Here is a 66,044-nt window from a genome sequence, read left to right as displayed (position 1 = left end):
GCGCGCACAGGTGACGCCGCAGCTCAGGGGCGCGGGAGTCTTCGGCTACGCCGACGGCACGACACCGGAGCCGGCCAAGTTCCTCACCACCAAAGATAAGGATGGGAAGGAAACCTCTGCGCCCAACCCTCTCCACCCTTTTTGGGTCTGGGAGGACCAGCAAGTGCTGGGCTATCTCCTCAGCACCCTCACCAAGGAGGTCCTACTGCAGGTGACCACGATCACCACGGCGAGCGCGCTCTGGACGACGCTCGCAGGTATGTTTTCCTCGCAGTCTCTGAGCCGTGTCAATAATATTCACACGGCCCTACTCAGCGCGCAGAAGGGCACCCAATCGGTCGCCACCTTCTTCGCCCATATGCGTGGCCTCGCTGATGAGCTGGCGGCCGCCGGCAAGCCTCTGCAGGACGACGAGCTCATCAGCTACATCCTTCACGGCCTCGACATGGAGTACCAGCCCTTGGTCTCTGCCCTCCACGTCCGCACCACCCCGGTCTCCCTCGATGAACTCTTCTCTATGTTGAGTAACTTCGACCAGCGGGTGGCCATGTACCAAGGATCGGGCGGCTTCAAATCTTCTGCCAACGCCGCGACCCGTGGCCGTGGCGGCTACTCCTCTCGCCACAATGGTCCTCCTCGCTCCAAGGGCAGGCCTGGCGGTGGCGGTGGCGGCAACACCAACGGCTCCAACTCCCGTAGCGGGCGCCCCTCCTCCAACAACACTAGGGGTCGCCGCGGTGGGAACAACAAGTCTCGCCCGGATGCCGTGCTTTGCCAGATCTGTGGTAAACTCGGGCACTCGGCTAAAGACTGCTGGTACCGCTTTGAAGAAGATGAGGCTTCGTCCGAAGATGAGGAAAAGGTTGCTGCCGCTGCTGATGGTGCCTACGGCGTCGACACGAACTGGTACCTTGACAGCGGCGCAACCAACCATCTCACGGGTGAACTTGAGAAAGTAACCCTCCGTGAGAAGTACCCATGCAAGGACCAAATTCACACCGCGAGTGGGGCAGGTATGAGGATCTGTCATATTGGTCATTCAGTTATACATACCCCTCATCGTAAAATCCACCTTAGGAAAATTTTGCATGTCCCTAGTGCCAACAAAAATCTCCTTTCTGTTCATCGAATTGCACTTGACAATCATGTCTTCATTGAGTTTCATCCTTTTTTCTTCTTGATTAAGGATCAGGCCACGAGGAAAATCCTATATCGAGGTAGATGTGTTCGAGGGCTCTACCCATTGCTTCCGGAGTTCAGAAGATTCAATAAACAAGCCCATGGTGGTGTCAAGCTTTCCTCCACACGATGGCACGATCGTCTAGGACATGCTTCTTTTTCCTTAGTAGAACGTTTGCTTAGAAAGAATAAGCTCCCGTTTGTTGGTGAGCGTCATGTTGAAACCATTTTTGATTCCTGCCAAAGAGCAAAAAGTCATCAATTACCGTATCCTATTTCTACTAGTGTTTCTACTCGGCCTTTAAATTAATCTTTTCGGATGTTTGGGGTCCTGCCCCTAGTTCGGTTGGTAGACACACATATTACGTAAGCTTCATTGATGACTATAGCAAATTCTCGTGGATCTATCTTCTCAAGAAACGATCCGAGGTTTTTCAAGTGTTTCAAAACTTTCAAGCACTCGTTGAAAGAAAGTTCAATAGCAAGGTCATTGCTGTTCAGTCAGACTGGGGGGGGGGATACGAAAAACTAAATTCCTTCTTCCAAACACTTGGTATTCCTCACCATGTGTCTTGCCCACATGCTCACCAGCAAAACGGCTCGGCTGAACGCAAGCATCGCCACATTGTCGAAGTGGGTCTAGCTCTCCTAGCCGGCGCATCTATGCCCCTTAAATTCTGGGATGAAGCTTTTCTTACTGCTGTACACATCATTAACACGCTTCCTAGTCGAGTCATTCACAATGAAACTCCCATGGAAAGACTCCTTCACACCAAACCTGATTACAAGTCTCTTCGAGTTTTTGGTTGTGCCTGTTGGCCGAATCTTCGCCCTTACAACAATCGCAAACTCATGTTCCGCTCGAAACAGTGTGTCTTTCTTGGGTATAATGCTCAACACAAGGGTGTAAAATGCCTTGATGTGTCTACTGGACGGGTCTATATTTCTCGCGATGTTGTCTTTGATGAGACGAAGTTCCCCTTTGCCGACCTTCACCCCAACGCCGGTGCACTCCTTCGCAAAGAGATTCTCCTTTTGCCTTCTCATCTCGTCGGGTCCGATCAAGGGGGAAATAACTGTGATGATTCAATATTGACTGACCCTCCTAATACCTTGTGTGAGCCTTGTGATGATGCAGGAGACTATACAGAAAAAACGGAAGTCAAAACGATGCGGAAATACCCAATACAAAGCCATATTTCATGTGCTCCAACCAGGGGAACAAATCCCGCTCGGGATCTGCGTCGCCAGATATGTCAGCCGGATCATCTCCGGGATCCGGGCGATCAGACGCGCAAGACTAGCCAGGAGGATCTGCACCAGAATTCGTGCCAACGGCCTCGCCAGGCGCGGTCGGACGGGGGCCAGCGCGCGACTTCTCCGAGCCAGCCACGCGACGTCCCGCGGCTGGAGAGGTGGCCTCTCCCGCCCCGCGCCAATCAGACGCTGACACGCGGCGTCCTGTGGCTGGGTCTCGGTTCCCGACTCAGCCGATCTGCTACAAAAGGCGTGATTTGCGCCGTCCGACAGGCGCTGCTCCGACAGGCGCGAGATCCCGTGTCGATGGCCCGCTCCTGCCATCATGCGCCCATGATGAGCCCCGCGGGGCGGGATCTTCTGTGCCCGCTGCAACGCCTGCGCCTTCACCATCCGCCGCAGAAGATCCAGCTCGCACAGATCCCGCTGCTGCTGCTATTTCAGGATCTGCTGCGGGATCGTCTGTGGCACAACCTGCTGCTACATCATCTCCACGCCGTACACATCTGCAAAAAGGGGTAATACAACCTATTGATTATAAACATGTGACAAAATATGGAATGGTGTGTTCTACAGGTGAGCCAGGCGAGCCACACACGTTTGAAGCAGCACTAAAAGATGAAAAGTGGAAGAAGGCTATGAATGAAGAATTTATAGCACTGCAGAAAAATAAAATGTGGCATTTGGTTCCTCCAAGACAAGGTAAAAATCTTATTGATTGCAAGTGGGCATTCGGAATTAAGAGAAAATCTGATGGAACAATTGATCGTTACAAAGCTAGACTCGTTGCAAAGGGCTTTAAACAACGGTATGGCATAGACTATGAGGACACGTTTAGTCCTGTTGTGAAAGCTGCCACTATTCGTCTTGTTTTGTCCATTGCTGTTTTCAGGGGCTGGAGTCTGAGACAGCTAGACGTGCAGAACGCGTTCCTCCATGATGTTCTGGAAGAGGAAGTGTACATGAAACAACCTTCTGGGTTTGTGAACAAAAATAAACCTTCTTATGTGTGCAAACTTGACAAGTCACTGTATGGGTTGAAACAAGCTCCAAGTGCATGGTACTCACGCCTCAGTCACAAAATGCAAACACTAGGCTTTGCTCCTTCTAAGTCTGACACCTCACTGTTCATTTACAACAAGTATAATACATACACATTTGTACTTATATATGTTGATGATATTATTGTCACGAGTTCATCAGATGAGGCCATTACAGGACTGTTAAAGGATCTCAGCGCTGAGTTTGCTCTTAAGGATCTTGGAGACTTGCACTATTTCCTAGGGATTGAGGTGGAGAAGCATGAGGACGGACTTCATCTCTCTCAGGAAAAGTATGCAACAGATCTGGTAAAGAAAGCTGGTCTGCAAGGTTGTAAACCCTCACCTACTCCTTTGTCAAGTTCAGAAAAATTGTCCCTTACAGAAGGGCAGCCTCTAAGTCAAGATGATAGTACAAGGTACAGAAGCCTAGTAGGTGCACTTCAATATTTAACACTTACTAGGCCTGATACTCTTTTGCTGTCAACAAAGTTTGCCAATTCCTTCATGCACCCACCACAGTTCATTTGACTGTTGCAAAACGGATTGTTCGATATGTCAAGAACACTCTTAATGTTGGTCTCAATTTCAATAAGTCACCATCTACACTTGTAAGTGCCTTTTCAGATTCTAATTAGGCAGGTTGCCTGGATGATAGGAGGTTTACTGGTGGTTTTGCAGTGTTTTTTGGTCCCAACTTGATATCATGGTGTGCAAGAAAGCAAGCTACAGTCTCTAGATCCAGTACAGAGGCAGAGTATAAGGCACTGGCAAACGCAACAGCAGAGATTATCTAGCTACAATCCATTTTGAGGGAACTTGGTGTTAGAGGCACTCAACCTCCATGTTTATGGTGTGATAATCTAGGTGCTACCTATCTCTCTGCTAATCCAGTTTTTCATGCCAGGACAAAGCACATTGAGATAGACTTTCACTTTGTGAGATAAAGGGTTGCCAAAAAGCAACTTGAGATTCGTTTTGTGCATTCCAGAGATCAAATTGCAGATGGGTACAAAACCTTTGCCCACTAGAAGCTTTGAAGATTTCAAACATAATCTCAACTTGATGAAGTTGTGATTAAGGGAGGGTGTCAAACAACCTGTCACGTTACATCTATGAGCCGGATCAGGGTTCTGCACCAACCTCATGCGCCGCACCAGGAGTCTTCATATCTTGGTAGAAAATAGGCTAGGTAGTTAGTTGATATCTTTCTATTGTAACCTACTCTATCCCTTCCTCTCCAAGTCTCCTGTAAGATCTCATGTCCTCCATCCCCCAAAACCCAACTTCTGCGCCCGCGACCGCGTTGCCCCCGTGGGCGGCCGGTCGCGGCCAGCCTCCTCCCCCGCGCACCTCTCCCTCCCCCTTCCTCCCTGCCGCCGTCGCCGGCGCCCGCTGCGGGCCTGGCCCCAGTGACGCTGGTGGCGGCAGCCCCCGGCCTTTCCCCTCTCGGGTGTCCTCCGGCGCGGGACGGGGCGACCCCGGGTGGTGCTTCTAGGCGGCGGCGGGGGCTCCTGGCGCGAGCGGGGGCGTACTTCTGGTCGGCGACGTCGCCGTTGGCGGCGGGGCGACGCGGCGGCGCGGTCTGGCGGCGCCCACTCGGCCCAGATCTGGGCCCTTCGGGCCCCATCTGGGCCTGGGCGGGCTGGCGGCGGGGTGGGTCTGCTTCGTGGCTTCTGGGAGGCGGGGGAGCGGCGATGAGCGGCAGGGTGCTGGCGGCGCCATCGCCGGCTTGCTGCAGCGTGGCGGCGAGGCTTAGCGGGCCCGTTTCGGGCCTGGCCGGGAACAAGCGCAGTCAAAGGGCAAGGAGCTCCAATCAGCCGAGACCAAACCCAAGCTATTGGCGCAGTCAAAGGGCAAGGAGCACCGAGTCCACACCAAGAAGAAAGGCCACACGCAGCCGAGGCTACAACACGACAACGGCATCATCGGTAAAAGCGCAGCAAGGAGCCGAGTCCACACACACCACCGTGATAGCAGAAGGGAAACTCTGGTACCTACAGACCACACCAGGAGACGACAACAACAGTGAAAAAGCAGAGCATCCACACCACCACAGACAAACCACTCGTCCCTAGATGCTGCATTATTGAATCACAAGCCAATTCTCTCAAGATGAATATCTGAGGATTACCAATCACAAGCCGATACTTTCGTTTAACAGCCACAATTGAAATCTGCGAGATCATACATAGTTCCCAACTAGCACACGCGAAAAAGTCTGAAAATGGAAACACGACTCAAGTCTGTCTTACAATATGCACACACAAATAGCAGTACATACGTAAAGTAGTTTGAATGTGGAAACATAAATCGCTCGCAGTCAGTCTCACGATAAGTGCCGTCTTATTATCACAAATGATAAGCACACAATGGCACGAACCTAGCAGCAGTAGGCAGCAGTAGTAGCAGAAGTGAAGCACTGTAGTGGAGGTAGCAACAATTGGTGGAGACGCACGGTTGGACATTCCGGAACAGCAGAGGAAACCCGGACTGTACAGCAGATCAGCAGCATTGAGTGAGATCCAAGGCCGCCTTAACTCGTTGGTGAAGCATCTTCATTCCTTCCTTGACCTGCATAACCAACACCATATCACATCACCATGTTAAACTAGTACGATTAGATATGGGGAACATAGCAAGTAATGGTACACTAGTTGGCAGGTGATTGGTGATAGCTCACCTACATGCACATTTCCTGACCAGAGTAGCAGGTCAATCTCGGAGGGAATACTTCGCCCGTGAGATCAGTATCCCTTGGATTGTAGAACACTGACGCAGGGATGTCAAGAAGTCTCTGCTGATCTCGAGAAAGACTAGATACTTGATGGACGTGAGGAACTCAATGCCAGCCGGCACCTCCGTCATGCTGCTGAGGTTGACTAAGTATAGTTCCTCCAGGCTCGCCATGGCACCTTGCTGTATCTCTAGCCGACTCAGACTAGCCAGGTCTCTTAGTTCGAGAACCTTTAGCTTGGGAAACCACCCCGTGAGAAATGCCAGCTGCTCTCCGTTGTATGCTCTTGTGAAACGTAGCTCCGTCAAGTTTGAAAACCGAGAAAGGGATGGTAGGGGGTCTCCTCTCAGCTGTGACCAATATAGAACCAATGAATACAAGTTCTGTCCCTCTACAGCTTGGAAGAGAGGAGACTCGTCCAACGCCCCTTCTGCTAGTCGTCCTCTCAGACTTAGCTTTTGCAGGCTTGGCAGGCAGACATTCAGCGAGAGAACCTCGTCCTCGTCACTTGCATTCACATATAAGTTGGACAGATACCTCATCTGAATTAGAGACTCACCGATGCGTCTACAGTAGATTCCCTTCACATTCAATAACCTTAAGCTTCTTAGTTGCCTTAGCTCACCTAAATGTCTAGCAGACTCATCCTGTATTTCCAATGCTTGAAGAGTCTGTAGTTTTTTTAGATTTTCAAGACCTTTGGGGATACAGACACCACTCCAAGACTGAAACTCTCTACAACCTGGAGCAATTATTTTATCAGAAAATAAGTGTCTGAGCTTCTTCAGTTTCACAATCCCACTAGGCAAATCACGTATGTCAGATCCATGAAGGTCTAATGTCAACAAATTAGAAAGCTTCTCAACAGACTGCGGGAGCATCTTCACTTTTGAATGGCGCAAACCCAAATGGCGGAGATTAAAAAGATCCCCAATAGCATCTGGAATCTTCTCCATGGGTAGACCACTCAATTGTAGCACTGTCATATATCTTGACGTCGTGCATAGCAGAGGTAGTAAGGTGCATGATGACTTGCTATCGCCAAGTGTAATGACAGTCCGAAGTTGGTGCACATTGGAAAGTGGCTGCTCAATATCCTTCTTTAGTTGAAGCACCAACCGACGTCCATCCATCTGAAGAGACCCCCCACACTGATCCTCATAACTAGCACCAAAACAGTTCTTCTTGCACAAATCAACTGCCAGTTCACGTACGAGATCGTGCATTCTGAATTTCTTCACCCTACCAAACGAGTTCCTCTCAACAAGTTGTAGCATGTTTCTGTCAACCAACTCTTTTAGATAGCCTTCTGCCACTTCTTCTAGTGTGCTTTCACCCCTCTCCTCGATGAACCCCTCAGCGATGAATAACCGTACAAGTTGTTTCCTTTTGAAAAGATAGTCTTCCGGAAATAAGCTGCAGTACAGGAAACAACTTTTTAAGTATGTTGGGAGGTAGATGAAGCTCAGATGCAAAACATTCCTTATGTGGTCCAGACTTGAATTGTTAATTATCTCCCAGCTTAGTTGATCATTTATTCTTCTCCATTCTTCCACGGTTTTCTCACGCGCACTCAAGAGGCTACCAACTGACACAACAGCAAGAGGCAAGCCTTTGCACTTGCTAACTATCTCCTTGGATGATGGCTTCAATTCTGTAGGACATTCATGATTTGTATCTCTTGGAAAGGCTTTCTTACAAAAGAGATCCCATGCCTTGTCTTCTGGTAAAGCTTTCAATGTTAAGCTATGTCCTTGAGAGGCAAGTGCGGCAATGCTGGCTTCCCTTGTTGTAAGTATCACTCTACTGCCCTTATCATTATGAGTAAGCATCCTTGACAAATCATGGAATGCTTCCAGATCCCAAACATCATCCAATATGATCAAGTACTTTCTTTGCTCCAGATATTTCTTTAGTGTCTCTTCAAGGCTCATGATGTCCATGGACAGAGTGCTACATAGAGCACTAGCATTGTCTTTAAAAAGTTCTTTGATCATATTTCTCAAGACATCTTCTCTAGAATAAGTTTGAGAGATGGAGACCCAGGCATAGCACTGGAATTTCTCCCTCTCCCTCTTGTAGACATTTGCAGCTAAAGCAGTTTTACCAAGACCTCCCATTCCGAGCAGAGCTATCACAGAGCATTTCTGATCATCACCCCCCAACCATTGCTCGAGTTTTTCTCTGTTTTTATCCACCCCCACTAGATCTTCTTCATCAATTAAGCGTGAAATGTTTGCTAGCTCTTGGGATCTCTTGACAATGTAACTGAGGTTGCTAGAATCGCCGTTGTTTATCATGGGAACCCAACGGTTTTTTGTCTCTGACAGGTGTGAAAGGTCTTTCTCCAGTTCCTTCACTCTGAGAGCTATCTGATTCAAACAAAGCAGTGATCTTGGCTTTTTGAACCCTTTCTTCAGGAAGAAACAACAACCTATATCATGTTCTCGACCAACTAGATACAAGTACTCATCCACCATATCCTCCATCACATGTGCTACTTTGCGTACCTCCTCTAACCAGCCCTCATATACTTGATTGCTGCGGTTTCGAATGTCCATTTCACATAGAACATCATGCATTACCCGAAGCTCCCTGGCAACACGACCCATGCTACCCTGTAGCTCCAGTAGTTGTGCCCCGAACTTTGCTAACTGTACACTGGCCTGGTCTGCCGCTCCTTTTGCCAAGGCAATTCCAATCTTTTTAATGGCTAGAAGGATCACAATCTCCGCCATTACTTTCTGAGGCTTGTTAATGCCTCGTTGGTTGGTGGCGTCCTAGTTGTATACTTTCCTCAGTATCATCAGAAAGTTCACTGCAAAATGAAGTGATGTATTAATTAATCTGCTAGTGCATTCTGGTAGTAGTAAGCACTTGCCAAAACACTTCAAAACTCTCCAACAATAATGGAAAAGTGTAAGCAGAAGCCGTTAAAGTAATCCTCCTAAACTCTTATTTCATGTTGTGAACCTATCTAATTCTAACCCGCATGATCCAACAAAACAGTTCTTATGACAAGCAGGCCCATGAGAATCTAAGAACACTTGGGACTGTGCTATAGTCAACTGCGGCAAATTTGATGTTATTACCAGACAAGAGTGACACTCAACCAAATAACTAGCCATGCTTCTGTATAGGAACATCTCAGGTTAAAATGCCCCAAACTCAACGCTTCTGTATAGGAACATCTCAGGTTAAAATGCCCCAAATGTTGAAATTTGGACCAAGACAAAGAGGGAACCAATCCGGCATACCTGCCAGATTGCCAAAATAAATATTTCATTTTCAGAGAGTTAGCTAATCTAAATGTTATGGGTAACTTAGTTCCATGCTTACCTCAATATTATCAATCTAATACTATTTCCAGATGTATGGACAAACAAATAAATGGCTATACTTGTTGATTAAGTTGCAAGAAATATGTACTGCAATCAAGAAAATTAATAAGTAAACAAAGCTATATTCTATTAGGAATCATTATGAACAACTATGCTACAGATTAATTTGTGAATCCAAGGGAAAGAATGGGCGGCAACTAAAACATGAATATACCCTCACACTCGCCAGACCTTGGTGTTGTCAAAAATTAAGAAGATCGGCCAGACCTTCCTGGAGAAATCTTTATTGTGCTTAGGAATCTGGAAGAAATGGCAATGCAATGCATTAAGTCACAAAGTATACTAGGCTTGCTAACTTGAAAAGATACATCAGGAGTTTTTTTGTTTGCACCAAGGGAGTATATTGTTCTTAATCAAACCTAAGATCGATAGCCAGAAAATTAGGAAGGACAACAAACCTGCCCAGATCTGATCGGTGTTGGTGAACCTGCCTTGTTCGTTTCTGAATCTGAAATTTGAACCAAGACAAAGAGGGAACTACTCCCGCATACCTGCCAGATCACCGAAATAAATATTTCACTTTCAGAGGGTTGGCTAGTGTGATAGTTATGGATAACTCAGTTCCAAATTTTCCTCAGTATCAATCTAATAGTATTTCCAGATGTATGGACAAACAGATAGCTATAGTTGTTGATTGAGTTGAAAGAAAGATGTATCGCAATCAAGAAAATGAATAAGTAAACCATCCTGTTCACTTTATTGAGGAAAATGTTGCTTTAGGAGGAATCAATATATCATTTCAATAATCAAAACGACATAAATTATTCAATTAAAAGCAGCCATCCTGTTCACTTTAGGAGATCCTCACAAAACAAGAATGTTGCTTTACGAGGCTAGAAATCCCCACATTATGGTAACTACAATGCAAGAGCATATGCTAACTGCGAAGTATGCCAGCAGTAACAAGCATTATGAACAACTATGCTATAGATTAAATCCAGATTATTTGTGAATCCAAGGGAAATAATGTACATCAACTAAAACCTGAACATACCTTCTTGCTTGAAAGATCTTGTCGTCCTCACAAAGAAGCTCGTCCTTCCAGGAGGAAATTATATTGTGTTTATGGTGCTGGAAGAAATGACAATCCATTAGTCACAAAATATACTTTTTTTTTACTGATTTTAAAAGATAGAGCAGGAGTGGTTTTTGTTTGCACTAAGGGAAATTGTCGTGAGGACAGCCTAAGATAGCCAAAAAATGAGGGAAGGACGATACACTTGCCTCGTAATGGCTTAGATCCAATCAATGTTGGGGACCTCCTTGTGCTTTTCTGAATCTGAAACCATAGGAATAATCTCATGGATCCTCACAAAAAACTAGGGACCTCATGACTTGGCTGTTGAGGTTGTCAACTTGTCATCGAAGCTTAACCATGGAGCTCCTGAACCCTCATGGGGCCATAGGTACGACTGAGAGCGTGCTAGCTTGTTGTTGATGAAACGTAGCTGGATTTGATCTTCAACTTGAAGAATCCTCCTTCCTTTTACACATCAAAACCAGAGAACCACCAGCATACGTGGCTTCTGATGGGTGGCCGCCTAGTTGTATACTTACTCAAATATCAATAGAATGACCACTGCAACATGAAGTGAGTGCTGTATTAGTTAAACCGATAGTGTGTTCTGCTAGTACCAAGCACTTGCCGAAACACTTTAAAACTCTCCAACCACAATGAAAAAGTTAAATAAACAGAACATTTCCAAAAAATCGTCCCAAACTCTTATTAATTGTTGTTAACATAGCTAACTCTAACCCACACAATCAAGCAAAGATGTACTTAGAACAGGCAGGTCAATGAGAAATTTAAAACACTTGGGACTGTGCAATTGTCCACTGCAGCAAACTTAATGTTATTTACTGACCACCACAAGTGACATTGTACAAAATGACCTATCATACATGCTCTTCCGTACAGGGGCAGCTCAGCTTAAAATGGCCCAAATGTTTAAATTTGAACCGATCAAGTCAAAGTGGAAATAAATCTGATATACTCCCTCCATCACATAATACAAGAGCGTTTTCAAAAACGCTCTTATATTATGAGACGGAGGGAGTACATGCTACCTCGCCCGGTATCAATATTCTACTTTCTATAGCTGGTTATTGTGAGTGTAACAGGTTATTTTCTAAATATCTATCTAATAATATGTCCAGATGTATGGAGCAAATAGCTACAGTTGTTTAATTAAATCAAACTGTTAGTTTATTGTGCTAGTAGCAAGCACTTGCCAAAACTCTCCAACCACAAGAGAAAAGTGAATTCAGAAGAATCTTTCAAAGTAATCCTCCTACAATATTATTTCATACTGTTAATTTATCTAACTCTAACCCACATAATCAAACAAAACCGTTCTTACAACATGCACGTCTGTGAGAATTTTAAAACACTTGGCATTCTGCTACAGTCAATGGAAGAAAACTTCATGTTATTAGCTGACAAGAACGAGTGAACTTGACAAACTAACTGACAATGCATGCTCTGCTTCCCTGAGGGGCATAGCAAGTTAAAACAGAATATTGAAATTTTAACCAACTAAGAAAGTGCAAACCAATCTACTTGCCAGGCCAGCTGACAGTTGGGTAATGTGACAGCAGGCCAGCTCACCAATAAATATTGAATATTCTAATTTCAGAGAGTTGGCTAATTTGACAGTTCCCTACTTTCCTCTACATATTCCTAATAGCTAGAGTTCTATATTGAGTTGCAAGAAAGAAAGATGTATCGAATCAAGAAAATGAATAAGAAAGAAATGCCAACGAAAGCGATTTTAGAAAAAGGTACTTTAGGAGATCCTCACACAACAATAATTGATCCAGAATCTCCTGCAGATGTGCTGTTAAGCCTCAGAAAATGCTCATTGTTTTTGGGAAATAAATGTTCGGAAGCTGAAGGAGCGGCGGTGGCGTCTATTTCAACAGTGGAAACAGTGGGCTTCAAGACTAGTCCGACAAGTAATTATTTATAGGTGGGAAAGAGGTGTTGATAAGTGTGTAGTCCAGGCCATAACGACTTACGCCATGAGCCTATTCAAATTTTCAGCTGGATTGTTCTGGTGGGGTGAGGAAGGAGATAAGCGCCATACTCACTGGCTCGGGTGAGAGAAGTGGATCAGGAAATAAGAATCACGGTGGAACTGGGTTCAGAAAACTATGCCTTTCTACCCAGGCTTTACTCGCGAGAGTAACCCTGTCTGCTTGGAATTCAGTTAGCTGCTGCGTAAGTACAGAGAAAGCCAAGGCTCTGACTTGTCGACAATACCCCTGTGGTTGCGCAGAGCAACTGCAGCCCAGTAGTCAACGCGTTATATAAAGGAAATCTTTCTGCGACCGGCTGCATTATATAAAGGAAACAGGCTGTTACTCCAGGAGTTGCAACGATTCAGATTTGAGAAGATTCATCGCCAAGCAAATGGAGCAGCGCGCGAGCTAGGACAGTATGGTAGGAAGGTGTTGTTTGGTGGTGTATTGCAGGGCTCGGTTCCAACCTTTGTGATTGTAATACCCAAACTATATTTCCTAATTAACACACAACAGCAGATTCAAAGAAAAACAAGAACGTTGACTTTGCAAGGCTAAAAATCCCAACACCGTGGTAACTACTACCTCTAAAGAAATATAAGAGCGTTTATAGATCACTAATGTAAGAACATATGCCCATCATGTGCTAACTGCAAAATATGTCAGCAGCAACAAGCATTATGAACAACTATGCTACAGATTAATTCCAGATTATTTTCGAATCCAAGGGAAATAATGGACGTTCAACCAAAAGCTGAACATACCTTCCTGCTCGCCAGACCTTGTCGTTGTCACAAATTAAGAGGCTCGTCCTTCCAGGAGAAAATTTATTTTGCGTACGGTGCTGGAAGAAATGACAATCCATTAGTCACAAAGTATACTTCTTTTGCTTACTTCGAAAGATACTTCAGAATAGTTTCATCGATCCTCGCAGAAAATTAAAGAAACCTTGTGCTAGGCTGGTCTTGTTGTATGGGCGAGAGTGTGTAAGCTTGTTCCTGTTGACAATAAGCTGGATCTGAACTTCAACTTTGGATGTCCTCCTTGCTCCTATTACCCATCAAAACCAGAGAACAACAACTATACCTGGCTTGTAATGGTAAGCAGAACTGCTTATTTTTGCATCGAACTAGCTATCTAGGAAATTGACAAGAGAACTACGAACAAAACCAAATTAAGGGGAACGCACCTGGCTTGTAGTTGATGTAGATCCGAAGGGATTTGAACCTGTGGTGACCTCCTCCTTGTGCGCTTCAGGATCTGAAATCACCAAAACAGTGTCATCGCTTGGTGAGAGTGGGGAATGCTAGTCTAGTTGTCGAAGCCAACAAGAAGGAACCAAATTAAGCTGTTGCAATGCTCATGTGTTTCTGAGAGCCCTTTAGACTTACGTACACACCACACGTTATTGCAACCCAACAATTGCTCTTACCAATGCTCTTGAGATTTACTACCCTAAACTTTGGAGAACAACAAGACAAGTGAGCAACTGAAGGAAGGCAGCAGGAAGCATCTTTGCTAATATAAACATTGGAGAACAGGACAAGTGAGTAACAATGAAAACATGTTACAGTTGTGCTATTACACATAGTATACTATCTGTCACCACTGGAATCATTGTTACTAACTAGACAACTTGGGGTCCATGATAATAATTAAACATGGTAGCGGTGCTGGCAGGCACGGTTAACAGGGAAAAACTAATCAGAGTAAGCAACTCAAGATGCTGAACTCTGTTCATTGTTCACGGACGTACGGTGATCACTAATGAATACTAAAATGTGCTTTATCGAATTTACCGATAGTATTTGATTCCAGTAGATGATAAACTAGTTAGCATCTGGTTTGGTCCCATGGTAGCCACTGGACACGTTTCGTTATGTCAGTGGAAGCACCATCAATCGAGTAAATAGAATGAAAAAACCACTCGTGGAGCTCCTTGTGTGGCATACGCAGAACACTACGCAACCGAACGAGAAAGCGGGCAGACCTGAACACAACACCACGCTAAGCCCCGCCAGCGCGCCCCGCGACGCACGCCAAGATCCAAATCCAGCAGCGCCGGCTGGAGCCAGACGCGCCCGCCACCGCCCGGATCCGCCCACAACGGCCAGCCACGCGGCCGACCCGCCACCGTCGCAGACCCATGCCAGCGCGCCGGCGCGCAGTGGTGCCCCGTAGCAGCACCACATCTCGGAGCTCCACGCCCGCCCGCGACGGGATGTGGCACGAAGAGACGAAGGGGACCCCGCCGCCTGTGTTTTGATTTTCGGCCGAAAAAGTGGATTTCGGCCATCTCGGCCTGGGGCGAAAAATATATTTAGGCCGAAATTGTTTAAATTTGGCAAATTTTGGTCAAATTTAAGTCAAATTGCAGTCAAAATTTGGTCAAATTTCAGCTGAAATTTTTGAAAATGGCCGAAATTCGGCCATCTCGGCCTAGGGCGAAAAAAAGCTCAAACCGAAAATCAAAACACAGCCCGCCGCCGGCTGGGCTTCGCCCGGTCGCACCCTATGGCGACGGCGAGGGGACGACGCTGGAGGGCGTTCCACTTTGTGACTCTGTTTTGAAGTTCTTGACTCGGGAGAGATGCCGCCTCTCTCTCTCTCTCTTGCGAGGAAGCACCTCTCCCATCTCGACTCGTGCCAGTAGCCGGCTCTCGCCCCTCTCCATTCTCTTCCATGGGCACACGAGCATGAAGAGATATACTTCTTTTTCTTTTGAGTTTTTCTGATGGAACTGCCACAAACGAGGTCGAACCGTGCTACCCAATGGATCTAGACTTTGAACTACAATCCAGAACTATGGCGGTAATTAAGCTTAAACAGAGCTCTGGAAAAAAAAGGCATCTTCCACATTAGCAAAAAGGAAGCATCCCGGCAGATCCAACAAAGACTTGAGAGGATTAGCGAAAAGAGCAAATCCAAACTTGAGAGGAGAGATTTAATCAACACTAACCAGGATGGAGCGGAGACCCAAGGCTTTGGCTTCAGGGATATGCTTCCGCTAGCAAAGCTCTGAAAGATCGCAAGTAGCCTTACGCTAGCTGAAGTAGCCTTACGTTTGATCTTGTCTCCTCGCTCCGCTGAAGTAGTCTTACGTTTGACCTTGTGATCTTTCAGAGTTTGTGATGCTTGCAAGGCGTTCCTACTTGCTAAAAAAACTGGGACTTCTGACTTTTGAGGCTCTCGAGCACCTAACACTCCACGTGAGCGACAACGACGATCTAATTTTAAGCGACAGCCTTTCAACCCTCATTGGCCCCGGCCGCAAATTCCGCCGGCTATTTGCAACTTTTCTAATGCCTCTTCCTTTCTACTCCGTCATTGGCCCCAACCGAGAGAGAAGAGAGAGTGTGCGCGCACGTGTGAGAGATGTAATGTAATGTATAACTAATAACTAGGTTAATGCATGATACTTAAACTGCATCCTCCCGTCCAGCCCATGTGCTAAACCCTTGTCGATCAGAACGAATCAAGTGTACTTACTGTAGTACTCCCTTCGTAAAATAAATATAAGAGCGTTAGGGCATCTCCAACGGCAACCCGCAAATTTCCTCCCGCATTTGTCCACGGACCGGGGGACCAGTCCGCAAACACGGATGCGGGAGGCCGCCATCCAATCGTATCATGTATATGTCCGCCAGTAAATTTAAATTCAATTGTACGCTGATCCACACAACGCGCCGGATCACATCCTCCATCACATCCAAAAAGAGGCAAATCTGCTTAGTTTTTACATGCCCAAATTCAAAATAACATCAGTCTCGCAGTCCGTGCATTTCTGCCCTGCCATACCGGCAATCCCAGCAGGCTGCTCCCTGATCAAGGAGGTGCCATCGCCGCCGTCTAGGCATCCTCCGTGTCGGCATCTACGTCCGCCTTTGCCGCGTCCTCATCGTTGCCGCCGCCAACTCATCTTTCTGCCGCTGCAACATCTGGTAGCGGACGGATTGCACAATCATTCTAGCGCCGGCGTCCAAAGAGTTGACATTCAAGGTCAACATCTTGATGTCCTCCGCATTGGTGGCGATCTTCACCCTCTTTTCCTCGAGCGCAGCCTTCCTCTTTTCGATCATGGTTCTCCTCTCTTCGAGCTTGATCTTCTTCTTTGTCGCCTCCATCAACTATTTGAACCTCTCCTCCTTGATGTTCGAGCGCCTCACGCATGCCTCCTTCTTCTTCACCAAGATGTTCTCAAACCTCCCCATCAGCTTGGCCGCCGAACCTTCTCACTTTGCCCTCTCCTCCTCCCACTTCTTGCCCCGTAAATTTCTTCTAACCTTCTTTGGTGGTTCTTGGGTTGGGTCGGTAGGGTCACCGGTTTCTTCCTTGATGGCTTGTGCGGCGGTCTTGGCAATGAAAAGGTTCCACTTTGGCTGCCCATTCAACTTTAACCAACAATGCATAACTAAACTAAAGCATATCCGCACTAGTAGAAAAAGGGTCTAATGTTCAGCTCATTAGTCCCCGTTTGTATTTGAGACGGCAGTAATGTGACCAATAGTGCCGGTTCCAATGGCTAGGCGGGCCGCTCTCATTAGTACCAATTCGTGGCGAACCTTTAGCACCAGTTCGTGCCACGAACCGGTACTAAAGAGAGTCGTGGCAGGATGTTGTCAGACTGGGGCCCCTCCAGCACCTTTAGTACCGGTTCGTGCCACGAACCGGTAGTAAAGGTACTCATATATAAACCCTTCGTCCACCCGCGATCGAGCTCGCTCTGTTCTTCCCCTTTCCCCTCTCCTCTATGTTCTTCCCCTCTTCCTCGAGCTCATCACACATTTTGCCCAAATTTTGTCAAGATTTGAAGGCCCCCATCCATTCAAGTGATCACAAAGGTTAGCAACTTTGTCCTTTCATCTCTCATTGCTAGATTAGCTCTTGCAATGCTTTATATAGTGATTAATTTGTGGGTTTTAGTAATTTGGGAGGAATTATATGTGGTAGTTTACTTGATTTATTTGCAATTTGAGCTCAAAATAACTCTTAGTTTGCATATGTAGGTGTGGTTTACTTAGTGCCTTCACGTCTCCGTCCTAACCACCGTCGATCGTCCGCACTGACCCGTCGCCGGCACCACCTTGTGGTGAGCCTCTTGTTCTTATCTTTTTTATATAAAAAAGTCATGTTTGTGTGATTTAGATATATAGTTACTTGTATAATTATCTTACCCGTACGTTGTTAGTTATACATAGTGCCATGGTTTTGATATCCTTCCCCGTCGGCCCTCGTCCGTGTTATGATTCGGATGTGGTATATTCTTTTTTAAAACTATTTGTCGCATTTCGTGTTTATGACAAATTATGCCCATCAAGTTGACATAGATATTTTTATCTAGGAGGTATGTGAACCGGAAATTCCAACCGACCCCGTTGTCGAGAGGTTAAATTTAGTTGAAAGAGAAAACAAGTATTTGAAAGAAAAATTGAAAAGAATTGAGGGGGAGAAGATGGAATTGGAGTTGCATGTTGCCGATGTTTTCGATGATCACAAGATCAAGATGGAGAAAATGCGCTTGAAGATTAGAAAGATTGGAAAATATGCCATTGGTAGTGAGGCTTGGCATCATTATGCTGTCGGATCAATTTACCTTAGTTGCGATCTTGATCGCATTTGTTGTTGCATTTAAATGCTTTAGTTAGAGAGTTATTTGTATGTTGCATTTAAGTGTTGTATGAACTTTATGTATGAACTTGTATTAATTTGGTCTTTTCAGTGTTGTGTAATGAAGATGAGCCGGCAATGGATGTACGATGACCGATGCTCTCCCCAGTTCATTAATGGCGTGCATACTTTTCTGCTTGCGGCTGAGGCAAACAAGCGGGCGGATGGTTTAATGCCTTGTCCATGTGCTGGCTGTAAGAATGATCGGAATTACTCTAAGTTAAAAACCATTCACGTCCACCTGTTTGAGTCCGGTTTCATGCCCCACTAATGTTTGGACCAAGCACGGAGAAAGAGGGGTTATGATGGAAGACAATGAAGAAGAAGAGGCCGACGACAGCTATCCTGGCCATGGGTTCCCTGAATACAATGGTACAACAATGGGGGAAGAAGCTGAGCCGGCAATGCGGGAAGAAGCTGAGTCGGCAATGCGGGAAGAAGCTGAAGAAGAGGCATCAGATGAGCCCGCTGATGATCTAGGTCGGGCCATTGCCGATGCAAAGAGAAACCGCGCAAGTGAAAAGGAGAAGAAGAAGTTGGAGCGCATGTTAGAGGATCACAAGAAATTGTTGTACCCGAATTGCGAAGCTGACAAGAAAAAGCTGGGCACCATACTGGATTTGCTGCAATGGAAGGCAGAGAATGGTGTATCTGACAAGGGATTTGGAAAGTTGCTGGTAATGATAAAGAATATGCTTCCAAAGGACAATGAATTGCCCGAGAGTACGTACGAAGCAAAGAAGGTCGTCTGCCCTCTAGGGTTAGATGTTTATTGTCATTCACTGTCTGAATGCTTCAGTTGCTAAAAACCACTTCTTACAAAGGATTACCATGGCAAAACTCATCAAACCAAACCAACCTGGCAAATAAGAAGTATCATCACAACTTTGGTATGGTGTGCCTTTCACTAAGCCGGTACAATATCAGCATTGTGAAGTGAAGGAAATGCAAAATCAGCTGGGAGGTCCCACCTCCACAATTTTTCTATGGTGTTAAGATTGCAATGGTCACCAAGGTGTAAATTGAACACCTAAAAAAAGTGAATCTAAGAGACCTGTCCTTGGGAAAGAGCAGATGGAACTAGACTTTTAAGCGTTCAAAGTCTTACACAGGGACATAATAAAGACTGAACATGTATGTTGGGTCACTTTGTGAAGTATTACCCTTTACCCCATCGGTGGAGACGGATCTAGGCCTAACAATGCTTACAGAAATTATTAATTCCAACTTGAGAGTAAGATAAGAACGAAACTGCCAAGCACCAAACAGTCTGATCCCAGTCTGAACAACTCTTTACAGGGTTTTGTCAACCGGCCGAGTCATATAAGATCAAATGATGAACAAGTTGGCTATCAGATAGATCTGGCCTTACCTTGTAATGTACACCACATAATGTATGATCAAGTTGAGTGCTCAAATTATTAGGGGTTCGGTTTGAGCGATGCATGTACTATATTTATTTATGATGGTTATACCAAGGACCAATTAATGGTTACAGTTGACTTAAAAAAAAGACTTGAGTAGAGAACACTTGGTCATTACAAATTAAGATGGCCTGCTGGTGGCTGCCTTGATCGATCGAGTCTTCCTTCTGAAATGTGAGACAACTGTAATAATCTAATGGTATGTGTTATGTTTCTTTTAAAAGTGTTACCGTTAGAAATATCTTTGAATGCAATTCTAGTAGTATGATTTTTTGGGTATCTAACTCCTATATTTTGTTAGTTAAAGTGGTTGTCAAATTTACTGTCAAAACACAAGGGGGCCATGTATATCGCATGGGAGTATAGCTTGCTGTCAATGGCAATTAGTAGAGCTACCAAATGATAAACGACCATGGGACATGCTGTATGTGTTACAACTTGCTCGTTGAGATGCCGTCTAGTGATCCACTCGATACTTGTTAAAGTAAAATGCTTAGAAGTTTTGCTGGGTGGGAGAAGTAATGCTTAACTAGATGTGCTCACGTCTAAGTTCATCGAGCAATTTTTTTTTGGAAAAGAAGATTAAAACCCATAGCCTCTGCATCAATCGATGCATACATCCATCTTTATTAATTATTCCGCAAAGGTCTGACAAAAACATACATCAAGCCACCCGAACCCACCACTCACACCTACAAACTCGATAATGTGAAGTGCTCTCACTCAGGGCCAACCTTGAGGGGGGGGGGGGGGGGGGGGGGGGGCAGGGGCGGCCGCCCCGAGCCCCCAGGTGCCAAGGGGCCCCCAATTCTGTTGTTAATTGGCCTAGAGCCTTGCCCTAGAATTCCAATTTATTTACGTACTCAAACTCAAAATGGGAACCTACAACGTTTTCCCTGATTTCCTGGCTTTCCTTCCTTCGTGCTACAATTGAGGGCCTTGCGATTGATGGATCCGGCTTGCCTGCTCCCTCCCCATGCTCCCATTTCATCCTACGTCTGTCTTTTTTTTCTTTTTTCCTTTCTAATCTAATCATCTCTCCCCCTTGATTTTAAAGGGGTGGGGCCGGGCCTTATTTTGTCCCAATCAAGTCAAGCCACTTACGCGGGAGCACAGATGGGCGCATGCGCGGGGAGCAGGCAAGTCTCGTCCGCGATTGATTTGTAGAGAAGTTATTGCATGCGATTAATTAGGTGTAGTTATGAAAAGAAATCCGCTCTTAATTTCCTTCCTTAATCCAGAAGCCGAAAATTATGTGCCCAATTTGTGAGAAAAACTGGACTAATAGGAAGCGACTATGCTACATGAGGGTGATAATAGATCAAAGATCGTGACGCTTGATATCCATCTACTGTGCCTGCTTGGTGCCGCCTCGAGGAGGAGGAGGGTTGGACTGCCAGAGATATCTAGTCGCTGCCTCCCATGAGACCACGCCAACTGGGAGACGAGATCGTATTGTTAGGGCACGATTACGGTTACATAGTAGAGGAGAAGGTATGTCTCTAATATATTTTTCGAGTTGACTAATCTATTTTTTGAGTTGTCTAATCTCTATTTGTATAGGTAGTATATATATGGCCTATGAAGATTTACCATGATGGTTGATTAAAATTTGTGAATGATTATCAAAAAGCACACGGTTAACAGGGAAAACGATACAGAGTAAGCAACTCAAGATGCTCAACTTTGTTCATCGTTCATGGACCTACGGTGATCACTAATGACTCCGTCCTAAAATTTTTGTCTTATATTTGTCTAGATACTGATGTATCTGGTGCTAAAACATGACTTGATATATCCGTATTTAGACAAATTTAAGACAAGAATTTTGGAACGAAGGGAGTACTAAAATGTGCATTATTTTCTTTTATCTCTTGATGAAAAGCTGTGCCACAGGCATGGCTAACCGTGTGCTTTTTGGAATTTAGCGATGGTATTTGATTCCAGTAGATAAACTGGTGAGCATCCGGTTTGGTCCCATGGTAGCCACTGGACACGTTTCGTTATGTCAGTGGAAGCACCATCAATCGAGTAAATAGAATAGTTCCCCTTGGCTGACAGTGGCTCAACTCTCAAGATGGCAATGCTTAACTACTGGTAAGTTTAAACCGTCTGAATGTTTATTATGGCATTCACTGTCTGAATGCTTCAGTTGCTAAAACCACTTCTTACAAAGGACGGCCATGGCAAAACTCATCAAACCAAACGAACTGGCAAGAGAAGAAGTACCATCGCAACTTTGGTATGGTGTGCCTTTCACTGGGCCGGTACAATATCAGCATTGTGAAGTGAAGGAAATGCAAAATCAGCTGGGAGGCCCCACCTCCACAAAATTTCTATGGTGTTGAGATTGCAATGGTCACCAAGGTGTAAATTGAACACCTAAAAAACAGTGAATCTAAGAGACCTGTCCTTGGGAAAGAGAAGACGGAACTAGACTTTTAAGCGTTCAAAGTCTTACACAGGGACATAATAAAGACTGAACTTGTATGTTGGGTCACTTTGTGAAGTCTTACCCTTTCACCCATCGGTCGAGATGGATCTAGGCCTAACAATGCTTACAGAAATTATTAATTCCAACTTGAGAGTCAGATAAGAACGAAACGGCCAACCACCAAACTGTCCGATCCAAGTCTGAACAAGTCATTACAGGGTTTTGTCAACCGGGCGAGTCAGATAAGATCAAATGATGAACAAGTTGGCTATCAGATAGATCTGGCCTTACCCTGTAATGTGCACCAAATAATGTATGATCTGTTAAATGTGTATAGTCTCTTTTCGATATATCCCCGTTGTATGAGGGGTTGTCTGCACTTTGCCACACATGTATATGTAATGGCTTTTGGCCCTTGGAAAATACTAGTTGCTCACTTATCCAACATGGTATCAGTTGCCAGGTTCCTCTTCCTCTCCCGCACGCTGCAGCTCCGTGCCTAGCCTCCTCGTCGCCGGCCACCTTCTTCCCCGTCGCCGGCCACCTTCTCCGCGCCCGGCAGCCCTCCTACTGCTGCTCTGCTCGAGCCCGCGTGCTCAGGCCGCGCCTCTGGCTGCCGCGGCTCCTTCCGCACGCCCAGGCCGCGCCCTCCCCGCCAGACCGCGCCCCGGCCGCGCCTCTGGCTACCGCGGCTCCTTCCACACGCCCAGGCCGCGACCAGGCCGCGCCCCGGCCGCGCCTCTGGCTGCCGCGGCTCCTTCCACGCGCGCCCAAGCCGTGCCCTCTCCGCCCGAGCGCGCCCTGGTTGTGCCCTCGTCTTGCTCCGCATACGACTGGCCACCGCTGCTCCATTCACTACCGCAGGTGCAGCCCAGGGCCGGCCCTCCTCCTGGGCTCCCCCTTCCTCCCGATTCGGGCTGCATCGGGCTAGCGTGAGGCTATCAGCCCCGATCCAGATCGGGGAGAGTTGACCCAAAAAAGAGAGGAGAAAAGCAGAGTTTCCTCATGTCTTCTTCCGGCTATGTTGCTATTCCGCGGTGCTCAGTGATCTTCGATGGCACCAACTACGTTGAGTTTGTGGGGTTCATGTGCATCCATATGCGTGGTCTTCTTCTGTGGGGTGTTCTTTCTGGCGAGGTCCCCTGTCTGCCATGCCCTGTTGCGCCCGTGGCCCCAATTCCACCGGTGCCGCCGGTACTTGCTGTTGAGGCTTCTCAGGCTGACCGGGATGCCGCAAAGGCCCTTGATGCTGCTGCAGTTGATGCTTATGATCAGCAGGTATCTGCTTATTCCGATGCTCTTTCGGTCTACCGTGATGATCTCTCTGCTTACACTCAGTAGTGCAATGACGATGCGCGTGCTGCTACTGTTCTCACTGCGAGTGTCCTCCCTCAGTTTGCCTCGGAATTCATGGGACTTGGCACAGTTGCAGTGATGTGGTCTTATCTTTGTCAGCGCTATCAGCCCTCTGGCGATGCTCTCTACCTATCTGTGGTGCGTCAGGAGCACGCACTCCAGCAAGGTGACTCCTCTGTTAATGAGTTCTATTCACAGTGCTCTGCCATCTGGCGTCAGCTTGACTCTCTTCGGATAGTTGTTTGTGGCACCTGTCATTTCTGTCAGACTACTCGGTCTGATCTGGAGTTTCAGTGGGTCCATGAGTTCTTATCTCGTCTCCGCTCCGAGTTTGAGCCCAGACGTGCTCACTTGCTTGCTCGTGGTCGTGTTCCTATCTCGGAGGTGCTTGCCGAGCTTCGTGCTGAGGAGACCCGCCTTCGCTCTGCTGGTTTGCTGGTGGCCCCGTCTGTGTTGGCCGCTCGGGCTCCTGTGTCGTCTGCTCGGCTCACCGCCCCACGCTTCTCCCCACACCTTCAGGGGGGTGGGTCGCCCTGCTTATACTGAGAGGAGCCGGTCGCGCCGTGACACCTTCTGTGGCTACTGCTCTCGGCCAGGTCACCCAGAGTCTGATTGCCGTGAGAAGAAGCGAGACCAGCGGCGCACCTCTTCCAGCGGGACTCCTGGATCTTCCTCGACCCCGTCACTTACTGACCAGGACACTCTAAGGCTCAAACGTCTCTTGGCTTCCTCAGGCTCTTCGTCGACTGGTTCAGCTGCTGCTGTGACTGCATCCACTTCTCCACCACCGCAGGCATCTACACAGTCAAGTACATCTTCGTGGGTTTTGGATTCTGGAGCCTCCTTCCATATGTCTTCTGATTCTTATGTGCTATCTTCTCTCCGACCTCTTGATTCGCCTGTTAATGTTCTTAGCGCTGATGGCATACCTCTTCCTGTTGCTAGTCATGGTTTTCTTTCCACTCCATCTTTTTCTGTTCCTAGTGTTTCACATGTTCCTCGCCTTACCATGAAACTTTTTTCCGCTGCCCAACTTACTGATTCTGGTTGTCGTGTCATTCTTGATACCGACTCTTGCTCCATTCAGGATCGTCGCACCAAGGCTTTGGTTGGTGCTGGCCCCCGGCGCCGTGAGTCAGAGGGCCTTTGGGAGGTTGACTAGCTTCATGTTCCTTCCGCTGCCACCACTCCTGCCAGCTCCCATGCTCTTGCTGCCTCTTCGTCTGCGTCCTTCCAACAGTGGCATCATCGCCTTGGTCACATCTGTGGCTCTCGCCTGTCTTCTTTAGTTCGTCACGGCCTCTTAGGGTCTGTATCTAGAGATGTTTCTTTACATTGTAATGGTTGCAGACTTGGCAAACAGACCCAGTTGCCTTATCCTACCAGTGAGTCGGTATCTCAGCGTCCGTTTGACTTAGTTCATTCTGATGTTTGGCGTCCTGCTCCCTTTGATTCGAAAGGTGGTCATCGCTACTATATCTTGTTTATTGATGATTTCTCTCGCTACACTTGGCTCTACTTCATGAAATATCGTAGCGAGGTTCTCTCTATATACAAACGTGTTGCTGCCATGGTTCACACCCAATTTTCCACGCTCATTCGTACTTTTTGTGCTGACTCCGCTGGTGAGTTTATCTCCCAGCTGTTGCGTGGTTTTCTTGCGGAAAAGGGTACTCTTGCGCAGTTCTCATGTCCTGGTGCTCATGCTCAGAATGGCGTTGCCGAACGTAAGCATCGTCATCTACTTGAGACGGCTCGTGCGCTGATGATTGTCGCTTCCCTTCCACCCCACTTTTGGGCTGAGGCTGTTTCGGCATCCACCTATCTCATCAACATTCAGCCATCGACTGCGTTGCAGGGTGGTATTCCTATGGAGTGTCTCACTGGTCGTTCCCCTGACTACTCAGCTCTTCGTATGTTTGGATGTGTGTGCTATGTCCTTCTTGCCCCACAAGAACGCACCAAACTGACTGCTCAGTCGGTTGAGTGTGTCTTCCTTGGCTACAACGATGAGCACAAGGGCTATCGCTGTTGGGACCATGTTGGTCTTCGCTTGCGCATCTCGCGTGACGTGACCTTTGATGAGTCTAGCTCTTACTACCCTCGTCCTTCTTCCTCAAGCTTCTCTGTGGACGATATTTCTTTTCTTCTTCTCCCTGATACACCCTGCTATGTGCCTCCTGTTTCATCTCCTCCTCCTGCACCTCTCATTCCCTCTCCTTCACCACCGACACCATCTTCCCCATCCTCCCCCTCCACCTCTCCACCATCATCTCCAGTTCGTCGCCCTCTCCCAACATTTCCTCTCCACTATACTCGTCGCCCTCGTTCTGAGGATGCTTCTTCTGACGCGCCTTCCACCTCTGGTGCACCTCCCTTTACGCCTCCCCTGGTTCATAACCTCCGTGCCTGGCCTCGCCCCCCGCCTGATCGCTACTCCCCTGATCAGTAAGGTCTCTCTGTTATTGCTGAGCCCACCTCCTATCGGACTGCCATGACTCAGCCTGAATGGCAGCTTGCGATTGCCGAAGAGCTTGTTGCCCTTGAGCGCTCTGGCACATGGGATCTGGTTCCCCTTCCTTCTGGTGTCCGGCCCATCACCTGCAAGTGGGTCTACAAGATTAAGACTCGCTCTGATGGTTCTCTTGAGCGCTACAAAGCTCGTCTTGTGGCCCGTGGTTTTCAGCAGGAGCAGGGGCGCGATTATGATGAGACATTTGCTCCTGTGGCCCACATCACCACTATCTGCACTCTTCTTGTTGTGGCTTCTGTTCGTCAGTGGTCTATCTCTCAACTTGATGTCCAGAACGCTTTTCTCAATGGAGAGTTGCGTGAGGAGCTTTATATGCAGCCACCACCGGGGTACTACGCTCCTGATGGTATGGTCTGTAGACTTCGCCGCTCCCTCTATGGTCTTAAACAGGCCCCTCGTGCCTGGTTTGAGCGCTTCGCCTCTGTGGTGACTGCCGCTGGTTTCTTGCCCAGTGATCATGATCCCGCATTGTTTGTTCACACGTCTCCTCATGGTCGGACTCTTCTCCTCCTCTATGTTGATGACATGATCAGCACTGGTGACGATCTTGACTATATTGCCTTTGTTAAGGCTCGCCTTCACGATCAGTTCCTCATGACTGATCTTGGTCCACTTCGCTACTTTCTTGGGATTGAGATCTCCTCGACCTCTGATGGCTTCTACATCTCTCAAGAAAAATATATTCAGGATCTTCTTGCTCGCGCTGCTCTCGGTGATGAGCGCACTGTTGTGACTCCTATGGAGCTCAATGTTCATCTTCGTGCCTCTCATGGTGACCCTCTTCCTAATCCCACTCGCTATCGTCATCTTGTTGGCAGTCTTGTCTATCTTGCTGTTACGCGTCCTGACATCTCCTATCCTGTCCACATCCTGAGTCAATTTGTTTCCGCCCGCACCTCTGTCCACTATAGTCATCTCCTCCGTGTTCTATGATATCTTCGTGGCACAATCTCTCAGCGCCTTTTCTTTCCCCGCTCCAGCTCTCTTGAGCTCCAGGCCTACTCTTATGCTACCTGGGCTAGTGATCCCTCTGATCGACGCTCGCTGTCTGCTTATTGTGTCTTTCTTGGTGGCTCTCTTATTGCCTGGAAGACAAAGAAACAGACTGCAGTTTCTCGCTCGAGTACAGAGGCTGAGTTGCGAGCCATGGCTATGTTGACAGCTAAGGTGATCTGGTTACGGTGGTTACTTGAGGATTTTGGTGTGTCTGCTACTACCTCGACTCCCTTACTGTCAAACAGTACTGGCGCTATCAGTATTGCGCGTGACCCGGTGAAGCATGAGCTCACCAAGCACATCGGTGTGGATGCCCCCTTTGTGCGTGCTGCTGTGCAGGATCAGATTCTCGCTCTTCACTATGTGCCCTCTGAGTTACAGTTGGCGGACTTCTTCACGAAGGCACAGACTCGAGCGCAGCATGGCTTTTTCCTCTCCAAACTCAGTGTTGTTGATCCACCATGAGTTTGAGGGGGGGGGTGTTAGATGTGTATAGTCCCTTTTCGGTATATCCCCGTTGTATGAGGGGTTGTATGCACTTTGCCACACATATATATGTAATGGCTTTTGGCCCTCAGGAAATACTAGTTGCTCACTTATCCAACATGATCAAGTTGAGTGCTGCCACGATTCCATCTGCGCCCGCGCCGCTCCCTCCCGGGGCGACACGGGCGGCGAACTCCCCCGGCCTCTCCTCGCCCCACCCATCCCATCCACCCCCTCGCTGTCGCCGGTAGCCTCCGGCAGGCAAAGCCTGCATGGAGCCAGTGGCAGCGGGGCTCCGGCGGCGGCGGGGCTCGTGCCCCTCGTCGGCTGCTCTTTTGATGGGGAGATCTCAGGCGGATGGTGACTGTCCGGAGCTCGTCTTCGCAGCGGCGTCCTCGATCATGGCAGCGGTGGTCACTGGCGGGCGGTGCGGCGTCGCCACGATGGGAGATCCGTCACAGGCGTGCGGACGCGATCTTGGCTGCCCGTGCGGGCCCAATCTGGGTCCTTGCGGGCTGCGGCTGGTGCGGGTGGTGGGGCGAGATTCGGGCTCGGACGGCGTTCCGTGCGTCAGATCTGGTATGGCGCGGTGCTGCGGCTCAGCACGCGGGCCGGTGGTGGCACCGACTGTAGGTATCCTGGTGGTGTCATGGCCGGTCAGGCAGCGGCGGCCAGAATCCTTTCATCCAGGCCCCGGCACAGATGGACGCAAACTGTGCACAACATGCTTGAGGGAGTCTCTTCGAAGAGATCCGGGTGAAAACCTGCTCTCAGCTAGCTGCCAAGGCCGGCGGTGGCGACGCTGTCTGCGTCGTTCCGTTCTTAAAGGCATCGCCATGGAGAAGTTCAAGGCCACATTCTACTACCTCCGGGGGAAACCCTAGATCAGTAGATCGGATGACGGCGGCACTCTGGTGTCGTTTCCCTCTTGGGGGTGTCATCCTTGGAGGTGTACACAGGCCGAGGGACCAGTGGAAGGCTTCTTTGGTGGAGCGGTGCTTCAGCTTACGCATTGATGGCAGCGGATCTCGGTAGCATGGCGCAGTGTAGATTAGGCGTCTGATGCACAGAGATGGACTCACGTAGGAGGAGGAAACTATCTGGCGTCATGGTGGCATCGATGACAGAGAGGCCTGGCAAGGTCGGTGCATCAGTTCTGCTCTGAGGATGGATCGATGGAAGATGGAGGTGACGGCCCTCGCAGCGTGTGGTGCTCACTGGGAGTGTGCCAAACCGGCGTGTGACCCAATCCAGGTAGTGGCCTGGATGGGCCATCCGGCTTTAGATGTTAGGCTTTGGTGCGATGTCTGTTTGGTATTAGGCCTAAACATTCGGCACACCTTCATCAAAGGGATAGGAGTAGCAACAGCGTTGCCAAGATGGTGGTTTCAGGCTTATTGATGTATCACCTTGTATGGTCTTTGCAAATAATAAATAAAATAGCTGCATGCATCGTCCAGATGCAGAGGCCGGGGTACATCCTTCTTTTCTAAAAAAAAGTTGAGTGCTGACATTATTAGGGCTTCGGTTCGAGCGATGCATGTACTATATTAAATTATGATGGTTAACTACCAAGGACCAATTAATGGTTATTGTTGACTTTTTAAAACAGAAAGACTTGAGTAGAGAACACTTAGTCATTACAACTTAAGATGGCCTGCTGGTGGCTACCTTGATCGAGTCTTCCTTCAAACATGTAAGACAACTGTAATAATCTAATGGTATGCGTTATGTTTCTTTTAAAAGTGTTACCGTTAGAAATATCTTTGAATGCAGTTCTAATAGTATGATTTTTTGGGTATCTAACTCGTATATTTTGTTAGTTAAAGTGGTTGTCAAATTTACTGTCAAAACACAAGGGGGGCATGTATATCGGATGGGAGTATAGCTTGCTGGCAATGGCAATTAGTAGAGCTACCAAATGATAAAATTAATGTGTATTAATTAATTTAACGCCCATGGGACATGTTGTATGTGTTACAACTTGCTTGTTGAAATGCCATCTAGTGATCCATTCGATACTTGTTAAGTAAAATGCTTAGAAGTTTTGTTGGGTAGGAGAAGTAATGCTTAACTAGATGTGCTCACGTCTAAGTTCATCGAGCATTTTTTTGGAAAAGGAGGTTAAAACCCCAGCCTCTGCATCAATCGATGCATACATCCATCTTTATTAGTTATTCAACAAAGGTCTGACAACAACATACATCAAGCCACCCGAATCCAGCATTCACACCTACAAACTCAATAATGTGGAGTGCTCTCACTCTGATATCTAAAACCGGTGTCGTCGCCAATCCATCAGCAAAGCGTATCGGAACCTACAGCCGGTGCAGCAAATCTAAAGCATACACCACATGCACATGTTTTAGAAGCCACCATCATCATCGAACCGCTGACCCATCTTCAGGAAACAGATCCGCATCATCCTTGCCAGTCCGGCCATCCGTTGTGTACGCCAGAATAGCAACACAGTTGTATATACTAGAACAGCAGCGCGGTCTGACGGCTATGGCTATAACCACCAGAGAAACCATTTGTATAGATCAATATAGCCTACACTTAGCTGGTGCCATTTACAGGCAGGTACAAGAAAAATGGCAGAATAAGTTATCTCATGCTATATACATACATCGAAGTACCGAACATCGGTAGCTACATAAAAATATAGCACAAAGTAAAGACAGAGTAGACAAAGGCCGTAGTGAAATAATTGGGAGCTCTACATATAGTAGTCGAGCAAAGAGGGGAATATGTTACACACGACAATCATTATTCAGTTCTAGAGCAATATAGCCTACACTTAGATACACTTAATATGACGAGGGGCGGCCTCTTGTGAGGTTTGCCACAAATCAACCAGATAGCTATTGCTGTCACTTTCTAGGTCAGATAAATGTGAGGCCTTCCATGCATGCACATACTCCCTCCGTCCGTGAATAAGTGTACATCTAACTTTTGTACTAAGTCAAAGTTTTAAAACTCTGATCAACTTTATAGAAAAAAGTAGCAGCATTTATGGCACTAAATTAGTATCACTAGATTCGTTTTGAAATGTGTTTTCATAATATATCAATTTGGTGTCATATATATTACTACTCTTTTTTTAAAAGTTGGTCAAAACTATAAAACTTTGACTTAGGACAAATGGTAGAAGTACACTTATTCGCGGACGGAGGGAGTAGTAACTTGTCACGGTTTGTAGCACTTGAATGCAACCAATCTTTCTGTCAATCCAATTATTGCCAGAAAGGCCAGCGACCATCGGGCCATGGCCCCATGCTCGCAAATCTCCACTACTGCTATTGCATCCAAGTCAACAAAGTTTTTTTTGCAGGGAATAGAAAATTTTCGTTGCATAGCACTACATTTTGGAAAGGAGAGGGAGTACACATAAATAAGAACTATATATTTGGTCACCCTATGAAGTCTTTCTCTTTCATCATTGCTTGATATGTATCCAAGTCTCATGAAACAGTAATTCAAAATTGAGAGTAAGATATCAAAAATGCCAAGTGCATTGTACTACTCTTTCTTAGATGTCGATACATCTCCTCTTTATTTTACAGGAACCGAAACAAGTTGCCCTATTTGTGTATGCATGAACCAATTAGTTACAATTGACTGTATAAAACAGGGAACGAGCAAAAGACGCACCTTCCTCGCTAAATATGTAGTCCTAAACAAGACAGCGGACCAGCAAAGTTTCTTTGTAAATTTAAGTCAAATTAATGTATATTGACCAAAAGATGCTAGTAGAGCCTACTCGCAATTGATGGCGATCGGGAGATGAGCTATATGTGCCAAATGAATGACGAAGACCACGGTACTATTTTTATGCCTACGAGATGTTGTCATCTAGCAACCACTAGGTATTTAGGACAAACTAGCCCAGTGGATCACCCATATAAGCAAGGGCGACATCTTAATTATCTGTTGTTTAAGACAAGGTACTAAGTATAAGAGCATGCACATTCTTAAAGGCATAGAGATAACTTAATTTCGCTACCGAAGTTATGTAATTACTTCCTTGATAACTATATTGCTTTTACCATGAATTTCTTTTGAAAAGTGATAGCACACTACAGATTATTAAAAATACATCCTTTTGTCCCAAATACCCTAAAAGAATCCAACAGATTCTACTACCTCTTTTTGTTTCTTAAGTGCGGTCCCTCAACGGCTGATTCATTAAAAAGGTTAGCAGAGAGTTGCCCAGTTAATTAACACAAATACAGACGAAGATTGTTACAACATTCCCACAAAGATAGGCAACCGGTTGATCTGGCTACCCACAAGACCCACACACACACCGTTGAAGAGAGGACTAGTAAATAGACAACTTTCTGAAAACCCGCTACGTATCTTCCTTAAATGCCACGTCCTCACTAATTTTCTTTGTGGAAAAGGAGTGTTCAATCTAGCCACATCTCATGTTGCACCGTATAGCATATCAGTACATATTCAAAATTAGTAATGTATTCTTTTATCTATTGTTTGTCGATTGACTCTACGGGAGATTTAGCCCTTATTTGTATGATAAAAGGCAATAGAAGAGGAATTGTATGAGAGGGACTCAGTTTCATGGTTGTTCTCCGCAAGAAATACACTTGGAAGTACTCCCTCCGTCATGTATAGCATTATATATGTTAGTATTTTAGATAATCTTATTTGTTGTCATGCATGACATATAGTAATATAGTACTCCCTCCGTCTCATAATATCAGAGCATTTTATATTACTCCCTCCATGAAGAAATATAAAAGCGTTTAGAAAACTCTTTTCGGAGGGAGTATCTATCACTTTTCTATCAAGCTAGGCAGCTATCCACAGCTACTAGTGCCGTCCCGACATCCAACAACAAAAGGCCATTGCCATGCCACCCTTCCAGAGAAACTAGCCAGAGAAAGAGAGAGAGGGGGGGAAGAATGGAGGGCGTGGCGCAGGCCCTTGTGGGCAACCTTTGGGCAGCTGGTGGGGTCGGAGTTCCAGAAGCTCCGCGGCGTGGGCAGCGAGGTCGCCCAGCTGAGGGACGAGCTGGCCACCATGAACGCCATCCTCCGCATGCAGTCCGAGGCGGACGACAGCGCCGTGGACCATTTCGTCCGGGAGTGGATGAAGCAGGTCCGCGAGCTCGCCTACGACGCCGAGGACTGCGTCGACCTCTACGTCTTCCGCATCCGCTGCCTCCTCAGCGACGCCTTCCTTGCCCGCCTAAGGCGCGTGCTCACCACGCTCTCCCTCCGCCGCCGCCTCAGCAGCGACATCGAGGCCCTCCGCGCCCGCGCCGCCATCATCAGCGAGCGCCACGCGCGGTACGGCGTCAGCCGCGAGGCGCTGCGCCGCTCGCCGCACCTGGCCCCCGTCTCCACGGGGTCGGCTGCCTCCGCTTGTGCACTGCGCGCCGCCAACCACCCCGACCAGTTCGTCGGCATGACGGACCAGGCTAGCACCCTGGCCGAGAGGGTGAAGGGCGCCGTGGACAGCAACGACATCGTCGGCGACGGCGCTGACCGGAAGCTCAGCGTGTTCTCCATCGTCGGGTTCGCGGGGCTCGGGAAGACCACGCTGGCCATGGAGGTGTGCCGGCGGCTGGACACACAGTTCCAACGCCAGGCGCAGGTCTCCGTGTCGCAGGCGTTCGACGGCCGAAACAACGTCGGGGGCCTTCTCAAGCGCGTGCTGCAGCAGATCGTCAAGCCCAAGGCGGGAAATGACAAAGGCATCAAGGAAGAAGACTCTGCGGGTGACATCGACCACATGGATTCGGACACGCTCGCCAAAACGCTCAAGGAGCTTCTCAAGGACAAGAGGTACATCTACTTTTTTCTCTACTCAAAATATGTACTACCAGAATTAACTTTGATCGCCAATGCATATTTAGAGCTGCCAAAAGTACTTCCTCCATTTGACCTATAGTGATTTTATTAAGTCAAGAATTGAATTTTTTTAACCAAATTTATAGAAAACTTAATGATTGTCTAGACTACCAAATCCATAACATTAAATTCATTATGAAATACCTTTTCATATAGTTTATATTCAGTATTGTAGGTGTGGATAATTTCTCTAAACACTTGGTCATAATTTACGAAGGTTGAATTTTATAAGAACACCAATGTGCATAGTTCTCCGTATCGTACACTCTCTACATACTCTCTATCCATAATATAGTGTGTATAGATTTTTACAAAACTCAAGCAATGTAGGGTTTGAACAAGTTTAAATAAGAACAATATGAGTATGCCTCATGATATATCTAGTGATATTTATTTGGTATTGTATGTACATATTTTTTTCTAACTTGGCCAAAGTTTGCAAATCTGTACTTTTAGAATAATATGTACACACTGCATCTTAAAACAGAGAAAGTATGTACTCCCCCGATCCATATTATTTGTCGCTCAAACAGATGTATCTAGACGTTTTTCAGTGCTAGATATATCCATTTGAGAGACAAGTAATAAGGATTGGAGGGAGTAATAATTTATGATGATATAAGATTTTAGGAGTACAGTGGCAATTTGTAATGAACATATAATTTAAATCATCAATGCATCAATCATATGTCGTGTTTGACCTAACTTTAATTGCTATCGAGATTCTAAAAAATTATATATAGAGCCAAACAACACCTCAGTTTTTTTGTTTACATGTACTACTCACTCCATTCCATATTAAAGAGCACTAGTGGCTGGGGTGCGCCCCGGGCGGACCTCTTGAGGCAGTATTGTGCGCACTAATCAAGTTGTCGTAGTTGTTAATGTGTTGACAGTGCAGATTGACGATGGTTTGTAATTTTCTGTTTTTCTGCAATAATCTAAGTTTACGTGAGTGTGACCTTCTATTTGCTATCTGAAGCAATAAGATGTGCAACCCATTAGAAAGGGGCTTTGGGGCATGTCTGAATCCTAGGAAATAACAAAGTTTTCCTACAACTTGGCACATCTACAGGAATAAAACATACAAGATATCATTTGACCTCTAATAGATTTGGAATAAAAGAACATTTAGAATTTTAGATACTATTATCATTGTGATTAGCTAGCTATCATGCAAGAATGTTAGAGAAGAAAAGGTATAAGAAATATGACATGATTAAGGAGAAGAGCAAGAGAATCATGTTAACCATCAACCATTGAAATAAACGAATTTACATTTTCCTTGTAACATGTCTCTTTCATAACAACAATAATATCCTGACATGGATCAGTCGTCACCAGAGGTACCTCTATGTATAACTGTCTGCCACACTCTACATAGATTTGCCTAACAATTCATATCCTGGATGGAGGACTCCTGGAGGATGGAGCATGCAGCCCTGCTTATGTACAGAAACAAGCATACATACTTTCAGTATGGGGTAGCTATCTAGCTGAGTAAAATCCAGTAAGGCGAAGCAAAGAATAAAGAAACTAATTTTTTTGCATTCTTTAACTTGTACTGTATTATTTAGCAGACAAAAAATTATACAGGTAATGTTTCAGACTATAAACTGTCAGGGCACATCAAAGCAGATAGAATAAGTTCATAGGAAAATAAATCTTTAGGACCAGATCTTTTTAAAATTAATTAATTAATATATGGAAGAACTTCATTCACATACAACCTGCAAGTTGCTCCATTGCTCAAAGTAAATTTACCAGCAGAGGTTACTCCATTAGACATGATTTTGAGAAATCAGGGAAGTTGTTAAATAGGAAACATGTAGAAAAATATTTGAGCCCTAGGCATCATACTTCCCTCAAAGATGAAGGACAAAATAATATGATATACCATTGGGATAATAAACAATTAGACTGTATTCGGAAGAAACAACATCCGACTTCAAATCCTCAAAATCTCAAAAGTGTTAGCATCTTGACTTCCGTCAATGCTACAAGACAGATTGATAATGCATATAACTGAACATTTACCATGTATTTCGAAAAAAAAAATGCAACGTCAACATCCTGTGCACATGAGATGAATAACAACTAAGTCTTTTAGCTAACATGAGATGACATGGAAAATTACATATAAACAGAGGCTTTTATTTGCATCAAAGAGCGCTATAGTTTGCTCACATCCATTGTTTACAGCGAACATAAATAGTCGCACAGATCAATGCAAGCACAGGCATTAGCACCCATGACAAAATTACCATGCACTGAACGTGGCATATTCAGGAGATTAACTTTAGATTTAAACAAAATTACCATGCATTGAACATGGCATATTCAGGAGATTAACTTTAGATTTAAAACTGAAATACACAAACATCAATGACGTAGAAGGAGTTCATAAAGGGATTACCCATACGATGACAACATAAGTCACGATGAAGGGTCAAGATGTTCTATGTAAATCAATTCCCTCTGAGTTCTCACCCCTCCCCTGTAAAATAAAATGGTGGGATTTAGACTCTAGACTCCCACGTCCCATCCCTTCTAAATTGCATTAGCTCCAAACGGATAACTTTAGAGCTTCCCTAGCCCGTTTCTACCGTGTCCTCCACTTTAATGGCGCCCACACTCTCAACGAAATGTCGACCCCCCAAAAGCCTTCCAACATTGGTCTATCGCTGCCTCAACTCATGTTTTTCTCCGGCTTCGACAACACCTCCCACACAAAAACAGTCAACCTCTAAGAGCATCTCTAGTGGATGGTGTAAATTTGGACGTGTATATCTCCATATACACGTCCATATACACCTTGCTAAAATATACACCTCTCAGTTTTTCAGTGGAACGTGTAAATTTGGACGTGTATATTCCAACGGCTATATTTTCAAACGGCTATATTTCCAACGGCTATATTTTCAAACGGCTATATTTTCAACGGTCGTATTTCTAGTCTATATAAGCCACCCCTACCATCTCTCTTCTAGCACTTCTATCTGTGACTTCTCTTCTCACCTAGATTTCTCTATCGTCTCTCACGCAACACAATGAACACATCCACTTTGGACATGAGTTCTTCGTCATCTTCATCTGGCGACGATGAACTCATACTTGCAGCATTCGCCGAGCGCGAGGAGGAAGAGAGGATGAACGCTCGACGCCATGGCGGTTCCAAGCATGGACGTCAAACAATCAATCGAGGAAGAGATGCCGGATTTGTTCTTCTGTGGGACGACTACTTCAAAGAAGTTCCTCGCTATCCCGAACATTTGTTTCGACGAAGGTTCGTAATTACTACACTTCTCTGCTTTAGCCCTTTTTTCATTTCCCTGTCTCATTTACTTTTTATGCACAAATTTAGGATGTCCCGTAATTTGTTCAAACGCATAGCCGATAGTATACTTGAGCATGATTATGATGGTTATTTTACTCAAAAAAGAAGTGCTTCTGGAGCTCTTGGGTTACATCCTCTGCAAAAGATGACCGCAGCAATGCGGATGCTAACATATGGAATAGCAGCTGATGGTGCTGATGAGTACATCCGGTCCGCTGAGGCTACTAATTTAGAGTCTTGCAAGAAATTTGTGATCAAAGTTTATGAAGTTTTTGGGGAAAGGTACCTGAGATCTCCAAATGAAGAAGACATTGCCAGGTTACTTGCAATAGGGGAGGAAAGAGGATTTCCTGGTATGTTAGGGAGCATAGATTGCATGCACTGGGGTTGGAAAAATTGCCCCAAAAAATGGCATGGCATGTTTAAAGGCCATGTCAGCGAGCCCACTATGATCTTGGAAGCAGTTGCTTCACAAGATCTTTGGATTTGGCATGCTTATTTTGGTTTACCAGGGTCTCTGAATGATATAAATGTTCTTCAACGTTCTCCTGTTTTTACAAAGCTAGCTGAAGGCCAAACTCCTCCAGTGAATTATAGCATCAATGGCCATCAGTACACAATGGGGTATTATCTTGCAGATGGTATCTATCCACGGTGGGCAACATTTGTGAAGAGCATACCAGCTCCAGATACCAGAAAACATAAAACTTTTGCCAAGAGGCAAGAGGGGGCTAGGAAAGATGTGGAACGAGCCTTTGGAGTTCTTCAATCCCGTTTTGCCATTGTTCGTGGACCTGCTAAAGGATGGAAACGTAAAGAAATCGGTGATGTCATGAAAGCTTGTGTCATAATGCACAATATGATAGTTGAAGAGGAGCGACAAACTGGTCGGCAAAGCTGCACTTTTGAGGCAATGGGAGAAAGAGTCACGGTCTCTCATACTCATGCGGAACAACTGAGCTCTTTTATTCAGATGACTCACCGGATTAGAAATCAAGGTGAACATGATCAGCTTAAACTTGATCTAATTGACCATGTGTGGCAAAAGTTTGGAAACGAGTGATGTCCTAGTTATAAGTCTGTAATCCATTTCTTTTCATCTAGTTTTAATTTATGCAATGAGTGATGTAATCCATGAATTTGTAGCTATCAATAAAATATTTATGCAATGAGTGATGTTATCAAATAGTTCATACAACAACTAGCGGAAAGCAGTAAATAGTTCATATAGCTCACATATCAAATAGCTCACATTACTCTAGGCCTCGAGCAAGGATCTCATTCTGCTTAGCTTGGTAGAACTGCTTTTGCACATCAGTCATACCACTAGTGTCGATCAGCATGACCCTCTCATCTAATTCAAACGGTCTCCGTGCATCCTCCCTCTCGTTTCGTGCATCCTCCTTCTTTCTGAGTGCAATCTCCTCTTTTCGCAATTCAAATTGCTATGCATAGCGAGCATTTCTTGCCGCTTCTTTGATCTCATCCTTCTCTTGCTTTGCTGCCCACACAGTTTCTAATGACAGCTTGCAAGCATTCTCATCAGCTTTACCTCTCTTGTCCTTCTTAACACCATCAGGTCTTTTCTCATGTTCAAGAGCATCAGTGTGTATCGAGGTTGCATCAGTGCGTACCGAGGATGCATCGGACGGATCATTGGTGGCTGTGCCTGGACTTCCATCAATGGTCTTCTTTTGTTTCTTAAGAGAAGTTTCAAGTTCTCTTGTCTGCCATTTTGGATACTTTGCAAACTCTATATAGCAATGCATCAATGTGAAAGGCCGTTTCTTTTAACATCCATTTCCTTGAACAGAATGTGTGCATCGTTTGTCTGCACATGTAAATATATTGTTAACAAATGCACAACACATATAGAATATTGCACATCACATGTAGAAGTACAAGATAGGCAACCACATATACAAATGCACAACACATATAAAATATTGCACATCACATATAGAAGTAGAATATTGCGCATAGCTTTTCTGCTATAGTCCTTCCACTTTCTTCCTTATTTAAAATCTGCTGAAGGCAACCACAAAATTTGGAGGTCTCTCTGTTAATCAATGTGTAACGGCAATTGATTGCATTAGGATTACGCTCCGGCCATGACGACTCCTTGTGTGTGTTGTAGTACTCTGAAATTCTAGCCCAATAAGCATCTCGGTTTTGATCAGTCCCAACAATATCCAAACTTGTATTTGCCCATGCTGCTATGAGAACCTTGTCCTCATCACTAGACCAATTTTTTCCTTTGTTGGATTTTCCTTTCTCTATTATTGCAGAACGTTGCTGCGTTGATGGTGTTGCTTGATGCTGAGTTGATGGAGTTGCCTGCTCTCCAATTGGACTTTCTGGTTGTGTTTGCGTGTAACCAAAACCAAGGGTGTCCAAGAAGCTTTGGTCAGCATCCATCTGCAAGCAACCAATGCACGGCTATTTTAGACCACAATCTGGCATCAAATTGACAAGCAAAAAATTATTTTCTTCTCCTTCCAAAGAGCTATGCTTTGTGCATATGATCAATTTTACTATCCATTTACCCAAATTGCCTCTTAAATTGTGGACCTGGAAGCAGAGGCCCGCCCGGTCACCAGAGGCAGAGGATCCAGCAGAGGCCAGCCCGGTCACCAGAGGTCGCCGCCCCTGCATCTCCCCACGGCGCCGCTCGTCCTGCCGCCCCAGCAGACAGGCGCGCCCGGCCGCCGCCCCTGCATCTCCCCCCTCCCCCCACTGCTCCGCCGCCCAGCCCCCACTCGGCGCCCAGCCCCCCGTCCCCGCCCTCTATGCTCACCAGGGCGCGCGCCGGCACCGGCGCCGCCGCCAGATCGGGCTGCAGGGCGTGCGGACGCCGCCCCTGCATCTCCCCACGGCGCCGCTCGTCCCGCCGCCCCAGCAGACAGGCGCGCCCGGCCACCGCCCCTGCATCTCCCCCCTCCCCCCCCCCCACCGCTTCGCCGCACAGCCCCCACTCGTCGCCTAGCCCCCCGTCCCCGCCCTCTATTCTCACCAGGGCGCGCGCCGGCACCGGCGCCGCCGCCAGATCGGGCTGCAGGGCGTGCGGCCACCGCCCCTCTGCTCCCGCTCGCGAGAAAGGAAAAAAATGGTTACCTTGGGCGGCGGCCGGAGAGGAGACGCGACGGCGAGCTTGGGCGGCGGCCGGAGAGGGGCGACGGCGACCTTGGGGAGGCGGCTGGAGAGGAACGGGAGCGGGAGCGGGAGGCTTTTTTCTCTTCTTTTCCCTTCTGTTCGCGAGCCCACGAGCGTGGTTCGGTCGTGTTTAGTCCCACGCCAGGTACGCTCGTGGGGGCGATGTATATAGGTACACGACCTGATACACGATCCACTGGGAAACATTTTTTGATTTTGATCGTGTATATTTAGCATCCACCTCCATATACGCCATCCACTAGAGATGGTCTAACTCCCCTCAACCTAGCCTAGGATGTATCAGTCTCTTGGCCGTTCTTGTCCCGCCACTAACGTTTCAACGGATCTGATTTTTTTTCCCCAGACGATCGAAAGATTAGCAAATATTACGATAAAAATAAGCAATTTTCTATAGGATAGGAAGATATTACAGATGCTCTTAGATTTAGAACCCCTACAACTTTTTTAAAACCTTATACAATACATGATGCTTAAGGATATGCTTGGAGAAATAAACCATTTTTTATCGAAAAAGGCTTTTGCCCCACTTTATATATGAAGCAACAATCATCCACAACCCCGTACAAACGCACGCGACCACAACACAGACACACATCCAAGGCAGGATACATAGGCGTTGAGCGCAGCCACACCACCCCTAGCACTACAAGAGCATCCGGGGTCCTCAACCATGAACACGACACCACGAAGAGATGAAGGCGCATACGAAGAATTGTGGGCTCCAAGGCGGCGTCTTCAGAAAGGTTATGACATCAAAGCGCCGCCACCGCTCGACCCGAGGATCAGAGTTTCCCCGGGAGCAATACGACGGGCAATGAGAGCCGCGACGATGCCTTCAAGAAGGGAACGAGCTACTCCGCCGCCGGTCCATTGGAAGATAGATCAGGTTTTCACACTGGCCAACACTCACTGCCACTGAACGCCACACCCCGGCGACCACGCCGCCCACACGGCCATGGCCACCGGGCAGCACCGAGCCACGGGCTCTAACCATGAGCATCGCGGAACCACCACCAAGGCCGCTGCCCCGGCATCCAAGACCTTGACGCCACCTTACCCGAGACATGCCATTACCCCAACCAAAGATACAAGAGGAAAGGATCCGCCTTTCGCACCTACGGGCGCCCCCCCCCCCCCAAGTGCCGAGACCTGCTAGGCTGGCCAAAACTGGCCTCCATTGACCCGTCCTCGGCACCGGGTGCGAGACGAGATCGGTCCTGCCGGTGGGAACGAGATGACCACGGTCCTGCTGCCGGGCGCGAGACGAGCTCGGTCCTATTGCCGGGTGCGAGAAGAGTGATGGACCGCTGCTGGGGGAGGGCCAACCCATTGACAAAGATAGCGGTCGGACGACGAGGTGAGGGTTCAAAGGTCAAAATGGACCGCCTACAAACGAGCCGATACCGGAAATCCAGCCGCCGCCATAGCCAACCCGCCGAACTACCATGATGTCGACATGGTGAATGGAAGCCGCCACTCCTAGAGGGCTGAGCCGCCAAGCCGCCGTCGCCGCCCACAGCCGGAGCAGCAGCCACGCCGGGCCGGTGCCCCAACCCGCGCCGACCGCCTGAAAACGCCAGATCTGGCCGGCACGCTCCGCGACCACCACCACCAAGCCGGTCACCTCGCTGCCAGCAACCGCCACCCGATGCCCAGGAAAGCCAAGCCGCATCACCCTCAGCCCGCACCGCCCACTGTCCTCCAGGCAGAGAAGTCGCCCAAGCCAGATCTGGGTCGGGGACATCCACCACCGCCACCTAGCGCGGGCACGCCACGTCGCACCCTGACATGCAGCCGCCGCACCAGGACGCCACCGCCCGCTTGCCGCCGCCCTGCAGAGCCGCGGACCTCCGCTCGGTGCTGCTGTCCTACGCCAGCCCACCGCGAGGAAGGGGAAGAGGCCCCACCGCCACTGACGACGGCCAGGCTTTGGCCAGCAGCGCATGCCGGCAGCGGTGAGGGAGGGGGAGGTAGGGAGTAGAGGCGCTAGGGTTCGCCTCCCTGCTCGCAGGAGCGGGCGAGACAAGGGGGGGGGGGAGTTTTTTTGTAAACCATTTTTCTAAGCATCGATGCTTATTCGTAGAGGATAGAGGCTTGATTAACACCTCATCCCTGGGTGAAAGCACTAGTGCCTAGAAAAACTAAAAAAATATACTATACAAAGCAACTCGTTGAGCACTACTAAAAGATTCCCTCCTCCGTGATTATCCCCCGACCAAATGCACTTTCCTCTTTCGGTGGGATACTATACTAGTGCCGGCGGCTGGAGCGGCACCGCTCCCAACCCAAGCTGATCGCTGCCGCCGCGAGCGCCCTGTTCCTCTGCCAGGTATGTTCCTGGATCGATTTTCATCTGAAGTTAGGGATTGCTACTGCACCAGAACTCGAACCGCAAGTTAGGGATGGATTTGCTTCGTTTCTCGATCCGTTTTGATCTGCGCTTTTTTGCACGGGGAGGCAAGAGAAGTAGATAAACTTTCCTCTGCACGAGTTAATAGTTTGGACAACCAATTTTTTGACTGGATCGAAAGTGATTAGGGATGGGGAAAATACTATCTATAATTTTTTTGACGGGAAAATACTCTGTATGTTAGCAGCAACGCCAGCCATGCTTGATTGATTTAGCCTGTGAGAATACTCTCAGTGTTACCAGCACTGTAAGATTTAATTAGATTGAAACGCTATATGTAGCAGCACTCCGAGCTTGGTTTGGGTTAGAGACGGGAAGCGTAATTATCTTTCCTCTTAATTCCTATCAAGGTGGGTGGTTTCAGTCCTGATTGTTGTGATGTTGTGTCTTCATCACAAAAAAATTGCAAAACGATATATTGTACATTATTTTTTACGAAATTCTTCTTGGCATTATTCCCACCTTGTCAATCTAAATTAGCTTGTGGAAATACTAGTCAATCTAAATTAGCTGAATATCAGACATTTTAAGGAAACTCGTAAAAGTTTTCTACCACTAGCATACTTATTGTTAGATGTGTATAGTCCCTTTTCGGTATATCCCCGTTGTATGAGGGGTTGTCTGCACTTTGCCACACATGTATATGTAATGGCCTTTGGCCCTCAGGAAATACTGGTTGCTATCTATCCAACATGGTATCAGATGTTAGGTTCCCCTCTCTCCCGCACGCTGCAACTCCGTGCTAGTTCCTTTCTCGATCCTCTCGATCCGGCGCCTCCTGCCTTGCTGGCGGTCCCGGCGAGTAGCTCCGTCCGGCCCTCCCCGTCGCGGATCCGGATCCCGCTGCTCCAGCCCGGTCACGGCCGCCTCTTCCCGTCCGCCGCACCGCCCCCGCGTCGTTGCTCTGCTTCGCGTGAGGGCAGAGGCGCTCGCCTGCCCGGCCCACCCGCTGCAAGGCTCACCGGGAATTGGTGTCCCACGGCCGGATATGGCCGTCCCCGCCTTGCTGGACTCCCCCGAGTTGCCGGAGCCCCCGCCTCAAGCTGCCGCACCGCCCCCGCATCATTGCTCTGCTTCGCGTGAGCGCAGAGGCGCTCGCCTTCGCCCTGCTGCGTGGTAGCCTCCTCCACTGCGCCTCCGCCGCCCCCTTGTTCCGCCTGGTCCTCCTCGTCTTGGATCCGGCCCGTGCTCGGCTGGCCCTCTCACTCGGCCTGGCTGCGGGCGCTCGGGCTCTCTGGCTGGGGCTCGGGCTGTTTGCACAGTGAGGTTGACTTTGTAAAAAAAAAAGGAGAGCTCGCCAATGTCTTCTTCAGGATATGTGGCTGTTCCTCGCTGCTCAGTGATCTTTGATGGCACCAACTATGCTGAGTTTGTGGGCTTCATGCGTATCCATATCCGCGGCCTTCTGCTGTGGGGCGTGCTCTCTTGCGAGGTACCCTGTCCGCCATGCCCGGTTGCGCCAGTGGCCCCAATCCCACCAGTGCCGCCGGTCCTTGCTGCTGATGCTTCTCAGGCTGACCGGGATGCTGCCAAGGCTCTGGATGATGCTGCGGTTGATGCTTATGATCAGCAGGTATCCGCTTATTCCGATGCTCTCTCTATGTACCAGGATGCTCTGTCTGCTTACACTCAGTGGTGCAATGATGATGCTCGAGCTGCTGTTGTTCTCACTGCGAGTGTCCTCCCTCAGTTTGCTTCGGAGTTCATGGGACTTGGCACAGTTGCCGCGATGTGGTCTTATCTCTATCAGCGCTATCAGCCCTCTGGTGATGCTCTCTACCTATCTGTGGTGCGCCAGGAGCACGCACTCCAGCAAGGTGATTCGTCTGTTGATGAGTTCTATTCACAGTGCTCTGCCATCTGGCGCCAGCTTGAATCTCTTCGAATAGTTGTTTGTGGAACCTGTCGTTGCTGTCAGACTACTCGGTCTGATCAGGAGTTTCAGCAGGTCCATGAGTTCTTATCTCGTCTCCGGTCTGAGTTTGAGCCTCGACGTGCTCACTTGCTTGCTTGTGGTCGTGTTCCTATCTCCGAGATACTTGCCGAGCTTCGTGCTGAGGAGACCCGCCTTCGCTCTGCTGGGTTGCTTCTGGTTCCATCAGTATTGGCCGCCCGGGCTCCTGTGTCGTCTGCTCGCCTCACTGCTCCGCCGCTCCTGCCTACTCCTCCAGGGGGGTGAGCCGTCCTCTTTATGCTGAGAAGGGCACATCGCGCTGTGACACAGTCTGTGGTTACTGCTCCCGGCCAGGTCACCCAGAGTCTGATTGTCGCCAGAAGAAGCGAGACCAAAGGCGCTCCTCCTCCAGCGGGACTCCTGTGTCTTCCTCGACTCCGTCACTCACTGACCAGGACATTGTTCGCCTCAAGCGTTTTCTTGCTTCCTCAGGCTCCTCGTCGACTGCTTCCGCTGATGCTGTGACTTCATCCCCTTCCTCACCACCACCGGCATCTACACAGTCAGGTACATCTTCATGGGTTCTGGATTCTGGAGCCTCCTTTCATATGTCTTCTGATTCTTCCGCATTGTCTTCTCTCCGACCTCTTGATTCGCCTATTAATGTTCTTACTGCCGATGGCACATCTCTTCCTGTTGCTAGTCGTGGTATTCTTTCCACTCCATATTTTTCTATTCCAAGTGTTTCACATGTTCCTCGCCTTACCATGAATCTTTTTTTCTGCTGCCCAACTTACTGATTCTGGTTGTCGTGTCATTCTTGATACCGACTCTTGCTCCATTCAGGATTGTCGCACCAAGGCTTTGGTTGGTGCTGGCCCCCGGCGCCGTGAGTCAGAGGGCCTTTGGGAGGTTGACTGGCTTTGTGTTTCTTCCGCTGCCACCACTTCTACCATCTCTCATGCTCTTGCTGCCTCTTCGTCTGCGTCCTTCCAGCAGTGGCATCATCGCCTTGGTCACATCTGTGGCTCTCGCTTGTCTTCTTTAGTTCGTCAGGGCCTCTTAGGGTTTGTATCTGGAGATGTCTCCTTACATTGTAATGGTTGCAGACTTGGCAAACAAACTCAGTTACCTTATCCTACTAGTGAGTCTGTATCTCAGCGTCCTTTTGACTTAGTTCATTCTCATGTCTGGGGTCCTGCTCATTTTGATTCGAAAGGTGGTCATCGCTACTATGTTTTGTTTATTGATGATTTCTCTTGCTACACTTGGCTCTACTTCATGAAATCTCGTAGCGAGGTTCTCCCTATATACAAATGTTTTGCTGCCATGGTTCACGCTGCTGGGGAACGTAGTAATTTCAAAAAAATTCCTACGCACACGCAAGATCAGGGTGATGCATAGCAACGAGAGGGGAGAGTGCTGTCCACGTACCCTCGTAGACCGAATGCAGAAGCATTAGCACAACGCGGTTGATGTAGTCGTACGTCTTCACGATCCGACCGATCAAGTACCGAACGCACGACACCTCCGAGTTTAGCACACATTCAGCTCAATGACGTCCCTCGAACTCCGATCCAGCCGAGCTTTGAGGGAGAGTTCCGTCAGCACGACGGCTTTGGTGACGATGATGATGTTCTACCGACACAGAGATTCGCCTAAGCACCGCTACGATATTATCGAGGTGGATTATGGTGGAGGGGGGCACCGCACACGGCTAAGAGATCAAGAGATCAATTGTTGTGTCTCCAAGGGGTGCCCCCTCCCCGTATATAAAGGAGTGGAGGAGGGGGAGGGCAGGCCCTCTCTATGGCGCGCCCTAGGAGGAGTCCTACTCCCACCGGGAGTAGGATTCCCCCTTCCAAGTAGTAGGAGTAGGAGTCAAGGAAAGGGGAGAGAGAAGAGAAGGAAGGAGGGGGCGCAGCCCCTCCCCCTAGTCCAATTCGGACTAGGCCTTGGGGGGGCGCCCAGCCTCTCCTCTCTCTTTCCCCTAAAGCCCAATAAGGCCCATATACTCCCCGGCGAATTCCCGTAACTCTCCGGTACTCCGAAAAATACCCGAATCACTCGGAACCTTTCCGATGTCCGAATATAGTCGTCCAATATATCGATCTTTACGTCTCGACCAATTCGAGACTCCTCGTCATGTCCCCGATCTCATCCGGGAATCCGAATTACCTTCGGTACATCAAAACACATAAACTCATAATATAACCGTCATCGAACTTTAAGCATGCGGACCCTACGGGTTCGAGAACAATGTAGACATGACCAAGACACGTCTCCGGTCAATAACCAATAGCGGAACCTGGATGCTCATATTGGCTCCCACATATTCTACGAAGATCTTTATCGGTCAAACCGCATAACAACATACGTTGTTCCCTTTGTCATCGGTATGTTACTTGCCCGAGATTCGATCGTCGGTATCTCAATACCTAGTTCAATCTCGTTACCGGCAAGTCTCTTTACTTGTTCCGTAATACATCATCCCGCAACTAACTCATTAGTTACAATGCTTGCAAGGCTTATAGTGATGTGCATTACTGAGTGGGCCCAGAGATACCACTCCGACAATCGGAGTGACAAATCCTAATCTCGAAATACGCCAACCCAACAAGTACCTTCGGAGACACCTGTAGAGCACCTTTATAATCACCCAGTTACGTTGTGACGTTTGGTAGCACACAAAGTGTTCCTCCGGTAAATGGGAGTTGCATAATCTCATAGTCATAGGAACATGTATAAGTCATGAAGAAAGCAATAGCAGAATACTAAACGATCAAGTGCTAAGCTAACGGAATGGGTCAAGTCAATCACATCATTCTCCTAATGATGTGATCCCGTTAATCAAATGACAACTCATGTCTATGGCTAGGAAACATAACTATCTTTGATCAACGAGCTAGTCAAGTAGAGGCATACTAGTGACACTCTGTTTGTCTATGTATTCACACAAGTATTATGTTTCCGGTTAATACAATTCTAGCATGAATAATAAACATTTATCATGAAATAAGGAAATAAATAATAACTTTATTATTGCCTCTAGGGCATATTTCCTTCAGTCTCCCACTTGCACTAGAGTCAATAATCTAGATCACATCGCCTTGTGATTTAACATCAATAGTTCACATCACCATGTGATTAACACCCATAGTTCACATCGTCATGTGACCAACACCCAAAGGGTTTACTAGAGTCAATAATCTAGTTCACATCGCTATGTGATTAACACCCAAAGAGTACTAAGGTGTGATCAAGTTTTGCTTGTGAGAGAAGTTTAGTCAACGGGTCTGCCATATTCAGATCCGTATGTATTCTGCAAATTTCTATGTCTACAATGCTCTGCACGGAGCTACTTTAGCTAATTGCTCCCACTTTCAATATGTATCCAGATGAAGACTTAGAGTCATCTGGATCAGTGCCAAAACTTGTATCGACGTAACCCTTTTACGACGAACCTTTTGTCACCTCCATAATCGAGAAACATATCCTTATTCCACTAAGGATAATTTTGACCGCTGTCCAGTGATCTACTCCTAGATCACTATTGTACTCCCTTGCCAAAATCAGTATAGGGTATACAATAGATCTGGTACATAGCATGACATACTTTATAGAACCTATGGCTGAGGCATAGGGAATGACTTTCGTTCTCTTTCTATCTTCTGCCGTGGTCGGGATTTGTGTCTTACTCAATTTCACACCTTGTAACACAGGCAAGAACTCTTTCTTTGACTGTTCCATTTTGAACTACTTCAAAATCTTGTCAAGGTATGTACTCATTGAAAAAACTTATCAAGCGTTTTGATCTATCTCTATAGATCTTGATGCTCAACATGTAAGCAGCTTCATCGAGGTCTTTCTTTCAAAAACTCCTTTCAAACACTCCTTTATGCTTTGCAGAATAATTCTACATTATTTTCGATCAACAATATGTCATTCACATATACTTATCAGAAATGTTGTAGTGCTCCCACTCTCTTTCTTGTAAATACAGGCTTCACCGCAAGTCTGTATAAAACTATATGCTTTGATCAACTCATCAAAGCGTATATTCCAACTCCGAGATGCTTGCACCAGTCCATAGATGGATCGCTGGAGCTTGCACATTTTGTTAACACCTTTAGGATCGACAAAACCTTATGGTTGCATCATATACAACTCTTCTTTAATAAATCCATTAAGGAATGCAGTTTTGTTTATCCATTTGCCAGATTTCATAAAATGCGGCAATTGCTAACATGATTCGGACAGACTTAAGCATAGATACGAGTGAGAAACACTCATCGTAGTCAACACCTTGAACTTGTCGAAAACCTTTTGCGACAATTCTAGCTTTGTAGATAGTAACACTACTATCAGCGTCCGTCTTCCTCTTGAAGATCCATTTAATCTCAATGGCTCGCCGATCATTTGGGCAAGTCAATCAAAGTCCATACTTTGTTCTCATACATGGATCCCATCTCAGATTTCATGGCCTCAAACCATTTCACGGAATCTGGGCTCATCATCGCTTCCTCATAGTTCGTAGGTTCGTCATGGTCAAGTAACATGACCTCCAGAATAGGATTACCGTACCACTCTGGTGTGGATCTCACTCTGGTTGACCTACAAGGTTCGGGAGTAACTTGATCTAAAGTTACATGATCATCATCATTAGCTTCCTCACTAATTGGTGTAGGAGTCACAGGAACAGATTTCTGTGATGAACTACTTTCCAATAAGGGAGCAGGTACAGTTACCTCATCAAGTTCTACTTTCCTCCCACTCACTTCTTTCGAGGGAAACTCCTTCTCTAGAAAGGATCCATTCTTAGCAACGAATATCTTGCCTTCGGGTCTGTGATAGAAGGTGTACCCAACTGTCTCCTTTGGGTATCCTATGAAGACACATTTCTCCGATTTGGGTTTGAGCTTATCAGGATGAATTTTTTTTCTTATAAGCATCGTAACCCCAATCTTTAAAAAACGACAACTTTAGTTTCTTGCTAAACCACAGTTCATACGGTGTCGTCTCAAACGAATTTAGATGGTGCCCTTTTTTTACGTGAATGCAGCTGTCTCTAATGCATAACCCCAAAACTATAGTGGTAAATCGGTAAGAAACATCATAGATTGCACTATATCCAATAAAGTACGGCTATGACGTTCGGACACACCATTATGCTGTGGTGTTCTAAGTGGCACGAATTTGTGAAACTATTCCACATTGTTTTAATTGAAGACCAAACTCATAACTCAAATATTTGTCTCCGCGATCAGATCGTAGAAACCTTATTTTCTTGTCACGATGATTTTCCACTTCACTCTGAAATTCTTTGAACTTTTCAAATGTTTCAGACTTATGTTTCATCAAGTAGATATACCCATATCTGTTCAAATCATCTGTGAAGGTCAGAAAATAACGATACCCGCCGCGAGCCTCAACACGAATCGGATCGCATACATCAGTATGTATTATTTCCAATAAGTCAGTTGCTCGCTCCATTGTTCCGGAGAACGGAGTCTTAGTCATCTTGCCCATAAGGCATGGTTCGCAAGCATCAAGTGATTCATAATCAAGTGATTCCAAAAGCCCATCAGCATGGAGTTTCTTCATGCGCTTTACACCAATATGACCTAAACGGCAGGGCCACAAATAAGTTGCACTATCATAATTAACTTTGCATCTTTTGGTTTCAATATTATGAATATGTGTATCACTACGATCGAGATCCAACGAACCATTTTCATTGGGTGTGTAACCATATAAGGTTTTATTCATGTAAACAGAACAACAATTATTCTCTAACTTAAATGAATAACTGTATTGCAATAAACATGATCAAATCATATTCATGCTCAACGCAAACACCAAATAACACTTATTTAGGTTCAACACTAATCCCGAAAGTATAGGGGGTGTGCGATGACGATCATATCAATCTTGGAACCACTTCCAACACACATCGTCACTTCATCCTTAACTAGTCTATGTTCATTCTGCAACTCCCATTTCGAGTTACTAATCTTAGCAACGGAACTAGTATCAAATACTGAGGGGTTGCTATAAACACTATTAAAGTACACATCAATAACATGTATATCAAATATACCTTTGTTCACTTTGCCATCCTTCTTATCCGCCAAATACTTGGGGCAGTTCCGCTTCCAGTGACCAGTCCCTTTGCAGTAGAAGCACTTAGTCTCAGGCTTAGGTCCAAACTTGGGCTTCTTCACTTGAGCAGCAACTTGCTTGCCGTTCTTCTTGAAGTTCCCCTTCTTTCCCTTTGCCCTTTTCTTGAAACTAGTGATCTTGTTAACCATCAACACTTGATGCTCTTTTCTTGATTTCTACCTTCGCCGCTCTCAGCATCGCGAAGAGCTCGGGAATTACTTTCGTTATCCCATGCATATTATAGTTCATCACGAAGTTCTATTAACTTAGTGATAGTGACTAGAGAACTTTGTCAATTACAATCTTATCTGGAATATTAACTCCCACTTGATTCAAGTAATTGTAGTACTCAGACAATCTGAGCACATGCTCACTGGTTGAGCTATTCTCCTCCATCTTATTGGCAAAGTATTGTCAGAGGTCTCATACCTCTCGACATGGGCACGAGTATGAAATACCAATTTCAACTCTTGGAACATCTTATATGCTCCGTGGCGTTCAAAACATTTTTGAAGTCCCGGTTCTAAGCCGTAAAGCATGGTGCACTAAACTATCAAGTCATCATACCGAGCTTTTGTCAAAACGTTCATAACGTCTGCATCTGCTCCTGCAATAGTTCTGTCACCTAACGGTGCATCAAGGACATAATACTTTTGTGCAACAATGAGGTTAATCCTCAGATCACGGACCAAGTCTGCATCATTGCTACTAACATCTTTCAACTTAGTTTTCTCTAGGAACATATCAAAATAAAACAAGGGAGCTAAACGCGAGCTATTGATCTACAACATAGATATGCTAATACTACCAGGACTAAGTTCATGATAAATTTAAGTTCAATTAATCATATTACTTAAGAACTCTCACTTAGATAGACATCTCTCTAATCATCTAAGTGATCATGTGATCCAAATCAACTAAACCATGTCCGATCATCACGTGAGATGGAGTAGTTTCAATGGTGAACATCACTATGTTGATCATATCTACTATATGATTCACGCTTGACATTTCGGTCTCAGTGTTCCGAGGCCATATCTGTTATATGCTAGGCTCGTCAAGTTTAACCTGAGTATTCCGCGTGTGCAACTGGTTTGCACCCGTTGTATTTGAACGTAGAGCCTATCACACCCGATCATCACGTGGTGTCTCAGCATGAAGAACTTTCGCAACGGTGCATACTCAGGGAGAACACTTATACCTTGATAATTTAGTGAGAGATCATCTTATAATGCTACCGTCAATCAAAGCAAGATAAGATGCCTAAAAGATAAACATCACATGCAATCAATATAAGTGATATGATATGGCCATCATCATCTTGTGCTTGTGATCTCCATCTTTGAAGCACCGTTATGATCACCATCGTCATCGGCGCGACACCTTGATCTCCATCGTAGCATCGTTGTCGTCTCACCAACTTATACTTCTACGACTATCGCTACCGCTTAGTGATAAAGTAAAGCATTACAGGGCGATTGCATTGCATACAATAAAGCGACAAGCATATGGCTCCTGCCAGTTGCCGATAACTCGGTTACAAAACATGATCATCTCATAGAATAAAATTTAGCATCATGTCTTGACCATATCACATCACAACATGCCCTGCAAAAACAAGTTAGACGTCCTCTACTTTGTTGTTGCATGTTTTATGTGGCTGCTACGGGCTGAGCAAGAACCGTTCTTACCTAAGCATCAAAACCACGACGATAGTTTGTCAAGTTGGTGCTGTTTTAACCTTCGCACGGACCGGGCGTAGCCACACTTGGTTCAACTAAAGTTGGAGAAACTGACACCCGCCAGCCACCTGTGTGCAAAGCACGTCGGTAGAACCAGTCTCGCGTAAGCGTACGCGTAATGTTGGTCCGGGCTGCTTCATCCAACAATATCGCCGAACCAAAGTATGACATGCTGGTAAGCAGTATGACTTATATCGCCCACAACTCACTTGTGTTCTACTCGTGCATATAACATCTACGCATAAAACCAGGCTCGGATGCCACTGCTGGGGAACGTAGTAATTTCAAAAAATTTCCTACGCACAGGCAACATCATGGTGATGCATAGCAACGAGAGGGGAGAGTGTTGTCCACGTACCCTCGTAGACTGAAAGCGGAAGCGTTAGCACAACGCGGTTGATGTAGTCGTACGTCTTCACGATCCGACCGATCAAGTACCGAACGCACGGCACCTCCGAGTTCAGCACACGTTCAGCTCGCTGACGTCCCTCGAACTCTGATCCAGCCGAGCTTTGAGGGAGAGTTCCGTTAGCACGACGGCGTGGTGACGATGATGATGTTCTATCTAAGCACTGCTACGATATTATCGAGGTGGATTATGGTGGAGGGGGGTACCGCACACGGCTAAGAGATCAAGAGATCAATTGTTGTGTCTCCAAGGGGTGCCCCCCTCCCCGTATATAAAGGAGTGAAGGAGGGGAGGGCCGGCCCTCTCTATGGTGCGCCCTAGGAGGAGTCCTACTCCCACCGGGAGTAGGATTCCCCCCCTTCCAAGTAGTAGGAGTAGGAGTCAAGGAAAGGGGAGAGAGAAGAGAAGGAAGGAGGGGGCGCAGCCCCTCCCCCTAGTCCAATTCGGTCTAGGCCTTGGGGGGGGGCGCCCAGCCTCTCCCCTCTCTTTCCCCTAAAGCCCAATAAGGCCCATATACTCCCCGACGAATTCCCGTAACTCTCCGGTACTCCGAAAAATACCCGAATCACTCGGAACCTTTCCGATGTCCGAATATAGTCGTCCAATATATCTATCTTTACGTCTCGACCATTTCGAGACTCCTCGTCATGTCCCCGATCTCATCCGGGAATCCAAACTACCTTCGGTACATCAAAACACATAAACTCATAATATAACCGTCATCGAACTTTAAGCGTGCGGACCCTACGGGTTCGAGAACAATGTAGACATGACCAAGACACGTCTCCGGTCAATAACCAATAGCGGAACCTGGATGCTCATATTGGCTCCCACATATTCTACGAAGATCTTTATCGGTCAAACCGCATAACAACATACGTTGTTCCCTTTGTCATCGGTATGTTACTTGCCCGAGATTCGATCGTCGGTATCTCAATACCTAGTTCAATCTCGTTACCGGCAAGTCTCTTTACTCGTTCCGTAATACATCATCCCGCAACTAACTCATTAGTTACAATGCTTGCAAGGCTTATAGTGATGTGCATTACTGAGTGGGCCCAGAGATACCTCTCCCACAATCGGAGTGACAAATCCTAATCTCGAAATACGCCAACCCAACAAGTACCTTCGGAGACACCTGTAGAGCACCTTTATAATCACCCAGTTACGTTGTGACGTTTGGTAGCACACAAAGTGTTCCTCCGATAAACGGGAGTTGCATTATCTCATAGTCATAGGAACATGTATAAGTCATGAAGAAAGCAATAGCAGAATACTAAAAGATCAAGTGCTAAGATAACGGAATGGGTCAAGTCAATCACATCATTCTCCTAATGATGTGATCCCGTTAATCAAATGACAACTCATGTCTATGACTAGGAAACATAACCATCTTTGATCAACGAGCTAGTCAAGTAGAGGCATACTAGTGACACTCTGTTTGTCTATGTATTCACACAAGTATTATGTTTCCGGTTAATACAATTGTAGCATGAATAATAAACATTTATCATGAAATAAGGAAATAAATAATAACTTTATTATTGTCTCTAGAGCATATTTCCTTCACACGCCCAGTTTGCCATGCCCATTCGTACTTTTCGTGCGGACTCCGCTGGAGAGTATATCTCTCAGCTGTTGCGTGGTTTTCTCGCGGAACAGGGAACTCTTGCCCAGTTCTCATGTTCTGGTGCTCATGCTCAGAATGGCATTGCCGAACGAAAGCATCGTCATTTGCTTGAGACGGCTCGTGCGCTAATGATTGCTGCTTCCCTTCCACCCCATTTTTGGGCTGAGGCTGTTTCCGCATCCACCTAGCTCATCAACATTCAGTCATCGACAGCTCTGTAGGGTGGTATTCCTATGGAGTGTCTTACTGGTCGCTCTCCTGACTACTCAGCTCTTCGTATGTTTGGATGCGTGTTCTATGTTCTTCTTGCCCCCCGAGAACGCACCAAACTGACTGCTCAGTTGGTTGAGTGTGTTTTCCTTGGCTACAGTGATGAGCACAAGGGCTATAGTGTTGGGATCCTGTGGGCCGTCACTTGCGCATCTCGCGTGATGTGACTTTTGACGAGTCTCGTTCCTACTACCCACGTTCTTCTTCCTCGAGTTTCTCTGTGGACGACCTTTCTTTCCTCCTCCTTCCCGATACACCCTGCTATGTGCCTCATGTGTCACCTCTTCCTCCGGCACCTCTTATTCCCTCTCATTCGCCACCGACCCCGTCTTCTCCATCCTCCTCCTCCACCTCTCCACCATCATATCCAGTCCGTCGCCCTCTCTCACCATTTCCTCTCCACTATACTCGTCGATCTCGAAATGAGGATGTCTCCTCTGACGAGCCTTCCACCTCTGGTGCACCTCCTCTCACGCCTCCCCCAGTTCACAACCTCCGTGCCCGGCCTCGCCCCCCGCCTGATCGCTACTCCCCTGATCGGTACGGTCTCTCTGTTATTGCTGAGCCCACCTCCTATCGGACTGCCATGACTCAGCCTGAATGGCAGCTTGCGATGGCCGAAGAGCTTGCTGACCTTGAGCGCTCTAGCACATGGGATCTGGTTCCCCTTCCTTCTGGTGTCCGTCCCATCACCTGCAAGTGGGTCTACAAGATTAAGACTCGCTCCGATGGTTCTCTTGAGTGCTACAAAGCTCGTCTTGTGGCCTGTGGTTTTCAGCAATGATGAGACATTTGCTCCTGTGGCCCACATGACCACTGTCCGCACTCTTCTTGCTGTGGCTTCTGTTCGTCAGTGGTCTATCTCTCAACTTGATGTTCAGAACGCTTTTCTCAATGGAGAGTTGCGTGAGGAGGTTTATATGCAGCCACCACCGGGGTACTACGCTCCTGATGGTATGGTCTGTAGACTTCGCCGCTCCCTCTATGGTCTTAAACAGGCCCCTCGTGCCTGGGTTGAGCGCTTCGCCTCTGTGGTGACTGCCGCTGGTTTCTTGCCCAGTGATCATGATCCCGCATTGTTTGTTCACACGTCTCCTCGTGGTCGGACTCTTCTCCTCCTCTATGTTGATGACATGATCATCACTGGTGATGATCTTGACTATATTGCCTTTGTTAAGGTTCGCCTTCACGATCAGTTCCTCATGACTGATCTTGGTCCACTTCGCTACTTTCTTGGGATTGAGATCTCCTCAACCTCTGATGGCTTCTACATCTCTCAAGAAAAATATATTCAGGATCTTCTTGCTCGCGCTGCTCTCGGTGATGAGCGCACTGTTGTGACTCCTATGGAGCTCAACGTTCAGCTTCGTGCCTTTGATGGTGACCCTCTTCCTAATCCCAGTCGCTATCGTCATCTTGTTGGCAGTCTTGTCTATCTTGCTGTTACGCGTCCTGACATCACCTGTCCTGTCCACATCCTGAGTCAGTTTGTTTCAGCCCCCACCTCTGTCCACTATAGTCATCTCCTCCGTGTTCTACGATATCTTCGTGGCACGATCTCTCAGCGCCTTTTCTTTCCCCGCTCCAGCTCTCTTGAGCTCTAGGCCTACTCTGATGCTACCTGGGCTAGTGACCCCTCTGATCGACGCTCGCTGTCTGCTTATTGTGTCTTTCTTGGTGGCTCTCTTATTGTCTGGAAGACAAAGAAACAGACTGCCGTTTCTCGCTCGAGTACAGAGGCTGAGTTGCGAGCCATGGCTATGTTGACGGCTGAGGTGATCTGGTTACGGTGGTTACTTGAGGATTTTGGTGTGTCTGCTACTACCTCGACTCCCTTACTGTCAGGCAGTACTGGCGCTATCAGTATTGCGAGTGACCCGGTGAAGCATGAGCTCACCAAGCACATTGGTGTGGATGCCCACTTTGTGCGTGCTGCTGTGCAGGATCAGATTCTCGCTCTTCACTATGTGCCCTCTGAGTTACAGTTGGCGGACTTCTTCACGAAGGCACAGACTCGAGCGCAGCATGGCTTTTTCCTCTCCAAACTCAGTGTTGTTGATCCACCATGAGTTTGAGGGGGGGTGTTAGATGTGTATAGTCCCTTTTTGGTATATCCCCGTTGTATGAGGGGTTGTCTGCACTTTGCCACACATGTATATGTAATGACCTTTGGCCCTCAGGAAATACTGGTTGCTATCTATCCAACACTTATATCCAAATCAGGTACCTCATTGTGATTGATGATGTATGGACAATAGCAGCGTGGGATGCTATCCGATCCATGCTGCCAGACAACAACCTCGACAGCAGAATCATGGTGACCACTCGGATAGAGGCTGTGGCTGTAGCATGCAGTGATGCTAGTGAAATTTGTGGAGATAACATCTATCACATCGAGCCCCTCAATTCAGAAGACTCCAAGAAGTTGTTCCTCAGCAGAGCATTTGGCTCCAAGGATGCCACTTGCCCCACAGAGCTGGAAGATGAAATGAACAAAATTCTGAAGAAATGTGGTGGGCTGCCATTGGCCATTGTCAGCATTGGCAGCCTTTTGGCCAGCTATAAATCAGCGGAGCACAAGGATATGTGGGATAGAGTTTGCAAATCAATTAGTTATCATATGGATACCAATCCCATCCTTGACGGGATGAGGCAGATACTCACACTCAGCTACGACCACCTGCCCTATCACCTCAAGGGTTGCATGATGTATCTTAGTATTTTTCCCGGAGGATTTTAGTATACAGATGGATCGCCGAAGGATTGGTTGAGGAGAAGCGGGGGATGACCCTGTTGGAGGTTGCAGAAGCCTATTATGAAGAGCTGGTGAGCAGGGGCATGATTAATCCCGCTGGCGAAATAATCAGCCATGTCTATGGAGCTGTGGAGACATGTCGGGTGCATGACTTGATGCTGGAGATCATGGTGTCCAAATCCTTGGAGGCCAACTTTGTCAGCCTGATAGGTGGGCAGTATGATGGGATGTCCTATGACACAATACGCAGCCTCTCCGTCCATGCTGGTGGGCAGAGGCCCAAGGAATCTCCATCCAAGAAGGACTCTCCATCCAAGAAAACCAAGGAATCTACATCCAAGAAGAATGACTTAAAAGACATTAATGTGCAGCATGTCCGATCACTGAGTATGTTTCAGCTCGAAGGGAACAAGCAGGGCCGGCCCTGGGCCAGGGCAGCAGGGGTGACGGCCCGGGGCCCAGCCAAATTAGGGGCCCCGACCTAGTGTGCTGCAGTGTATATATAGATATGGGCCTTGATGAAATGCTAAATAAAAACAAAAGATTCTGTAGGCAGGGAGGCCCATCTCCAGCAGAAGCCCAACTGCCAAGAGGCCTGAAGGCAGCAGGCAGGCACGCACAGGGGCACAAGGCCAGTTGCTCAAAAAAAAGGGGGCACAAGGCCAGCGACTCTGTTCCTCCTCAGTCTACAACGCCGGTTCGTTTTTCTCGCCTGTTCGTCTCCCACAGATCTGCGACACCGGCTGCCGCATAGGGCACGTTCACGAGGAACGGCAGGAGACAAAGGTAAATCTGATGAATTTATCTGAGCCCTCAATCTTAATCCACTTATTAATTTATATTCTTGTTTTTACAACAGTAGTGGCCTTGGAGTAGGGTTGAATCGTATGTTGTTGCCGGCTTGGTCCTGTACTTCTTGATTCCTTGATTGAATTTGGATAGCTGCAGCCTGAAGAATACAGATTGTCACTGATTTACAGCGGCCTTCAGGTAGCTTCACTCCTTTTTTCTTCCAAACATGCTGCCTAAAAAACATGTATCTGGTTCCGAGAAAAGAAGAAAGAGGAAAAGAACAGATAAGTTTATTGGAAATCAGAAGGGAGCTATGCATAAATTTTTGTGAGGAATGACACTACTGACAATTTTGAGAAATTAGATGTCAATGGTGCTGAAAAACAACAACCTGCTGAGAATGAGACCACAATTGAGGAACACAATGCTCATATGAGTCTCCTAAATATTTGAGTGGCCGTGAGAATCCTGCAAGTGTAGATGAACAAGGATCTTCTCCTTTTGATATCTATGACCCTAGAAACTGGGACACTCTTGACAATAAATAAAGAGATATTCTGATTGAAAAAGGCCTACAAGGGAACAAAATCTTGTGTTTGAAACGGACTACATTTATCTTGACGTTTTCATTTAATGATTTTGCATCAAAAAATGCACAGAGCCGTTTCTCATGATTACTGAAGGCTTGGAGGTTCGCTAGTATGTCATTCTTTTTTATTATGCTCTGTGACTTCTATGATGTTTGATTTACACCTAAAGTATGAAATTAATATTTATGACTTGGAGTGTTATTTACCAAGGAAAATTACTGTTGTTTATTATAGCTTTGCAAAAAAAATGTAATCAATGTATGGAATCAATTTTTTTCCTCCAATGCTGTCACTGGGCCCATTCATTTGAGTTCGCCCCGGGGCCTCCAAAACTCCAGGACCGGCGCTGGGAACAAGCTGCTTGATCGTCTGGGTGAGTTCACTCTGCTGAGAGTACTAGACCTGGAAGACTGCAAGGGTGTAGAAAACAAGCATATGGGCCACATCTGTCGGATGTACCTTCTAAGGTATTTGTCCCTGAGAGGTACAGATATCAGTGTGCTGCCTACAAAAGTCTGTGATCTGGAGCTTTTGCAGACACTTGATGTACGTACCACGGGCATTGCTGGACTCCCAGAAACTGTGATAAAACTAGAGAAACTTGAGCGCTTGTTCTTCTCCCAGAAGGATGTGTTTGGTCTACCATGTGGAAGCCACCCCAGGGTCTCTGGAAAATGAAGGCACTGCGGGAGGTGGGCTGGGTATTGCTGGAAGATGATGCTGTTGAGGTTGCCCAAGAGGTAGGTGAACTAGAAAATTTGCAAAGGTTAAGTATCTACGTCGATTGTGAGAAGCCCAATGGTCCCAAGGTTCTTGAAGAGCTTGCCCTGTCCCTGAGTAGGACACACTCTCTCCGATCGCTCGACATGGGCACCTTGAGTTATGAGGCGAATGCATTTAACTTTCTCCTTGAGCTCCCGTCGCCGCCACGCCTCCTCCAAATCCTCAGGATCGCTGGTGGCATTGACAAATTGCCCAACTGGGTCGAATCGCTCACATATCTTGTTGAGTTTCACATGTCATGGGCACACTTTATCAATGACCAACTATTTGGGGTTCTGTGTAAGTTGCCCAACCTGAAGAGCATCTGGATGCAGCGGAACTGCTACACCGGTCTAGAGTTGGTTGCACGCGCTGTGCACAACTTTCCAGCGCTCAAGAATCTCAGAGGGACCTGTGATCAGGAAATGCCCAGAGTCTGCAAATTCGAGGAAGGATCCATGACAAAGCTCGAGAAACTTTCACTGAATTTTGACAACTGGAGTGAGAAGAGCATTGTGGGCATTGAGCACTTGACAAGCCTTAAAGAGGTGCAGCTCGCAGGTAAGAGAGGGAACCCTGCGCTGGACCGAACTCTGGAGCAGCTAAAGACGGAGAGTGGGAGGCACCCCAATCAGTTCACAGTTGGAGTGAAGTACGACTGACCTTGTCGTTCTGCTTGCTTGCTGTAAGTTTGCTGTTGCCCTTGCTGTTTCTGTTGGTCGCTGTGGTGTGGTTGGTTCTTGTGTTGTAAAAGCTGGAGTCTCCAGCAGTTTAAGCATTGTGGTTTGTAATAAATAAATGGGAACCGCTTCGGTACAACCCCCCTCTAAAACGTATAAAGGGTAGTACAGACATTTCACATATTGTATCCATTTTTAAATGTACGATAGGTTGCCCGCTGAGGCGTATACGCCATATGTTTGTTCAACAGGCCCCCACGCATCCTGGGCTCGGCCCATTAATATTTTCTTTAACATTCTCGCGTCCTGGGCTCGCCCATTAATATTTTCCTTAACATTCAAAAATAGCTGCTGGTAGTGAGATTCGTACTCGTTACCTCTCAGTATCCATCCTCGCAGAACCAACTGGGACACCTCGGGCTGCTGTGCTACCTACGGCAGATGTGACGCTAAAAAAAGAGAAACGCTAGGGATCAGATCAGACCACTTCGTCATCATTCTTTTTTTTAGGCGAAATACTTCGTCATCATTCGATTTGTAGAAACTGACACACAAATCCGATTGGAAGGCATAGAACGTGCGCCAGCAAAGCTTTTTCCTTATGTGATTGGTGGAAACTAATAACTGCCCATAGATCATGTGAGTTGGGAAACAAATCACTGATTTAAGGAAGCAAAATAAATCTTAGAAAACTAATTCAAGATTTTAAAGGAAAATAATCAATCTAGCGAAATTTGTATCCAATGTTACCAAAAATTACTTCCTGTGCAACTAAAAAGACACCAAAAAACTTCGTCTCTATTCATTTGCAGTGCACCAAAACTACGCTCAAATTTTGCCTCCACATCAACTCAAAATTAACATGCTTCATTGGTCGGTATAACATGTTTCCAACTACATAAATATTTGCTTCATTCCCATCTCTAAAATCATAGGATTCTTATTCTCATATCACGCGTATTATGTATTCACCATAATATTAGCTTCAAGTCTGGTATCCATGTGCTTGCCTCCTTACGTTCTTTATTGTACAAGCTCGTAGCCACTGCCGACCGAGGGTGCGTTGTGAACTGACACGGTGAAGTTGTTGATGAGATCGGACCAGGTGATTAAATTATGATTTTAAATTATCTTTCCTTCAACCATTTATTAAATGTTTTTTTAAAAGCCTTTATAGTTTTCAATTTTGTCCCTTATTATTTATTAGTTATGTTAAAAACTTAAAAACAGTTTTAAGTACCTACCTAAATTATGATTTTAAATATATTTTCCAAACTTAGCATAGATGCTTACTATAGGCAGGCCCACCTGCTAGCAAACGTCGTGGTCATATCAAGAATGTCCCAAAAAACAACATATGCAACGTAGGTTGTCCGGGTAAGCCAGAAGGCGCCGTTTGATAGCACGTTGTTTCTCAACATCACTCAAATGAACCTAATTTTTTTATTGGCTTGTATGACCAATTCAAGGCATCATGACAAGTTGTTTTATTTTTCTTTCTAGTGATTTCAACAAGTGACTACATACGGAGCAAAATGAGTGAATCTACACTCTAAAATATGTCTATATACATCCGTATGTGCCAGTCCATTTGAAATCTCTAAAAAGACAAATATTTGAGTAGTCACTCGTTGAAATCTCTAGAAAGACAAATACTCTGGAGTATATTTAAGAACCGAGGGGGTAGTGCACAACCACATGGGAGACTCAGCCCGGTCGTTGCGCCGCATTAATAGTGAGTAACGAGCAGTCAAATCATAAGCCCCACCTTTCCCACGGTAAGTTGCTCTGAAGAAGCAACCATCAATACGCTCTTCTTTGAATCCGCTCATACTACTCCATCCGTCACTGTTTATACAGCGCGCTTCAGAAAAAAGAAAAAAAAATCTGTGGGACCAAGGCGACTAGCGATCGGCCTGAAAAATAGCATTGGTAGTTATAGCACGGCGTCTATTACTAGAGGGAATAATGCGTACACACATGCATGCAGTGCTTCCACCCCGGGTACACACATGCATGCACTTACTCCACTCCGTAGTAGTATAGTACATGGAGAGAAAATTGTTGGCTTGATTGCGGTTACCACGCCCTAATTAATTGAGCATTAAACCAAACGCGTCTAAAGTCTCTCTGGTGGTGGAAATGCATTGAGAGAAATGCATCATAATGAAGCGCGCCCTGTAAACTGTGACGGAGGGAGGAGTAGTATGAAGGTGCAAAACCAAGTACGCGTATGGCTAGTCGGTCAACGCACCTCCTCTTGGCATATCATTGACATGTGGGACAGGAGTGTGAGCAAACCGATCTCAATTGACGGCAAAGAGCCAACGCACGGAGGCCAAGATATATTCAAGCATGGTTGGTTGATCGATATCATTCATTACATGTTGGGCTGCCATTTTCCTCCCTTCTCCGGAATAAACGTGTACTTTATCAGAGATAAAAAAATAAGAGTACAGACGCTCCACCATGCGGTTCTAGTAGTAGTACTACTCGTACTACTGCGCTTGGCTCTTCGCCTCTTCGTGAAGTCGAACAATGATGGTACTCCGCATGTTGGGTACTACAGTGTATGCCTCTGACAATCTGACACCGAATGGACTGATGCATGTCCACCGAGGGTAGGTTGCATTAGTCAAAAGGCGTAAGCGAGCTTCACCTTGTCCTGCAAGCTTCTCCTCGTTCTGCGAGTTGACGGGACACACCAAAAAGTAGTGCTAGTCCATACTCCCTCCTTTCCAGCTAATATGGCTTAATCTTTTTTGCGGGTAAATGAGAGAGCTTTATTCATATATAAGCATTCTTAGGACGATCAGCCAAGACACTGGTCACTAGGATAACTTTCCCGCCTGCTTGTCGATGGATCGCGCCATGGAGTACTAGCACTACTGGAAAAGATTGACGAGTTGGGGGAGGACAGCTAGCTGTGCGGACTCCCAAGAACTTTTACATATGTTGTAGCCGGCTATTGCGACCTTTGAACGCGGAGCAGCCGCGTGCACCCGGAAGCGGCGCGGGCGACACTGTCTCGGCCGGCGCCCCGCTTCAATGCCGGCGCCAGTGAGAGGTCGCGTCCGCTCTGGCCGGGCATGAATGCGGCACTGACCATTTCGGGCGGGAAGCCCGCGCGGGTGATGAAGAGGGTTCGGGTTGGTCAGGACCGGCCGTGGCAGCGATCCGGACGTGCGCAAACAAGAGATGTTGTACGTTAATATTGCTGCGTATATAATTAACAACGTAAATAATGTGCCAGTTGGACAAATATGATTGGAGATGGAGATGGAAATGGAATTTTACGTAAACACGGATATGCATGTCTATGTCTATGTGTGTGTGCGCGACGACTCTCGCGACCTGTAAGCGGGGGCGTGTTTTTGATCGAGTTTTCTTTCTTGGTACGTTAGAAAATCAGTTTGTCTAATTCACATCTAGATGTTATTTAAGGATATCACATCTAAGCTCCCACAAGTATATAATGTAGCAACAAGAAACAAAAAAAAACTAGTAAAAAAAATAGACCACAAACAGAGTGGACATCAACTTAGATGTGACATAACTATGTCACATCTAGATGTGTCCTAGACAGACCCTTAAAAAATTGTCCGCCAGTTTTCGTTTCTTTTTTCTGGGAACGCGCGTATTCTATTTAAAACCACTACTATGTAGAGAATTTTTTACTCCATTATAGCCTCTTGTTTGATAGAGTTTCTCGCGTCTCGCTCTCTCACCCTCTCCATATATGTTACACGCTGGAGGCTCAGCGTTCATTTGCTAGGGTTTGCTATATTCACAGTCTCTCACCCTCTCTTCACCAGATCTAAACAAGACTGCGTTGGCCTCTTGTCTCTCTCTCCCCCCTCACAGCTGGTGAAGGAGGCGTCCGTATCCCGTCGCACTAGGAAGTGGAGGAGGTGCAGCGTTCACTCTATCGCCTTCGGCGAGGGAGGCAATCCATTGCCGGCTGCGCTGTTCTCTTTCACCCAGCGCCTGTGCGGGAGGGCCACCGACCCCTTCTTCCTCGCTGTCGTACGTAGTGTGGGCAGATCCGGCCTCCCGCCGCATGCCTTGCCACATCCCGACGACCCTAAGGTATAAGTTTCTTTGAAACCGTCGTTGCTCTAGCTGCATGTGGATCTTTTTCGATCTGTAGTCGAATCTAGGTCTTGGTTCAAAGAGGAAAGAAGGGTGCGGTGGGCTGGAGCAAGAATCTAGGACGTGGTTCAATGAGGAAAGCAGGGCCGGAAAGTAGTATAGACTGGTTATCCAGCCGCTTTGTAGGTCGAAAAGGGAAAAAGGGGGTAACCCAGTACACACATCTGTAAGGAACCGATCTCTTTGTTGAAAAGGGAAAGAAACTGGAGGGTCGGGTAGTTTGTGCAGGACTAGATTTGCTACCCTCACATAGGAAGAAGGTTCAAAGAGAACAAATATTGGACCAGCGCATATATGCTGCTTGGCTACATAGTCTGCATCACCCATTTATACGTGTGGACGCACATGGTGCTGGCATGTCCCATACAGCTATTTTGTTGTTGTTAATCTAAGAATGCCGCCGGAAAATTGAAGCAATGCCACTATTAAAAGTAAATTACATTTTTTAACGAATGTTGTTTCAAGAGAATGTCTCTGTTAATATGAATCAATGCACCGTTTTAGAAATGCTACTGTCCTACTTCGTTTTCCATCCAAGATAAGTTAGATGCTTCTTTCTGTCACCGTTTGTTTCATCCTCCTTTATCGGCAAGTAATTGTTTCCTTTTTTGCCTCTGTTAAAACAGGGCTATCGATTCAACTTGTTGATATTGCGACATTTTGCTTCGCTACTCGAAACACTTATGTTTTAAGAGTGTTTTGTGCAGTTCAACTTGAATGTCACACCGGTGACTTTGCTTAATTTTGGTGGAACTACACCAAAGGAGATCGAGATTTGTTTCCAGTCTTCGTGGCGAGTTGTTTCAAATCTTGGTCTCAACCACATGATGTGCAGTGTGCTTTGAGATGTTGTGCTACTTGTTTTGGTACTGTTTTAAATAAATGTTGAATTGAAGCTATTGTATTGCTGTCTTTTCTCATTAAGTAGTGAACAAAAATGGGACAAACCCAGACATGATGCTTGTTGCTTTGTTACAACAAATTCAGCATCACCCCCTTTATAAGCCAGTAATTGATGCCACTCTCAGAATTAACTACTGAATCTTATTTCAAAACTGCAACACTTGTTAGGGATTGGCGGGATTACCATTTTTGTGGCCGCATGTTTCATCCTCCTTTATTAGCCAGTAATTGATTCCTTTTTTGCCTCTGTTTAAACAGGGATATCTATTCAACTTGTTGCTATTGCGACATTTTGCTTCGCTACGCGAAACACTTTGCTTGATTTCAGTGCAACTGCACAAAACGAGATTGGATTTCCTATTCGTGTTGGCAGATTCGTATTTTATCTTGTCCGTCTCATGAAAGGTCAGTGCAGGCCTTCATCCACATGATTGTGCAGTGTGCTTTGAGATGTTGTGCTACTTGTATTGGTGCTGTTTTAAATAAATGTTGAATTGAAGCTATTGTATTGCTGTCTTTTCCCATTAAGTAGTGAACAAAAATGGTACCAACCCAGACATGATGCTTGTTGCTTTGTTACAACAAACTCTGCATCACCCCCTTTATAAGTAGATGGAAGCACATACTGTTGTTGCGCCCACTCTCCCCTGGAACTGTTTATGCTTTTCGTTAATCTAATGCCGCTGGTAAAATTAAGCAATGCCACTCTCATAATTAATTAACTACTGAATCTTAGTTCAAAACTGCAACACTTGTTAGGAATGGTACTATCCTGCTTTGTAGTTCTTTCTACATGTTTAACCAAGGTATTGTTAAGATAATGTCTCTGTTAAAATGAATCAGTTGCATTGTTTTAGGAATGGTACTTTTCTGCTTTGTCGTTGTTTATACATGTTGAAACAAGGCATTGTTAAGATAATGTCTCAGTCAATATGAATGAATCACACTGATGGAGAATTGCTACTCTCCTGCTTT

General features: G+C 46.6%; 3 protein-coding genes and 1 pseudogene across 7 annotated transcripts; 2 read left to right on the top strand and 2 right to left on the bottom strand.

The window, feature by feature from the left end:
- Positions 1–5,537: 5,537 nt before the first annotated feature.
- On the bottom strand, positions 5,538–15,884 carry LOC109772086 (disease resistance protein RPM1). Of its 5 annotated transcripts, none has more exons than XM_020330783.4 (10): positions 15,595–15,884; positions 13,825–13,895; positions 13,584–13,721; positions 13,400–13,479; positions 10,839–11,193; positions 10,609–10,685; positions 10,013–10,105; positions 9,786–9,854; positions 6,164–9,031; positions 5,538–6,050 (listed from the first exon to the last, which is right to left on the bottom strand). In XM_020330783.4, exon 9 carries the CDS (start codon positions 8,949–8,951, stop codon positions 6,192–6,194), a length of 2,760 nt encoding a protein of 919 aa, XP_020186372.1. In that variant the 5' UTR covers positions 8,952–9,031; positions 9,786–9,854; positions 10,013–10,105; positions 10,609–10,685; positions 10,839–11,193; positions 13,400–13,479; positions 13,584–13,721; positions 13,825–13,895; positions 15,595–15,884; the 3' UTR covers positions 5,538–6,050; positions 6,164–6,191. The 5 variants fall into 5 exon arrangements, with proteins under 5 accessions (XP_020186372.1, XP_073359523.1, XP_073359524.1 ...); XM_073503422.1 differs by having other exon boundaries at positions 5,543–6,050; positions 6,160–9,031; positions 13,584–13,744; positions 15,595–15,880; XM_073503423.1 differs by having other exon boundaries at positions 5,543–6,050; positions 6,160–9,031; positions 13,584–13,725; positions 15,595–15,880.
- An 11,919-nt stretch (positions 15,885–27,803) lies between these two features.
- LOC109772111 (disease resistance protein Pik-2-like) lies at positions 27,804–33,447 on the top strand. The gene is made up of 2 exons (XM_073503515.1): positions 27,804–28,160; positions 32,500–33,447. The coding sequence occupies exons 1-2, from the start codon at positions 27,804–27,806 to the stop codon at positions 33,445–33,447; spliced, it is 1,305 nt and encodes a 434-aa protein (XP_073359616.1).
- Positions 33,448–37,997: 4,550 nt separating this feature from the next.
- LOC141026473 (uncharacterized) lies at positions 37,998–38,513 on the bottom strand (annotated as a pseudogene).
- Positions 38,514–59,216: 20,703 nt separating this feature from the next.
- Positions 59,217–59,996, top strand: LOC109772113 (disease resistance protein Pik-2-like). The gene has a single exon (XM_020330807.1). The coding sequence runs from the start codon at positions 59,217–59,219 to the stop codon at positions 59,994–59,996; it is 780 nt and encodes a 259-aa protein (XP_020186396.1).
- The last annotated feature ends 6,048 nt before the right edge of the window (positions 59,997–66,044 follow it).

The sequence above is a fragment of the Aegilops tauschii genome, chromosome 7 (assembly GCF_002575655.3).
Source record: "Aegilops tauschii subsp. strangulata cultivar AL8/78 chromosome 7, Aet v6.0, whole genome shotgun sequence".
In the NCBI taxonomy this organism is placed as follows: Eukaryota; Viridiplantae; Streptophyta; class Magnoliopsida; order Poales; family Poaceae; genus Aegilops; species Aegilops tauschii.
The sequence above is the reverse complement of the archived record's forward strand: the minus strand, read 5'-3'. Positions and strand labels throughout refer to the sequence as shown.

Bases quoted from the DNA above. Each gene is read 5' to 3' on its own strand.
- LOC109772086 (XM_020330783.4), bottom strand. From the start codon at position 8,951: ATGGCGGAGATTGTGATCCTTCTAGCCATTAAAAAGATTGGAATTGCC.
- LOC109772111 (XM_073503515.1), top strand. From the start codon at position 27,804: ATGGAGCCAGTGGCAGCGGGGCTCCGGCGGCGGCGGGGCTCGTGCCCC. The intron at 28,161-32,499 runs GTAGGTATCCTG...ACCTTTGGGCAG, and splicing joins GGCCGGTGGTGGCACCGACT to CTGGTGGGGTCGGAGTTCCA.
- LOC109772113 (XM_020330807.1), top strand. From the start codon at position 59,217: ATGTGGAAGCCACCCCAGGGTCTCTGGAAAATGAAGGCACTGCGGGAG.